This window comes from Hordeum vulgare, chromosome 6H, assembly GCF_904849725.1.
Source record: "Hordeum vulgare subsp. vulgare chromosome 6H, MorexV3_pseudomolecules_assembly, whole genome shotgun sequence".
NCBI classification, from domain to species: Eukaryota; Viridiplantae; Streptophyta; class Magnoliopsida; order Poales; family Poaceae; genus Hordeum; species Hordeum vulgare.
The window spans coordinates 158393648-158465736 of NC_058523.1; the positions used below are offsets into that span (position 1 = coordinate 158393648).

Here is a 72089-nt window from a genome sequence, read left to right on the forward strand (position 1 = left end):
TCTAACAAAGTACGATTACAACGTTCGGACACACCATTACGCTGTGGTGTTCCAGGCGGTGTCAACTTTGAAACAATTACACATTGTCTTAAGTGAGCACCAAACTCGAAACTCAGATATTCACCCCCACGATCAGACCGTAGGAACCAGATCTTCTTGTTATGATGATTTTCAACTTCACTCTGAAATTGCTTCAACTCCTCAAGTGAAGGTGAGAAAATAACGATATCCGTCGGTGAAGGTGAGAAAATAACGATATCCGTCGTGCGCCTCCACACTCATTGGACCGCACACATTGGTATGTATGATTTCCAACAAGTCACTTGCACGCTCCATTGTTCCGGAGAACGGAGTCTTAATCATCTTGCCCATGAGGCATGGTTCGCACATGTCAAGTGAATCAAAGTCAAGTGACTCCAAAAGTCCATCGGAATGGAGTTTCTTCATGCACTTTACACCAATATGACCTAAGCGGCAGTGCCACAAAAACGCGGCGCTATCATTGTTAACTCTAACTCTTTTGGTCTCAGTGTTTTGTATATGTGTATCATCGCTATCAGGATTCAATATGAACAATCCTCTCACATTGGGTGCATGACCATAAAAGATATTACTCATAGAAATAGAACAACCATTATTCTATGACTTAAACGAGTAACCGTCTCGCAATAAACAAAATCGAGATATAATGTTCATGCTTAACGCACGCACTAAATAACAATTACTTAAGTTCATAACTAACCCTGATGGTAACTGAAGTGAAACTGTGCCGACGGCAATTGCATCAACCTTGGAACCATTTCCCACGCGCATCGTCACTTCATCTTTCGTCAGCCTTCGTTTATTCCGCGGTTCCTGTTTCGAGTTGCAAATATGAGCAACAGAACCGGTATCGAATACCCAAGCACTACTACGAGAGTTGGTTAAGTACACATCAATAGCATGTATATCGAATATACCTGATTTTTCCTTGGTCGCCTTCTTATCAGCTAAATACTTGGGGCAGTTGGGTTTCTTCGTCGGATTGGCATCAGGTTTGCCTCTCTTCTTGGAGTTACCCTTCTTTCCTTTGCTGTTTCTCTTGAAACTAGTGGTCTTATTGACCATCAACACTTGATGCTCTTTTCGGAGTTCTGACTGTGCGACTTTCAGCATTGCAAATATCTCACCAGGTGACTTGTTCATCCCTTGCATGTTATAGTTCAACACAAAGCTCTTGTAGCTTGGTGGCAGTGATTGAAGAATTCTATCAGTGATAGCCTCTTGCGGTAGTTGAATCCCCAACTTAGCTAGACGGTTTGAGTACCCAGACATTTTGAGCACATGTTCACTGACAGACGAATTCTCCTCCATCTTGCAAGCATAGAATTTATCGGAGGTCTCATACCTCTCGATCCGGGCGTCTTCTGAAAGATAAACTTCAACTCTTGGAACATCTAATATGCTCCATGACGCTCAAAGAAACGTTGAAGTCCTGGCTCTAAGCCATACAAGACTGCACATTGAACTACTGCGTAGTCCTCCTTACGTGTTAACCAAGCGTTCTTAACATCTTGGTCAGCCGTGGCGGGTGGTTCATCTCCTAGCGCAGCATTAAGGACATAATCCTTCTTCCCAGCTTGCACGGGCAACTTAAGATTACGAGCCCAGTCTACAAAGTTGCTTCCATCATCTTTCAACTTAGCTTTTCTAGGAACGTATTAAAATTCAGGGTGACTGTCGCGTGAGCCATTAATCTACAACAAAAATATTTCAAAGTGGACTTAGACTATGCTCAAGATAATTAGAGTTTAACTAATCAAATTACTTGCTAAACTCCCACTCAAAAAGTACATCTCTCTAGTCATTTGAGTGGTACATGATCCAAATTCACTAACTCAAGTCCGATCATCACGTGAGTTGAGAATAGTTTCAGTGGTAAGCATCTCTATGATAATCATATCAATTATACGATTCATGCTCGACCTTTCGGTCTCATGTGTTCTGAGGCCATGTCTGCACATGCTAGGCTCGTCAAGTTTAACCCGAGTGTTCCGCGCGTGCAACTGTTTTGCACCCGTTGTATGTGAACGTTGAGTCTATCACACCCGATCATCATGTGGTGTCTCGAAACGACAAACTGTCGCAACGGTGCACAGTCGGGGAGAACACAATTTCTTCTTGAAATTTTAGTGAGAGATCACCTTATAATGCTACCGTCGTTCTGAGAAAAATAAGGTGCATAAAAGGATTAACATCACATGCAATTCATAAGTGACATGATATGGCCATCATCTTGTGCTTCTTGATCTCCATCACTCAAGCACCGGCATGATCTTCTTGTCACAGGCGCCTCGCCATGATCTCCATCAACGTGTCGCCATCGAGGTTGTCGTGCTATTTATGTATTACTACTAAATCTATGGTCTAGAAATATAGTAAACGCATCTACAAACACAAACGTTAGTTTAAATACAACCCTATGGCTCCAGCCGGTTGTCGTAGCATTGCTACTTCTCAAACAACAGCGCCAGAAATTGGCGCGTTGATAGAGACTTGGCTTGCGTTGGTTGTTCCCTTGAAGAGGAAAGGGTGATGCAGCACAGGAGCAGTATGTATTTCCCTCAGTTTGAGAACCAAGGTATCAATCGAGTAGGAGAATCTCGCCAAGTCCAGAGTACATGCGCAAACACAAAAGAGCTTGCACCCAACGCTATAAAGGGGTTGTCAATCCCTTCAAGATTGATTGCAAAGTGAGATCTGAAGTTGGAAAGTGCAACAAAGTAAAAGTGTAAGGCTGAAAATATAGTGTGAAGTAGACCCGGGGGCCGTAGTGTTCACTAGAGGCTTCTCTCAAAATAGCAAATAATACGGTGGGTGAACAAATTACTGTCGAGCAATTGATAGAACGGTGCAAAGTCATGACGATATCTAAGGCAATGATCATACATATAGGCATCACGTCCGAGACAAGTAGACCGATACTTTCTGCATCTACTACTATTACTCCACACATCAACCACTATCCAGCATGCATCTAGTGTATTGAGTTCATGACGAACAGAGTAACGCCTTAAGCAAGATGACATGATGTAGAGAGATAAACTCAAACCAACTATGAAAACCCCATCTTTTTACCCTTGATGGCAACAACATGATGTGCGCCTCGCTACCCCTTCTGTCACTGGGTGAGGTCACCGCACGGTATGAACCCAAAACCAAGCACTTCTCCCATTGCAAGAATCATAGATCAAGCTGGCCAAACAAAACCCACAACTCGAAGAGAATTACAAGGATATGAAAGCATGCATATAAGAGAGATCAGAAGAAACTCAAATAAGATTCATAGATAATCTGATCATAAATCCACAATTCATCAGATCTCGACAAACACACCGCAAAAGAATATTACATCGGATAGACCTCCATGAAGATCATGGAGAATTTTGTATTGAAGATCCAAGAGAGAGAAGAAGCCATCTAGCTACTAGCTATGGACCCATAGGTCTATGGTGAACTACTCACGCATCACCGGAGAGGTCATGGTGTTGATGAAGAAGCTCTCCGTATCCGAATCCCCCCTCCGACAGGGCACCAGAACGTGCCCCAGATGGGATCTTGCGGAGACAGAAGCTTGCGGTGGCGTAAAAGTACTTTCGATGATCTCCCTATTTTTTAGGGATTTTAGGGAATTTATAGGCCAAGGAGCTAGGGCAGGGGAGGCCCAGGGAGCCCACAAGCCTGGGAGGCGTAGGCCCCCCTGGCCACGCCATGGGGGCTTGTGGCCTCCCCCGGGACTCCGTGCCTTGGTTCCCAAGCTTTCTGTGTATCTTCTGTTCCGAAAAAATCTTTTCGGAAGTTTTATTCCGTTTGGACTCCGTTTAAAATCCTCCTCCGAAAAGGGTCAAAAACACGGAAAAAAGAGGAACTGGCACTTGGCACTGAGTTAATAAGTTAGTCCCAAGAGAGATATAAAAGGCATACAAAACATCCAAACTTTGACAAGATAATAGCATGAAACCATCAAAAATTATAGATACGTTGGAGACGTATCAAGCATCCCCAAGATTAACTCATGCTCGTCCTCGAGTAGGGAAGTGATAAAGACTGAATTTTTTATGTGGAATGCTACCTAGCATAGTTGTCCTTTGTAACTTCTTTCATGTGACATGAATTTTCAGATCCATAAGATTCAAAAGAATTGTTTTCTATTGACATGAAAACAATAATACTTCAAGCAAACTAGCAAGGTAATCATGAACTTTCAAAATAACAAGGCCAAAGAAAATTATCCCTACAAAATCATATAGTCTGGCTATGCTCCATCATCCTCACACAACTAATTTAAATCATGCACAACCCTGGTATTGGCCAAGTAATTGTTTTCACACTCTTACTTTCTCAAACCTTTTTCAACTATCACGCAATACATGAGCGTGAGCCATGGATATAGCACTATAGGTGGAATAGAGTGTGGTGGTAGTTGTGAGACAAAAAAGAGGAGATGGTCACATTGACTCGGCGTATCAAAGGGTTATGGAGATTCCCATTAATAGATATCAATGTGAATGAGTAGGGACTGCCATACAAAGGATGCACGAGAGCTATAAGTATGTGAAAGCTCAAAAGGAGAACTAGTGGGTGTGCATCCAACTTGCTTGCTCACGAGGACCTAGGGCAATTTGAGGAAGCCCATCCTTGGAATATACAAGCCAAGTTATCTAATAAAGATTCCCACTAGTATAAGGTGGTGACAAAGCAAGAAGCTCTCAATCTTGAAGAACATGGTGCTATTATGAAGCACACGTGTGGGAAAAGATAGTAGCATTGTCCCTTCCCTCTTTTTCTCTCTTTTTTTATTATTTGGGCTCTTTGGCCTCTCTTTTTTTGTGGGCAACTTTGGCCTCTTTTTTTTATTTCCTCACATGGGACAATGCTCTAATAATGATGATCATCACACTTTTATTTACTCACAGCTCAAAGCTTAGAACGATGATGACTCTATAGGAAATGCCTTCGGTAGTGTACCGGGATGTGCAACGATCTAGCTTGGCGTATGACGTTGAAACATCTTGCTAGCTATCTTACGATCATGCAATGGCAATATGAGAGTGACGGCAAAAGTCATGAGACGGAACGGTGGGAGTTGCATGGCAATATATCTCGGAATGGCTATGAAAATGCCATAGTAGGTAGGTATGGTGGCTGTTTTGAGGAAGGCATATGGTGGGTTTGTGCACCGGCGAAAATTGCGCAGTACTAGAGAGGCTAGCAATGGTGGAAGGTGGAAGTGCATCTATACCATGGACTCACATTAGTCATCAAGAACTCACATACTTGTTGTGAAAGTTTTTATTAGTAATCGAAACAAAGTGCTAAACGCATACTCCTAGGGGAAGGGTTGGTAGGTGTAAACCATCGCGCGATCACGACCGCAACACAAAGGATGACAATCAATAGATCAATTATGCTCCGACTTCCTAACATAGCGGTTCACCATACGTGCAGGTTACGGGAATCACTAACTTCAACACAAGTCTTTCTAGATTCACAACACCCTACTAACATAACTCTTAATATTACCAAATCCATGTCTCAAAACTAATGGAGAGGAATCAAAACATCTCTTTCTACTCACTACACATGAAGATGGAGGTTTTTGTATCCTCTTTGGGCACCTATCACCTTTGGGACTAGTTTCATAGCACAAGCCAACTACCAAGTTACGCACCGCCATGCTCTAAAAGATCTAAGTGAAGCACAAAGAGCTAAATTATCTAGCTCAAAAGATATAAGTGAAGCATGATGAGCATTCTAGCAAATTCACGATGAGTGCATGTCTCTCTCAAAAGGTGTGCAGCAAGGATAATTGTGACACAACAAAAAGAAAAGACTCCTACGGTACAAGACGCTCCAAGCAAAACACATATCATGTGGTGAATAAAAATATAGCTCCAAGTAATGTTACCGATGGATTGAAGATGAAAGAGGAGATGCCTTCCTGGGGCATCCCCAAGCTTAGGCTTTTTGGTGTCCTTGAATTTAGCTTGGGATGCCTTGGGCATCCCCAATCTTGAGATCTTTCCACTCTTTATCCCTTTGTCCATGAGAACATCACCCAAAACTTGAAAACTTCACAACACAAAACTTTAAACAAAAACTCGTGATATCATTAGCACAAGAAAACAAACTACCGCCTCTTTAGGTATTGTAGCAATCTTGATTTCTATTTATATTGGTGTTAGATTACTGTATTCTCAATTTTCCATGGTTAGTATCCCCCCCCCGATACTATCCATAGTTTCATCAAAACAAGCAACCAACTCAACAAAAACAGAATCTGTCAAAAACGGACCAGTCTGTAGCAATCTGTATACCTCGTATACTTCTGGTACCTCAAAAGTTCTGAACAATTACTACTGCCTGGGAAAAGGGCATATCAACCAGCAGCAAAACAAATCAATTCAAAAGCTCTTTATGAATAAAAATGAAAAATAATATCGTGAGTGAAAAGTTTCTGTCTTTTTCCAGCAGGATCAAACAACCATCACCAAGACTAGTCATAAAGGTTTTGCTTGGCTCAAACACAAAAAGAAACACAAAAGTCACTATCATAACAGAATTATGATGGTGTGTACGCAACAAAATAGAAAGAAAAAAAGATAAATTCATTGGGTTGCCTCCCAACAAGCGCTATTGTTTAACGCCCTCAGCTAGGCTTTGATAATTCAATGATGCTCACACAAAAGACAAGAATTGAAGCACAACGAGAGCATCATAAAGCATGTTAAAATCACATCTAAGTATAACATACTTCCTATGCATAGGCATTTTATAGGAAAACAAATTGTCTAGACAACCAATAGCTACCAAATGCAAGGAAGAAGAAAGAGACAATGTCAATCTCAACATAACTAGAGGTAATTTAGTGGTATGAAAGTTTCTACCACCATATTTTCCTCTCTCAAAATAATTACATGTGGGATCATATTCGAATTCAACAATGTAACTATCACATAGGATATTCTTTTCATGATCCACATGCATGCAAAGTTGATGCTCTTCAAAAATAGTGGGATTATCATCAATTAAAGTCATGACTTCTCCAAACCCACTTTCACTAATATTGCAAATTTCATATTCATCATGAGGCTTGAACAAATTTTCAAGATCATAATAAAAATCATTACCCCAATCATGATCATTGCGACAAGTAGTGGACATAGCAAAACTAGCATCCCCAAGCTTAGGGTTTTGCATATTTTTAGCATGATTGTCACTAATAGAATTTATAGTGAAACCATTACAATCATGCTTTTCATCCAAGGAGCCCTCATGAATCACTTCATAAATTTCTTCCTCACAATTTTCAGATTCACGCATCTCGAGCAAAACTCCATAGAGAAAGTCAAGTGCACTCAACTCACTAGCAATTGGATCAACATAATTGGATCTCTTAAAGAGATTAGCAAGTGGATGAGGATCCATATCAATACATACTTAGCAAGCGAAGATGCAAGCATTTTGAAGGCACATGGTAACACAAGCAATCAAAGCAACAAAAAGGCGAACAGAAAAGGCAATTTTTTTGTAAATTTTTGTTTTCAGAAGTGGGGGAGAGGAAAACGAGAGGCAAAAAAGTAAATGGAAGAGATGAATTTGCGACACTTACTTGGATGAGTCCTTGACTTGATCCTCCCCGGCAACGGCGCCAGAAATCCTTCTGCTACTTCTCAAACAACAGCGCAAGAAATTGGCACGTTGACGGAGACTTGGCTTGTGTTGGTTTTTCCCTTGAAGAGGAAAGGGTGATTCAGCACAGGAGCAATAAGTATTTCCCTCAGTTTGAGAACCAAGGTATCAATCCAGTAGGAGAATCTCACCAAGTCCAGAGTACCTACGCAAACACAAAAGAGCTTGCACCCAAAGCTATAAAGGGGTTGTCAATCCCTTCAAGACTGATTGCAAAGTGAGATCTGAAGGCGGAAAGTGCAACAAAGTAAAAGTGTAAGGCTGGAAATATAGTGTGAAGTAGACCCGGGGGCCATAGTGTTCACTAGAGGCTTCTCTCAAAATAGCAAATAATACGGTGGGTGAACAAATTACTGTCGAGCAATTGATAGAACCGTGCAATGTCATGACGATATCTAAGGCAATGATCATACATAAAGGCATCACGTCTGAGACAAGTACACCGATATTTTTTGCATCTACTACTATTACTCCACACATCGACCGCTATCCAGCGTGCATCTAGTGTATTGAGTTCATGACGAACAGAGTAACGCCTTAAGCAAGATGACATTATGTAGAGGGATAAACTCAAACCAACGATGAAAACCCCATCTTTTTACCCTTGATGGGAACAACACGATGCGTGCCTCGCTATCCCTTCTGTCATTGGGTGAGGTCACCGCACGGTATGAACCCAAAACCAAGCACTTCTCCCATTGCAAGAATCATAGATCAAGCTGGCCAAACAAAACCCACAACTCGAAGAGAATTACAAGGATATGAAATCATGCATATAAGAGATATCAGAAGAAACTCAAATAAGATTCATAGATAATCTAATCATAAATCCACAATTCATCAGATCTCGACAAAGACACTGCGAAAGAAGATTACATCGGATAGATGTCCATGAAGATCATGGAGAACTTTGTATTCAAGAGCCAAGAGAGAGAAGAAGCCATCTAGCTACTAGCTATGGACCCGTAGGTCTATGGTGAACTACTCACGCATGATCGGAAAGGTCATGGTGTTGATGAAGAAGCTCTCCGTATCTGAATCCCCCCTTCGACAGGGCACCAGAACGTGCCCCAGATGGGATCTTGAGGAGACAGAAGCTTGCGGCGGCGGAAAAGTATTTTCGATGTTCTCCCGATTGTTTTAGGGGATTTAGGGAATTTGTAGGCGTAGGAGCTAGGGAAGGGGAGGCCTAGGGAGCCCACAAGCCTGGGAGGCGCCCCCCTGGCCGCGCCATGGGGGCTTGTGGCCTCCCCCGGGACTCCCTGCCTTGATTCCCAAGCTTTCTGCGTATCTTTTGTTCTGGAAAAAAATCTTTTCGGAAGTTTTATTCCGTTTGGACTCCGTTTAAAATCCTCCTCTGAAAAGGGTCAAAAACACAGAAAAAACAGGAACTGGCACTTGGCACTGAGTTAATAAGTTAGTCCCAAAAAAGATATAAAAGGCATACAAAACATCCAAAGTTGACAAGATAATAGCATGAAACCATCAAAAATTATAGATACGTTGGAGACGTATCAAGCATCGACGTGCAAGTCGATATTAACTATTACAACATGATGATCTCATACATCCACTATATCACATCATGTCATTGGCCATATCATATCACAAGCATACCCTGCAACAACAAGTTAGACGTCCTCTAATTTGTTGTTGCATGTTTTACGTGGCTGCTATGGGCATCTAGTATGATCGCATCTTACTTATGCAAAAACCACAACGGAGATGCGAAAATTTCTATTTAACCTCTCCAAGGACCGCCTCGGTCAAAACCAATTCAACTAAAGTTGAAGAAACCGACACCCGCCAGTCATCTTTATGCAACGAGGTTGCATGTCAATCGATGAAACCAATCTCTCGTAAGTGTACGAGCTATGTCGGTCCGGGCCGCTTCAATCCAACAATACCGCCGAATCGAGAAAAGACTAAGGAGGGAACCAAATCGAACATCACCGTCCACAAAACCTTTTGTGTTCTACTCTAGATAACATCTACGCATGAACATAGCTCATGATGCCACTGTTGGGAACGTTGCATGGGAAACAAAAAATTTCCTACGCACACGAAGACCTATCATGGTGATGTCCATCTACGAGTGTAGATTGGATCTACGTACCCTTATGGATCGCATAATAGGAAGCATTCAGAAACACAGTTGATATAGTGGAACGTCTTCACGTTCCTCGAACCGTCCCATGAACCGTCCCGCGATCCGTCCCACGATCCGTTCCGATCTAGCACCGAACGAACGGCACCTCCGCGTTCAGCACAAGTAAAACTCGACGATGATCTCGGCCTTCTTGATCAAGCAAGCAAGACAGATAAGTAGATGAGTTCTCTGGCAGCGTGATGGTGCTCCGGTGGTGGTTATGATCTACTCTTACAGGGCTCCGCCCGAGCTCCGCAGAAATCCGATCTAGAGGTGAAACTGTGTGGTATAGGCTAGAGTTGCACGTGACAAAGTTGTGTCTCAAAAATCCCTAAACCACCACTATATATAGGAGGGAGGGGGAGGGGCTAGCCTTGAGGGGCAAGTCCCTCAAGGTGCACCGGCCACCAGGAGGAGGAGGAGGACTCCTCCAATTCAGTTTGGGAAGGAGGAGTCCTCGTCTTCCTTCCCACCTCCCTTTTTCCTTTTTGTTTTTCTTTTCTTTTGGTATTTTCTTTATGTGGCGCCATGGACCTCTTGGGCTAACTCCACCAGCCCACTAAGGACTTGTGGCGCCACCCTATGACCTTGGGCTCACTCCCGGCTGGGTGGGCCACTCCCGGTGAACACCCGGAACCCATTCGTCACTCCCGGTACATTGCCGGAATTGCCCGAAACTTTCGGGTAACCAGATGAAACCATCTTACATATCAATCTTCATTTCCAGACCATTCCGGAAACCCTTGTGACGTCCGTGATCTCATCCGGGACTCCGAACAACATTCGGTAACCACACATATAACTCAACTATACTAAAACATCATCGAACCTTAAGTGTGCAGACCCTGCGGGATCAAGAACTATGCAGACAGGACCCGAGGCACTCCTTGGTCAATATCCAATAGCGGGACCTGGATGCTGATATTATATCCTACATATTCTCCGAAGATCTTATCGGTTGAACCTCGGTGTCAAGGATTCATATAATCCCGTATGTCATTCCCTTTGTCCTTCGGTATGTTACTTGCCCGAGATTCGATCGTCGGTATCCGCATACCTATTTCAATCTCCTTACCGGCAAGTCTCTTTACTCGTTCCGTAATACAAGATCCCGTGAATTACACTTAGTCACATTGCTTGCAAGGCTTGTGTGTGATGTTGTATTACCGAGTGGGCCCCGAGATACCTCTCCGTTACACGGAGTGACAAATCCCAGTCTTGATCCATACTAAATCAATGGACACCTTCGGAGATACCTGTAGAGCACCTTTATAGTCACCCAGTTACGTTGCGACGTTTGATGGACACAAGGTATTCCTCTTGTGCCAGTCAGTTATATGATCTCATGGTCATAGGAACAAATACTTGACACACAGAATACGATATCAATAAAACGAAACGATCAATATGCTATGTTCATAGTTTTGGTCTAGTCCATCACATGATTCTCCTAATTATGTGATCCAGTTATCAAGTGACAACACTTGCATATAGTCAGAAAACCTTGACTATCGTTGATCAACTGGCTAGCCAACTAGAGGCTTGCTAGGGACATTGTTTTGTCTATGTATCCACACATGTATCTATGTTTAAATTCAATACAATTATAGCATGGATAATAAACGATTATCTTTAAACAGGAAATATAATAATAACTATTTATCATTGCCTCTAGGGCATATTTCCAACAGTCTCACACTTGTACTAGAGTCAATAATCTAGTCCTCGCATCGCCATGCGATTTACATTGTAATAAATCTAACACCCATACAGTTCTGGTGTTGATCATGTTTTGCCCGTGGAAGAGGTTTAGTCAGCGGGTCTGCTACATTCAGATCTGTGTGCACTTTGCAAATATTCACGTCCCCTCCTTCGACGTAGTCGCGGATGAGGTTAAAGTGTTGTTTGATGTGTCTAGTCTTCTTGTGAAACCTTGGTTCCTTTGCTAAGGCAATGGCACTAGTGTTCTCACAGAACGGAGTTATTGGATTTAGTGCGCTCGGCACAACTCCAAGATCTGTCATGAACTGCTTCATCCAGACACCCTCCTTTGCTGCCTCCGAGGCAGCCATGTACTCCACTTCACATGTAGAATCTGCTATGACGCTTTGCTTGGTACTGCACCAGCTTACCACACCCCCATTAAGAATAAATACGTATCCGGTCTGAGACTTAGAGTCATCCGGATCAGTTTCGAAGGTTGCGTCGACGTAACCCTTTACGACGAGCTCTTCGTCACCTCCATAAATGAGAAACATTTCCTTAGTCCTTTTCAGGTACTACAGAATATTCTTGACCACCGTCTAGTGATCCACTCCTGGATTACTATGAAATCTACCAGCCATACTTATGGCCAAGCTGACGTCTGGTCTAGTGGACGGCATTGCATACATGATAGAACCTATGGCTGAAGCATAGGGGACGAAACTCATTTGTTCTCTATCTTCCGTAGTTACTGGGCACTGAGTCTTACTCAATTTTATACCTTGTAACACTGGGAAGAACCCTTTCTTGGACTGGTCCATTTTGAACTTTCTTCAAAACTTTATCAAGGTATGTGCTTTGTGAAAGTCCTATCAGGCGTCTCGATCTATCCGTATAGATCTTAATGCCAAGAATGTAAGTAGCTTCTCCTAGGTGCTTCATAGAGAAACTTTTATTCAAGTAATCCTTTACGCTCTCCAAAAACTCCACGTTGTTTCCAATCAGCAATATGTGATCCACATATAATATTAGAAACGCCATAGAGCTCCCACTCACTTTATTGTAAATACAAGATTCTCCAACCACTTGTATAAACCCAAATGCTTTGATCACCTCATCAAAGCGTTTATTCCAACTCCGAGATGCTTGCACCAGTCCATAAATGGATCGCTGGAGCTTGCACACTTTGTTAGCATTCTTTGGATTGACAAAACCTTCGGGTTGCATCATATACAACTCTTCCTTAAGAAAACCGTTAAGGAACGCCGTTTTGACATCCATCTGTTAGATTTCATAATTGAAAAATGCAGCTATTGCTAACATGATTCGGACGGACTTAAGCATCGCTACGGGTGAGAACATCTCACGTAGTCAACTCCTTGAACTTGTGAAAAAACCTTTGCCACAAGTCGAGCTTTATAAACGGTCACATTACCGTCTGCGTCAGTCTTCTTCTTAAAGATCCATTTGTTCTGAATAGCCTTGCGGCCTTCAGGTAGTACTTCCAAAGTCCACACTTTGTTCTCGTACATGGATCCTATCTCGGACTTCATGGCCTCCAGCCATTTGTTGGAATCCGGGCCCACCATTGCTTCTTCATAATTCGTAGGTTCATTGTTGTCTAACAACATAATTGATAAGATAGGATTACCGTACCACTCACGAGCAGTATGTGATCTTGTCGACCTGCGAGGTCCGATAGGAACTTGATCTGAAGTTTCATGATCATCATCAACAACTTCCTCCTCAACCGGCGTCGCAACGACATGGGTTTCCCCTTGCCCTGCGCCACCATCTAGAGGGATTAGAGGTTCGACTACCTCATCAAGTTCTATCTTCCTCCCACTCTATTCTTTCGAGAGAAACTCCTTCTCAAGAAAAGCTTCGTTTTTAGCAACAAACACTTTGCCCTCGCATTTGAGATAGAAGGTGTACCCAACTATCTCCTTTGGGTAACCTATGAAGACGCACTTTTCCGCTTTGGGTTCCAGCTTTTCAGGCTGAAGCTTTTTGACATAAGCATCACATCCCCATACTTTAAGAAACGACAATTTTGGTCTTTTGCCATACCACAGTTCGTATGGTGTCGTCTCAACGGATTTTGATGGTGCCCTATTTAAAGTGAATGCAGCTGTCTCTAATGCATAACCCCAAAACGATAACGGCAAATCGGTAAGAGACATCATAGATCGCACCATTTCTAACAAAGTACGATTACGACGTTCGGACACACTATTACGATGTGGTGTTCCAGGCGGCGTCAACTGTGAAACAATTACACATTGTCTTAAGTGAGCACCAAACTCAAAACTCAGATATTCACCGCCACGATCAGACCGTAGGAACTTGATCTTCTTGTTACGATGATTTTCAACTCCACTCTAAAATTGCTTGAACTTTTCAAACGTTTCAAACTTGTGCTTCATCAAGTAGACATAACCATATCTACTCAAATCGTCAGTGAAGGTGAGAAAATAACGATATCAGCCGCGCGCCTCCACACTCATCGGACCGCACACATCGGTATGTATGATTTCCAACAAGTCACTTGCACGCTCCATTGTTCCGGAGATCGGAGTCTTAGTCATCTTGCCCATGAGGCATGGTTTGCACGTGTCAAGTGAATCAAAGTCAAGTGACTCCAAAAGTCCATCCGAATGGAGTTTCTTCATGCGCTTTACACCAATATGACCTAACCGGCAGTGCCACAAAAACATGGCGCTATCATTGTTAACTCTAACTCTTTTGGTCTCAATGTTATGTATATGTGTATCATCGCTATCAAGATTCAATATGAACAATCCTCTCACATTGGGTGCATGACCATAAAAGATATTACTCATAGAAATAGAACAACCATTATTCTTTGACTTAAACGAGTAACCGTCTCGCAATAAACAAAATCCAGATATAATATTCATGCTTAACGCACGCACTAAATAACAATTATTTTAGTTGATAACTAATCCTGATGGTAACTGAAGTGAAACTGTGCCGACGGCGATTGCATCAACCTTGGAACCATTTCCCACACGCATCGTCACTTCATCTTTCACCAGCCTTCGTTTATTCCGCAGTTCCTGTTTCGAGTTGCAAATATGAGCAACATAACCGGTATCGAATACCCAGGCACTACTACGAGAGTTGGTTAATTACACATCAATAACATGTATATCTAATATACCTGATTTTTCCTTGGCCGGCTTCTTATTAGCCAAATACTTGGGGTAGTTGCACTTCCACTGACCCAGTCCCTTGCAATATTAACACTCTGTTTCAGGCTTAGGTCCAACCTTGGGTTTCTTCGTCGGATTGGCAACTGGTTTGCCGCTCTTCTTGGAGTTACCTTCTTGCCTTTGTCGTTTCTCTTGAAACTAGTGGTCTTATTGACGATCAACACTTGATGGTCTTTTCGGAGTTCTAACTCTGCGACTTTCAGCATTGCGAATAACTCGCCGGGTGACTAGTTCATCCCTTGCATGTTATAGTTCAACACAAAGCTCTTGTAGCTAGGTGGCAGTGTTTGAAGAATTCTGTCAGTGATAGCCTCTTGTGGGAGTTCAATCCCCATCTCAACTAGACGGTTTGAGTACCCAGACATTTTGAGCACATGTTCACTAACAGACAAATTCTCCTCCATCTTGCAAGCATAGAATTTATCGGAGGTCTCAAACCTCTCGATCCGGGCGTTCTTCTGAAAGATAAACTTCAATTCCTGGAACATCTCATATGCTCCATGACACTCAAAGCAAAGTGTCGAACGGTGCACAGTCGGGGAGAACACAATTTATTCTTGAAATTTAGTGAGAGATCACCTTATAATGCTACCGTCATTCTAAGCAAAATAAGGTGTAGAAAAGTATTAACATCACTTGCAATTCGTAAATGACATGATATGGCCATCATCTTGTGCTTCTTGATCTCCATCAATCAAGCACTGGCATGATCTTCTTGTCACTGGTGCCACACCATGATCTCCATCATCATGATCTCCATCAACGTGTTGCCATCGAGGTTGTCGTACTACCTATGCTATTACTACTAAAGCTACGGCCTAGCAATATAGTAAATGCATCTGCAAACACAAACGTTAGTTTAAAGACAACCCTATGGCTCCTGCCAGTTGCCATAGCATTGACGTGCAAGTCGATATTAACTATTACAACATGATCATCTCATACATCCAATATATCACATCACGTCATTGGCCATATCATATCACAACCATACCCTGCAAAAACAAGTTAGACATCCTCTAATTTGTTGTTGCATGTTTTACGTGGCTGCTATGGGTATCTAGTATGATCGCATCTTACTTACGCGAAAACCACAACGGAGATGTGCAAATTGCTATTTAATCTCTCCAAGGACCGCCTCGGTCTAAACCAATTCAACTAAAGTTGAAGAAACCGACACCCGCCAATCATCTTTATGCAACGAGGTTGCATGTCAATCGATAAAACCAGTCTCTTGTAAGCGTACGAGTTACGTCGGTCCGGGCCGCTTCAATCCAACAATACCGCCGAATCGAGAAAAGACTAAGGAGGGAAGCAAATCGAACATCACCGTCCACAAAACCTTTTGTGTTCTACTCGAGATAACATCTACACATGAACCTAGCTCATGATGCCACTGTTGGGAACGTTGCATGGGAAACAAAAAATGCCTACGCACACGAAGACCTATCATGGTGATGTCCATCTACAAGTGGAGATTGGATCTACGTACCCTTGTAGATCACACAGCAGGAAGCGTTAAGAAATGCGGTTGATGTAGTGGAACGTCTTCACGTCCCTCGAACCGTCCCATGAACCGTCCCATGATCCGTTCTGATCTAGCACCGAACGGACGGCACCTCCGCGTTCAGCACACGTACAGCTCGACGATGATCTCGGCCTTCTTGATCCAGAAAGCAAGACCTAGAAGAAGATGAGTTCTCTGGTAGCGTGACGGCGCTCTGGTGGTGGTGATGATCTACTCCTGCAGGGCTCCGCCCAAGCTCCGTAGAAATCCGATCCAGACGTGAAATTGTGTTGTATAGGCTAGAGTTGCACGTGGCAAAGTTGTGTCTCAAAAAGCCCTAATCCACCACTATATATAGGAGGGAGGGGAGGGGCTAGCCTTGAGGGACAAGTCCCTCAAGGTGCGCCGGTCGCCAGGAGGAGGAGGAGGACTCCTCCAATTCGGTTTGGGAAGGAGGAGTCCTCGTCTTCCTTCCCGCCTCCCTTTTTATTTTTCTTTTCTTTTGGTATTTTCTTTATGTGGCGCCATGGCCCTCTTGCGCTGACTCCACCTTCCCACTAAGGACTTGTTGTGCCACCCTATGACCTTGGGCTCACTCCCCCGGGTGGGTGGGTCCCTCCCAACGAACAGCCGGAACCCATTCATCACTCTCGGTACACTGCCAGAATTGCGTGAAACTTTCCGGTAACCAAATGAAACCATCATATATATTAATCTTCGTTTCCGGACCATTTCGGAAACCCTCGTGACGTCCGTGATCTCATACGGGACTCCGAACAACATTCGGTAACCACACATATAACTCAACTATACTAAAACATCATCGAACCTTAAGTGTGCAGACCCTGCGGGTTCAACAACTATGCAGACATGACCCGAGGCACTTTTCGGTCAATATCCAATAGCGGGACCTGGATGCCCATATTGGATCCAACATATTCTCCAAAGATCTTATTGGTTGAACCTCGGTGTCAAGGATTCAGATAATCCTGTATATCATTCCCTTTGTCCTTCGGTATGTTACTTGCCCGAGAATCGATCGTCGGTATCGGCATACCTATTTCAATCTCCTTACCGGCAAGTCTCTTTACTCGTTCCGTAATACAAGATCCCGTGACTTACACTTAGTCACATTGCTTGCAAGGCTTGTGTGTGATGTCGTATTACGGAGTGGGCCCCGAGATACCTCTCCGTCACACGGAGTGACAAATCCCAGTTTTGATCCATACTAACTCAATGGACACCTTCGGAGATACCTGTAGAGCACGTTTATAGTCACCCAGTTACGTTGCGATGTTTGATGCGCACAAGGTATTCCTCCGGTGCTAGTGAGTTATATGATCTCATGGTCATAGGAACAAATACTTGACATGCAGAAAACAATAGCAATAAAACGACACGATCAATATGCTACGTTCGTAGTTTGGGTCTAATCCATCACATGAATCTCCTAATGATGTGATCCAGTTATCAAGTGACAACACTTGCATATAGTCAGAAAACCTTGACTATCATTGATCAACTGGCTAGCCAACTGGAGGCTTGCTGGGGACATTGTTTTGTTTATGTATCCAAACATGTATCTATGTTTTCATTCAATACAATTATAGCATGGATAATAAACGATTATCTTTAAACAGGAAATATAATAATAACTATTTAGCATTGCCTCTAGGGCATATTTCCAACACATCCGTCCACCGTGTTTTAGGCATCCTTTGAGACCCTGATCATAGATCCAACTAATCGTGAGATGCACACGGCCGTCCTTCGCTAGTCATGTGAAATCGCCTTGCAGGACTTCCTTGATCCCGATGAAGCAAGGTAATAGTTGTATGCCGATGAACGACGCACCCTCTAGGAGATTCACAACATCACCGACCGGGTATCCCAAGAAGAGGAGGAAACAACGTTGGAAGCAGGTAGCACAACAAAGTAGTAGTAGACGCTAATGACTAGCATCAGTACGGGGACACATTTTGAGTAGAGGATAAATTCTCTCTAATGCAATTACCTTTCGTCTCGAACTTCATGCCAAAAAAATTTTGGAATGAATGTGTTATTTTTTGTACGCTTTAGTATGAAAATTGCGTGCAAATGCATTGTAAATTCATCCAAAATTGGTGCGCCGACCATAATGCAATATGTTTATTTTGAAATTGGGATGTACACTATTTGAAATAGAAACTTAACTTTATGACAAAAGAATTTGTCTTTACCTCCAGACTTTGCCCTATTTTATTTAGTCATGTGCACAGCACAATGACATATGATTTCTTCAAACAAACAAGCAATTGCAGCAAATGTGTTCCAAAATTTTCCAAAATTGACGTGGCGACAAGAGTGGCATATGTTTGTAGATAACTAGAAATGTGCACATTTGAAATTGCAATTGTATTTTTTGAGAAAAGAGTTGATCATTAGGTTCAAACTTCCAATTGTTTTATTCAAACATATGAAGAGCACATTGACATATGATATGTTCAAACCAATAAGAAATCATAGTGAATCTTAGATGTATCTGATATGCTACACTCAACTACACTCGATGTCAATACTAGGCACCAAACTCTGAAACAGTGCGTTCGTGAACCATAATAAGAAAAAAAGTTGATGTTAGTAATTTCTTTTCATGTCCTGGATTGTGTGTGACATCCTCACATGTTGCTACAGTAATCTTCGTAATTAAACTAAGTAAACCTATGCTAATGGTGCCACGTCACCGTGAATTCTATTGTTAATCTCGCGTTAGTTCAAAACGATTCGAATTCAGATTTAGAATAAAGTCAAACGAATAAATATTCAAATATAAAAATAAAAATGTTTGAGTTGTAGCAGATAAATAATGGTTAGTATTTTCTAAAGTTGAAATGCAGAAGAATGTAAAATAAATGAAATAAACAAAACGGTAAAATAAACTGAAACTGAAATTAAAAAAATAACAAAAAACACTATATATATATAAGGAAGAGGAAACCCCAGCCGACCGAGTCCCACCGGCCCATCCACCTGGGGTATAAGACCCCGAGGGAAACCCTAACTGAGGCCCTCCCACTCCCCACTCCCACCTGGCGCCGCCACTCCCTCCCCCGGTCCCATCGCTACCCTCCCCTCGCCCGAACCCCACGTCACCCCCAGCGCTGTCCATCTCCCCATCGCCCCACTCCTCCCTAGTCTCTCCCCCTCATGAAGCCCACCCCAGCGGCTCCCTCACCCTGATCCCCAGCGCGCATCTCTCCCTCGGGCTCGCCTCCTCCCTCGTCTCCCCAGATCGCTGCGAGCTCCCCTCCCCAGTGCCTCCCTGTGCCAGCACCCATCCCCTCGTCCCAGAGCGCCTCCCTCCTCTCCGCCCCATGTCACCTCGCCCCTCCAGCCCATCACCGTCGGAGCTCTCCGCGCGCCCTCTCCCTCGGGCGCCCCACACGGCCACCGACGGCCCGGTCCGCGCCCCCGCCGGATCCACAGCGTCGGCCCGCCTCGCCGTCGGATCCACCTCGTCAATGCGCGCCCTATCCCTCGGGCGCCCCACACCGGCCACTGACGGCCCGGTCCGCGCCCCTGCTGGATCGACTCCCCCCCCCCCCCCCCCGTCGGCTGGCCCTTCGGCCCCTTCTCTGGGAAGCCCGCGCCTCCTCCGACGTTCACCGCGTCGGTCGACCCCGCCGGCCATGACCAACACCGCATCGGCCTCCCCACCGAGACCACGTGCCTTCGCCCCTTCCCAGGAACTCCGGCTACACCGTGCCTTCCCATCAACGCCGGTGAGCCCTTCCTCGGGCTCCTCCCACCCCCTTCCTTCTTTCCCCCCTGCGGTTCCGTTCCGGCGCCCATAACACGGCCTCCGGCGATCTCCACCTCCCCCCGGCGCCATTTCCCTCCGGCTAACCAGGAGGTGGAGGAGTTACCTCCTGTAGGTTGAGAGAGAGATGTCAGAACAAGTAGAATAAAAAAAGGAAAATAAGATAAGTGATATATGTATGTGTGTATGTATATGTGTGATGTATGTATTTGCGTATAAATACGTCTGTATATAATCTTGTAATGTGAATGTATGCAAAGATGTATGTATTTATATAGGAATGTATGGACATATGAAAATATGTATGAATAGATATGTGTGTGCATATAGTGTATCTGTGTGCTCGCTGTCCCAATTACACGCGGGGCCACGCCCCTAAACCGAAAATTAAAATAGGAAGATAATAATAATAAATAAATAAGTAAATAGTTGCTAAATAATTAGTTAAGTTAATTAATTAATTAATTAGTGAATTAATTAATTAGATAATTAGGTGTTATTGATATGATTAAGAGTAAATAGATAAATTAAATAGATCTGTTAATATAGATAAATAAATTAGCCTAATGTCTATATGACACGTGGGCCCCCCACTAAATTAATCTGATTAATTAATAATTAACCCAAATTAAAAAAGGTGTCTATGACACATGGGACCCACTGGTCAGTTTGACGAGTCAACTGCTGATGTCAGCATGACATCATGCTGATGTCATATTAGCATTTAATTTAATTAATTAAATCTGTTTTTAGTTCCTAAAATTAATAAAACTTCAAAAATTAATATAAAATAAACCGTAGCTCAGATGAATATATTTTCAACATGAAAGTTGATCAGCAGAACGAGACGAACCAGGATACACGGTCCATTCGTGTGTCACGCGTCCCTAGCATAGCAAACGTGAAACTTTTCCATCGTTTTCAGTCTGACCGGTAGTAGCCACAAACCCAGGAAAATATCGTCAAATATTCTTCTGACCCGTCTATGATGGATGTTATTGCGTTAGTTCATGCCTAGCCTGCATATTGCCATGTCATACGTAGTGTTGCACATGTTGTTGTTATTTATTGTTTCTCCCCCCTCTTCTTATTGGTAGACCCCGAGACTGTCGATGCTGCCAAGTACATCGACCCTCCCGACGACCAGCCCTTTGCCGGAGAGCAACAAGGCAAGCAAACGCCCTTGATCATCCCTATATCGCCTATTCTTTCTTCCTCATACTTGCATTAGAATTTTGCTACTGTTGTAGTTAGCTCCTATATCTGATGCATAGCCTAATTTTGATGAGCTGCTACTTTCAGTACCGCACTTTTAAACTGTTTAGTATAGGTGGAGCAGTCATCCCTTCTGACCCCTTAGTCCAGTTGCCCCGCTTAATTGTCGAGTCTCGATCCCTGATCGACGAGCCAGACCCGACACATCACTTACACCCCCCTTAGTTGTGCGGCGCTACAGAGATACTATCGGGTATCGAGGGTGACACCTCGCGAAGTACTCAGGATGATATCTCTGTAGTATAGTTAGTCGGTCGTGGTTATCGAGGGTGATTCCTCCTTCACCACTCCCGACGATGTCTTTGTCGTGCAACCCCTCAAGTGTGGGACCCTCGAGGGTGATTCCTCTAAGTCCTCCTTGATGGGTACCTCGTTCGGAATCCAACGAGGGTGATACCTCGGATTTCCCCCGATGTTACAACCACACAGTTACTTGACCATGTTACTGGGGTCCCTGATGAATATATGTTAGGCGGGTGGATTCCCGCATGTTTGTGTCGATGACATAATTTAAATGATAATGGATTTGGGTATTTGATCTGGGTTGGTCGGAGACCTTTTCGCACTAACTAGCTACGCGGGAAGAATTATGGGTACTCGACGTCGCGGTATCAGTCGAAGCTCTTCACACGTCAGCGATGGAGCGGCGCATGCCCGAGTGGTCCCGAGATGCATCGTGCTTCTTATGAGGGGTGCTAGGACTGACATCGGTCGCCCACGCATCGTGCAGGAGCGCGGAGGGCAAGTGGGCCCACGACCCCTTTGTGCTTAGGAGTTAGACCGGCGGGCTAGCCTCTCTGTTGAGCTTAGGTGGGGCTGCGACGTGTCGATATTCCGAGGTCGGGCATGACCCAGAAAAGTGTGTCCGGGCAGAGTGTTATCGAGCGTGACGGGAAACTTGGTGCACCCTTGCAGGGATGAAAATTAACTATTTGAATAGTCGTGTCCACGGTTACAGGACGACTTGGAGTTGTGCCCTGATCTTATACAAGTACAATTGTTACTTAACTGCATTAGTTGCCCTGGGATTGCTTCCTCGCAGGGAGTCGAGGGAGAATCTCTGGGCGTGACCTCATATTAATATTGCTGCAACTATATGACTATTATACTTGTGTTACCTTGCTCTACTCTCGTCTATTACTGCAAGACCCTTGAAGATGCTAGTCTTTGATAGGACTAGGCCTTCTCTCTCTATTCTTGCATTGCTGCAGTCAGTCCACATATAAACCCCTTCTTTTATACTGATGCATACTTAGTATAGTTCTTATATAAGGCTTGTGAGTACTTTGGATGAGTACTCACTGTTGCTTTGCTCCCCCTTTGTCCCCTTGATTCGTTGCCGTGACTAGATGATGGAGCCCAGGGGATGGAGTTTCCTGCCGACGCCTGCCACCCCGATGGTGACTTCTTCATGGAGGCTGCTGAAGACTAGGAGTAGTTAGGAGGTTCCTAGGCAGGAGGCGTCGCCTCGTTCGATCGTGTTTCTTTTGTGCTAGCCTTCTCTAAGGCACCCCATCTTTAATGGCTGTACTCAGATATTTTTTGCTTCCGCTGACTTTTGTGTTTATCGAGCTTCTGTATTCTAGCCCTCGAGGCCCCTGGCTTGTAATATGAAGCTTGTATGTTTTATTTGTGTCTAGAGTTTGATCGTACGCATTTACGTGTATGATTAGCGTACGATTAAATCGAGGGCGCCACAAGTTGGTATCAGAGCCGACTGCCAGTAGGTAACCCCCTTTCCAACTCCTTGGCCGAAGTTGAGTCTAGTGTTTGAAAAACTTTACCAGCACCAATGTTGTGGCTTACGGGCCCACATCTTAATTGGGTGGCATTAGTATCTTTTACTCCTTTTCTATACTTCGGGTTCTACTCTCTCTTCTCTTTCGGGTTAAATATTTTGCTAATTCTAACTTTAGGTTCTCGTAAATACTTCCTCTCGGAGAGCCCCCCATTCCATACGATGGCTTAATTCCTTAGAAGACTGAGGATACTCTCTGATGTTCTCTCGAGAACTTGTGCTCATCGCTTCTACGTTTTCCCTTCCTCCGTCAACCCCTATGGATGACGACATACAAATGTCGTCCATACTTTCTTTTCCAATTGCTCTTGTTTTTACGAGATGCAACGAATTATCTTATCGGGGATTCGTCCATCGTCAGTTGTCATGGGTTTTGTATGTTTTTCGAATTGTTATTCGATCTCTCGGAATCCCCAATAGCCTATCGCTCTTGACCTTTCTCACCTTCTTGCATCATGGTTAAATCCATATGTCTAGCCGCATTCATTAAAATCCTTTGTGATTTTCCTGTGATCTTATTGATTCTACCTTTGGGTGAATGCACACAATCTTCTGTTGATACTCATAAATTATCTTTCCGGCTCACATGTCCTTCCAGACAGGAGCTGGTTCTTGACAAATCGACTTTGGTTGGTTGTCCATCTAAGTTCATTCAACTTACTTGTATTTGATCGGAGCATCTGATTATGATACACCCACCTGGGGATCCTAATTCCTTTGGTACTTAAGTATCGGTATTTTTCGGATGTTCTATAACCCGATGCATTGCATCCCGTCTCCTTGTGATTGAGTACCGATACTCACATCAGGTCCTTTGTTGACTGCGGGACCCATTGCTGGGTTATTATCTGACGGCATCCTTTACATTTAAAAAAATTCTTGTGATATTGTTCCCCTGATACATAATGCCATTGGTAATTTGTTTCTTCTCCCTTTGATAAATTGTATCCTATGCTTTTGTCGGCCATGCTTTGTTGTCAAGCATATGCTGACTACTCTTGAAGTTTGTGGTACAGGTTCCTAAGATTCCCCGATGGGTTGAACCTATGCCTTCCTACATCTTTGTGATCCCAAGAGTTTTCACGAGTCTTGATTTTCTGGTGTTTTGCCAGATAATATTTCAAAGCTACAACCTCATCAAAGGCGAGGAGTAAATGGCAGGTGATGCATTGATGAAGTGGGAGTCGACCTTCAACTTTGTGTTCATGCCCATGGAAACGACGTTGATCCTATCATAGAAGCTTCTCATATCAATAATCATTCATTATATGATTTGATGTGGTATCTGTGGTTTGGTACTTTGCAACCGTGGTTCCGACCATGATTGTTCTCCTTTGATCTCATATGTAGACAAGTTAAAGTGCTTGTCTTCATATCAATACATAGGTCCAAGCTCTAATGTTGATCTACCTCGGAGTATTATCCCGAGAATGTCAGAGAGCTATATAACTTCTTATGAGCTCCTCATCAACTATGACATTTCACTGGTTTCAGTTTCTTCGTGTTTTGAGTTGTTGAACGCTCAAGGACACCGATAACTAAATCGAGTATGCACTACGATTCAACAACTCTTAGTAATATTCTTTGCTTATGACTTTGTACTCAATCATGTCTTTCCAAGCTGTTAAGCTACATCATCATCGTCATGCTAAAGCTTGACCATGCTATCTTTGTCCTTCATCCCCAGAACAGATTTTCAATAGTGCGATAAGCTTACATCGATCTTTCAACATCATGTTGGTTGTCTTAAAAGGCAATTTCGATTATGAGCTAGCAGTCTTTTGTGTGATCCTGACAACCTTTTGCTTCATCATTCCTTTGCTTGATGTCGTTGCTGACCGATTACACCTTTGTGAAGCTTCTCGACAAATGTGTCCTGATCATCATCAGCATTCTGAGCTCTTCCAGGGTATCAATCGAATACATGATGAGAAATACCATCCTTGCCCCTTGATGGTTTGTGTTTTCATCGGTAACCTTCTTGCCTTCCCTCCAACACAAACGTGTTCATGTTTTGTATTGTCCTTTGAGTTCCTTGCTCATTCAGCTTATGTCACCTTATACCTTGGAGTATTACTATCTTTTATGTCAAGAATGTCGTGAGAATTGCACACGTCTTAATACTTCTCGCCATCACCATTCATTGCTTAGTCCTGTGTTGTTCCAACCCGGAATACCAACAAGTTAACTCTGATGTGTGATTCCAATACTCCTGGCAACCCTATTGCTTTGAAGTTAATGATTGGTACTTTAATTTTTAGAGTGTTGGCTGTTGACTCACTATTTTAGCATTGGTCGTGTTGCTCAGTCCGTATTTTCTAGTGCACCCTTTGACCAATGTTTAATATTGAAGTTTCCCCGAGCATACGTCATTATATCATTTGAGTTGACAAATGGTATCTCCTCGTCCTTATAGTTTTGGTAATTCATCCCTATCGAAATCTTGGGGGATTGTTGTTAAGCCCATCGGTCACACCGTCAATTTTCTCCTTGTTCGACGATGGAACTCTTGAAAGCATTATATTTGTTCCTAGCTCATGAGGAATATAATTGGTAAGAAGTGTTTTCCCAAGGTCCATGTGCATTCTTGCCGCCGTGAATATGAGAAAGTTTTGTTTCGCTTCCCCTCGGGTCATCCCAAGTCATTCACGCATGTGCGAAGTGTTATATGTTTTGAAGATTGCTATCTTCACTTCATATAACTTCTCCTAGCACCCCAAGCCACTGACTGATTTGATCCTCGATATCCTCGATGAGGGTTCTCAAATTAGAACTCAGTTGCGTTGTGTTGTAAGAATTGCACATGGGCACGAATGTCTTGACATTATGTTCATGTGTGTTACAATCCAACTCATAATCCAATACTTGCTTGTGTAGTTCATACCCTGAGAATCCTGCATCATCATCTTTTCTTCTCAGGTATCTTGAGCCTCAGGTGTCCTGACACCAATCAGATCTGAATCTTCGACAGATATAATGGTTGGAACATTTTCCAATAATTGTAACTTTGGTCTTATGTAATCTGGTACGGTGATGTCTTGGCTGGCACACCGGGCCGAAGGACCTATTTTTATAAATTCTTCCATATGTAGGATTCGCCATCTTCCATGCAGAAACTATATGCCTTATTTCAAAAGTTGATCCTCATGAATCCTCTTTGTATACCCATAAGTCCAACCTTTATCTGATGACCATGTCGATGCTACCCCGAAGCACAGATGTGGTACTTCAAATTTCAACAGGAACATTGGAAGCGCAATGCTAAAATTGTTCTTGATCGATTATCCAAACCGTATGGTATGGGTAAACATCATGATTCTCCTTCCCCTTTTATCAAAATGGTTATGTACTTGATGACCTATCATGTATACCATACCCTATGTTTTCCTCGGGAATGGTATACTTTAATACTTGTGTGTGTGAACACATTTTCCTTCCCATTGGTTTGTTTGATTTTTCTTGTGGTATAACTTATCTAAGTAGTGTTAATTCCCTGCTAAGGTAAAATTCTCGGTACACAACTTTGTGAGTAAAATCATGTTACTATTGTGGATAACATTCCGGTAGCCGCCGGTGGACGAGAACTTTGCCTATTGGTCGCCTCGTTTCAGCGAGCAAGAAAATGGTTCTATTCGTCCCCTGACCTTGGTACCGATGTTGTTGCCGACATAATTAGCAGGTTATCCACTGACATGTCTTACTACCAACACCATATAATATATCACCTCTCTGCCTACTCTCGGCCCAAATGGTGGACCCATAACCCAAAGTTCCACAGGATTGAAACCTGACTCTCCTGTACATATTTGACTCCAAAGTATCCTTTACACTTGGCTTCGTATGGAATTCCAGAACCGCCGTTCTATGGACCGATCACTCTTCGGTCTGGATGTTACCCAGCCGGTGAAGCTCAAATCCTCGTTATTCTTGAGAATCTGAAGGCTGCTGAGTCTCGTCAGAAAAGTCTGTATGACCGTCATCATCAAGATATGGTCTATCAACCTGGCAAAAAGTATCATCTTCGTGTCACACCAATGAGAGGTGCACACCATTTTGGGATCAAGGGCACGTTAGCTCATCGCTATATTGATCCTTTCACTGTTCTCGAAAGGCGTGGAAAAGTGGCTTATCATTCGAACTGTCGGCGAACCTTTCTCAGGTTCACGATGTTTTCCAAGTGTCTCAGCTCCATCGCTGCTTCAAAGATCCTATTCGAGTAGTGGATCATGATATGCCTGAGATGCAACAAGACCTCTGTCGTGGGTATAAGCCTGACAGTAGATGTGTAGGGTACGAAAAGGATGGGCAGAGTCCCAGCTACGGCGAGGATGTATGAGTTCGGGCCCCTCTGCGGTGGAGGTAATAACCCTACGTCTCAGTGCTCAGGGAGCTTTGTTGTCGAGTGGAATAGGGAATACAATGAGTTGCTAACCCCTTTACCAGTGGGGGTGGCTTATATAGAGTGCGCTGCCCTCCACAACGGTTCCGGTACAGGGGTGGAGTAGTGGCGATTGAATGTGTACGTTACAGGTAACGTACGCCCTTAATGCTAATAAATGCACCCGGAAACGTACCACCGTTTCCCTCCAGGGGGGTTACGATGTACCGAGTGGTATACAGTCGGTTGACTCGATATGCTCCGAATGCTAGTCGCCGACTGGAGGACCGAGGGTATGTTACCGACTGGACGACGGGGATTCCTTAATTCAGTCGGAGTTGACTAAGGGTCTTGTCCTCTGCGAGGAGTAGTCCCTGGGTAGGACCTACAGGGCAGGCCTATGACCCTACCCTAGGACTATAACCACATCATTAGTCCCCGAATGGATTGGGGTTGGAACGACGAAACGATGCTTGAAGTTGGATCCGACTGGAACAGACTCGGCTTGGGCGTTGCTTGTCTCAGTCCATTTCGACTTTTCTGATCGACGATCCGAGTGGAAGTACTCGCGAAACAGACTGTCGGGAGCCGAGTGCTTCGGCGGCATCTTCTGACGCGACCGGTCAACTGACAGCGGCGGATTTTCCGGGATCCTCAAATTTCGGTTTCCCCGCGCTCGGCGGGGATGACGCCAGCGCGCTCGAGTAGCGCCTGACGCCTCGATTCTCGCGCCTTCAACCTCTCCACTAATATCGCCGTGGTGGGTCGGGGGATAAGGTTTCGGGGCCACCTGCCAGCGACCCAGTCGGAACCCTATTTAAATCTCGGTGGCGAGGCTTCTCCGTTACGCTCGCCGAATCCCTTGCTCTCGCCTGCTCCGCCCTTCTCGCCACCTCCAGCGCTCCTATACTCCTCCCTTCTCCTTCCTCCCGAGGGCTTGCAGCTGCCGCCATGACCAAGGGCTAGATCAGCAAGATGGAGGCGAGGAAGAAGAAGGGGAATACGGTGGCGCCTGCACAGCGGCGGCAGCGGCCGCTGCCGGCGGGATGGATCCAGGGCGACTTCCTCCCCACCACGGTGACGGAGGGGGATCTGCTGCAGCTGGTGGAGCACGGGATGATCGTGCACAAGTCCTGGAGGCTGCCGGCGGAGAACGAGGTCGAGCCAGCGCCTCGAGAGGGGGAGCGCGTCCTGCTGCTCAGCCACGTCCACCGAGGTTTTTCTTTGCCCCCGCATCCTTTCTTCAAGGGCATCATGAATCACTTCGGGGCCCAACTTCACCATTTTCCTCCGAATGCCATCGCCCATCTTTCTGCCTTTATAGTTTTGTGCGAGTGTTTCATCGGCTGCCCTCCCCATTGGGGTTTGTTCAAACACATCTTTTCCGCCAGATCCCAAACCATCAAACGACTTAGCCAGTCGGATGATAAGAAGCATCTCCTCCAGCTCTGCGGGGGCTTAGGTTTCCAGAAAAAAGAGTCGGAGTAGTTACCCTGCTCTTCAGTTAAGTGAGTCGGTCAGGAACTGGCAGTCGACGTGGTTCTACTGCCAGGATATCGCCTGTCCGAATGCGTCGACTGGGCTGCCTCCTTTCAGTTTAGATCGGCCCGCCCCGCCTAAGCAGCTCGCGCTCTCGAAGGCGGAGAAGAACGACATCCAGCCCTTGGTTGAGGCACTCGTGGATGTCGTCAGGAGGGGGGTCATCGGCATAGACTTGCCGGAGGTCTTCCTTGGTCGGTGGATCCAGCCTCTGCAGGCTCGCGACCATGCCATGTGGCATTACACGGGGCCCAAAGACTCCACTCGGACCAGCGTGGTGGGCGTGACTGAGGAGAGGGTGACCTCGTGGGTGCTCCAAATCACGGGCCCCTGCGAGAATCCCAAAGGATCTCGGCGAGTGAAGCCTTACAGCGCGGATCATCCTCCACCGAATCAGGTGAGTGACACTTGTCGAGTGCACTGAACTATCTTAATTCCTGTCGTTTGTCTATATCTCTGTGTGATGTCTGATGTTGCCGACTGAAATTTATGCAGGCGTGGACCAACTGGTTCTCCCCGTCTCGAATGGGAATCCGGCGGAGGAAGAGGAGGAAGGCAGCCAGGAGGGCAGCGTGGAGAGCGCCGAGTACGTCTCCGACAGCGGCGAATCGGAGGAGGAGACCAGCGAGAAGGAGGAAGAAGACGAAGAGCAGGACTCGCCACCTACGCAACTAGAGCATCGGACCAAGCGCCGACACGAGCCCGCCTTCCCCTCGGCTCCTCCCGCGTCTTCGAGTGCTCCGCCTACTGCTCCGGTGGTGTCGAGTGTTCGAAGCACTAAGAGGACCAGGGATGCCGCCGCTGAGCCTGCGGGTCAGTCTTCTAAGGCGGCCAAGCCGAGTGGGCTTAAGCCTCGGAAGGCTCTGCCGCGAATGAGGGTTGCTGTCCCTGTCACCTCCACGTAAGTGTGCCCAGCTTTCAATTCTTTCTGTTATCCGAGTGAACTTCTGTTTACTGGCCGAATGGATTTCACTCGACAAGGTCGCTACTTCTGCCACCTCTCCGGCGCGCCAGGAAGACGATCCCATGGACACGGACAACGTCATCTCGTCCCAGCCAGGTGCGTTGTAGGGACGTCAAGTGTTTTATACTGTCGCGTCTCGAATTCTATCCTAGGTCCTGCTTCTTTCTTTTTCTGAGACCTCGTGTCATTCGGCCTGTCAGGGGCAATTTGCCTGGACGAGGGCGACCAGGGGAGAGCCGACCCAGCTGTGGAGCCTGTTCTTGAGGCTGCTCCTCCTGCTGCCGCTCTCGCCGCCGACGTGCTGCCGACCGAGGCGCTACCTCAGACTGAACCAGTGCTGGTGGATGAGGAGCCGACTAGGGAGGACCTTGGGATGCCTCAGGAACCTCCGACGATTCTAGGCTCGTCGAATGCTGAATTCAGCATCCAGCGTCTTCCGGAGGAGCAGGTGGGAGCGGCCAAGGGGGCTATGGTGCAGGCGAAGCTGATGGCTGGAGAAGCCAAGAGGGACTACGACTCCGTTGCGGCCTTGTACCAGCGGAGCTTGGAGTTGCGGGATGATATCCGAGTAAGTGGTCTAGTAGGTACTTACTTTTCTCCTGTAACCCACTGGGTGTTCTTGAATAGCAGCTGTCGTTTGCAATGGGTTCACTCTGAGTGAACCCAGTGGGTGTAGTCCCCGGGACTTCTGTCGAGTGCTTGCACCGACAGTTGTCTTTATACATATTGTCTTTACTTTGGTTGTGTCTGTAAATAGTATGACTGTGTACGAGTAGTTGTTGCAGTCGGAGTGCACTTACTGTAAGAGTCCCCGAGAGTAAGTTGTACTCAGGTCGGGTAGTATTGGCCTCGTAGGCGTAGGTGATAACATGCATCTCAATAGGGCAGGCCTGCTTGAGCTGCATGCCAGTGGGGTCACTCTCAGTGAACCCACTGGGTGTAGTCCCCGAGACCGCTGTCGACTGCTTGCGTCGGCAGGGGTCTTAAGAACTTAGACTTTTAACTGTTGAACTTTCTGATTGTCCCTTGGTGCTTGGTGGCAGAAAACTTGTGAAATGGGGACGGCCTATGAGGCTCACAGAGTGGAGAGGAACCAGTTCGCTGGTGAGCTTGATACGGCTATGCTCGCAATGGCCGGCATGAAGGATGCTCTGGAGGGACGAGAGAAGTCCTTGGAGGGGGCTCGTGAAGCGAACAAGGTGTTGACTGAGGAAGTGGAAAAATGAAGAAATAGAGGACTGCTCTCACGAATCAGATGGTCGTCCTGAATAAACGATGCATAGCTCAGGAGAAGTATGTTAGCGACTGGGCTGGGCAGATGATGACACGTCTGGCTGGTAAGTCTTATGTTGTGCCGAGTGCTTGTACTGTGTGCGTGACACTCGGCGTTTATTGTATGCTTGCCCTTTTGTTGCAGATTTTTGCTTTGATGCTGAAGCTGAAGCAGCGGACGTGGAGCGGTCCATTCGCGACAACGTGCCACTCGGCGAGGACGCCAATCGGGATCTGCTCCGAGCGCATATCCGCGTAGGCAAAGTGGGTCCTTTCATCGGTCTATTGAGAGAGGTCGTCGGCCGAATTGACAAGGAACTTTGTCCAGAAGATGAGTCGCGGCAGGAGATGGAGAGCCTGATGGCGCAACTGGAGGAGATTCCGAACCGAGTGCAATCGTGGAAGAAATCGGCAGCGCGTTGCGGTGCAGATGTTGCTCTGTCCTTGGTCCGAGTCCATTGCAAGGAGGTGCGTGAGGAGAAGCTGAAGACACTGAAGGTCGCCAACACGAAGAAGCTTCGATTCGAAGACTTCATGGAGACGTTCCTTGAGAGTGCTACCCGCATCGCCGAGGGAATCGACTTGGACACCTTCGTGGAGCCCTCCAGTCCTGGCGCCGACCCAGCTGACGCGTAAGAAAACTTTATCCTCGGTATGCCGAGTGTTTATCTGTAAGGTACTTTGGCCACTTCTGTTGGCCGTCACATTCTTAAATCGGTGCGGGTAAGCTTGATCCGCACCGAGTTAGCTATCTTTGCGAGAATTTTGGAATCCGAATCAAAGCGTTTACTCTTGTGTTTAAATGTTGTTTCGAGTGCGACGTTTAGTGCACACTCGGAGAAAGTGATTACTTAGGTGACTCTGGATCACAGCAAAGTCCCCGAGTGCGACGTTTAGTGCACACTCGGAGGGAGTTATTACTTAGGTGATTCTTGGTCACAGCTAAGTCCCCGAGTGCGACACTTAGTGTACAATCGGAGGGAGTTATTACTTAGGTGATTCTTGATCACAGCTAAGTCCCCGAGTGCGACGCTTAGTGCACACTCGGAGAAAGTTATTACTTAGTTGATTCTTGATCACAGCTAAGTCCCCGAGTGCGACGATTAGTGCACACTCGGATAAAGTTAGTACTTAGGTGATTCTTGATCACAGCTAAGTCCCCGAGCGCGACGCTTAGTACACACTCGGAGAAAGTTATTACTTAGGTGATTCTTGATCACAGCTAAGTCCCCGAGTGCGACGTTTAGTGCACACTCAGAGAAAGTTAAAACTTAGGTGATTCTTGATCACAGCTAAGTCCCCGAGTGTGACGTTTAGTGCACACTCGGAGAAAGTTAGTACTTAGGTGATTCTTGATCACAGCTAAGTCCCCGAGTGCGACGATTAGTGCACACTCGGAGAAAGTTAGTACTTAGGTGATTCTTGATCACAGCTAAGTCCCCGAGTGCGACGCTTAGTGCACACTCGGAGAAAGTTATTACTTAGGTGATTCTTGATCACAGCTAAGTCCCCGAGTGTGATGCTTAGTGCACACTCGAAGAAAGTTATTACTTAGGTGATTCTTGATCACAGCTAAGTCCCCGAGTGCGATGCTTAGTGCACACTTGGAGAAAGTTATAACTTAGGTGATTCTTGATCACAGCTAAGTTTTTTTTGTGTGTGTGACCAGAGTCTGCAACTGCGGAAGAATTCTGAGACTGCAAAAACTGAATCCGCTTTATATTATTCCATCAATACTAGTTCTTTACACTGCTTCAGTCGACGATCACGTGTAGAAGCGCTTCAAGAGGTCTCCATTCCATGTGTGCGGCTCGTCTGTCTCCCTCTCGGTGTTGTAGAGTCTGTATGCTCCGTTGTTCAGCACCTTGGAGATGATGAAGGGTCCTTCCCAGGCCGGGGCTAACTTGTGAGGTCTTTGCTGATCCACTCGGAGCACCAGCTCGCCTGCTTGGAACGTGCGACTCCTGATGTGGCGTGCATGAAACCGCCGTAGATCTTGTTGATAAATGGTTGAGCGAGTCAGTGCCATCTCGCGCTCCTCCTCTAGAAGGTCCACTCCATCTTGCCTTGCTTGTTCTGCATCAACTTCGGAGAAGAGTTCGACTCGTGGAGCATTATGAAGCAAGTCACACGGAAGGACCACTTCTGCTCCGTAAACGAGGAAGAACGGAGATAGCCCTGTAGATCTGTTCGGGGTTGTGCGAAGACCCCAAAGTACTGAAGGTAACTCGGTGACCCAAGCGCCAGCAGCATGTCCCACCTCTCGCAAAAGTCGGGGCTTTAAACCCTTGGATTGCACAAAAACCTTTGAATCTGTCCGAGTCAAAGTTTGTCCCGTTATCCGTGATTATGTTGTGAGGTACACCGAATCTGGAGATGATGTCCCTGACAAACTTGACGGTTGTTGAGGCGTTGAGTTTCTTGATGGGCTTGGCTTCTATCCATTTTGTGAACTTGTCGACTGTCACCAACAGATGAGTGTACCCTCCTTGGCCTGTCTTGAATGGTCCGACTGTATCTAATCCCCAAACTGCAAACGGCCACACAAGCGGGATTGTCTTCAACACAGAAGTTGGCTTGTGGGACTTGTTGGAGTAGAACTGACAGCCCTCGCATCGGTCGACCATATCTTTAGCCATCTCATTCGCCTACAGCTAGAAAAAACCAGCCCTGAATGCCTTGGCGACGATTGCTCTTGAAGAGGCGTGATGACCGCAGGTTCCCGAGTGAATCTCTTCCAGGATCAACTGCCCCTCCTCTGGGGAAATGCAACGTCGAAGAACGCCTGAAACACTCTCCTTGTACAATTGGCCAACAATGACAGTGAATGCCTTCGACCTGCGGACTATCTGCCTGGCCTGGACTTCGTCTTCTGGTAGTTCCTGTCTCAGGATATATGCAATGATCGGCACAGTCCACTCGGGGATGGCAGCGAGAATCTCCATAACCAGATCAACCACAGCAGGTACATCGACTTCAGTCGGATCTGTTGAACTCTTTGGTTGTACTGGCTCTTCTTTAAAAGGATCTTCTTTAACTGAAGGGAGGTGAAGGTGCTCGAGGCAGACGTCACTCGGGACTGGTCTCCGAGTGGATCCGAGTTTTGCCAACTCATCAGCTGCTTGATTCTTTAGTCTCGGAACATGGTGAAGTTCTAGACCTTCAAACTTCTTCTCGAGCTTTCTTACTGCATTGTAGTATGTGGTCATGGTGGGGTTCCTGACGTCCCACTCTTTCATCACTTGATTGACCACCAAATCTGAATCGCCGTAGACCATCAGGCGACGGACGCCGAGTGAGATGGCCATACGCAACCCGTAGAGGAGAGCTTCATACTCTGCCTCGTTGTTGGAGGAATCGAAGTGTATCTGCAGCACATACTTGAGTTTGTCGCCCTTTGGCGATATGATCACAACGCCAGCGCCGGAGCCATTCAACATCTTGGACCCATCAAAGAACATTGTCCAATGAGCCGAGTAGATGTGGGTCAGTTGTTGTTGTTCTACCCATTCCGCTATGAAGTCAGCCAGGGCTTGAGACTTAATAGCTTTCTTGGCCTCGAACTTGATATCGCAGTACAGCATCTCCATCGCTCACTTCGCCACTCGGCCTGACGCATCTCGATTGTGGAGAATTTCCGACAACGGAGCATCGGAAACGACAGATACCGAGTGCTCTTGGAAATAATGAGCCACCTTCCTCGCAGTCATGTAAATCCCGTAGATAAGTTTTTGATAGTGGGGATACCTCTGCTTGGAAGGAGTCAGGACCTCGGAGACGTAGTACACTGGTCGCTGAACTTTGTATGCTTTGCCTTCTTCTTCTCGTTCGACTATAAGAACAGTACTGACAACTTGATTTGTAGCCGCGATGTACAGAAGAAGGGGCTCTTTACTGAGCGGAGCAGTAAGAACCGGCTGGATGGAAACTAGGACTTTGAGGTCGTCGAATGCGACTTGGGCTTCGTCTGTCCACTCGAAAGTATCTGCTTTCTTCATGAGTCGGTACAGAGGGAGTGCTTTCTCGCCGAGTCGACTGATGAACCTGCTCAAAGCCGCTAGGCAACCTGTGAGTCATTGAACGTCATGTATTCTGACCGGCCTCTCCATTCGAACGATGGTCCCGATCTTTTCGGGGTTGACATCGATCCCTCGTTCGGAAACGAAGAAACCGAGTAATTTCCCGCTGGGAACACCGAATGAACATTTGGCGGGGTTGAGCTTGATATCGTACCTACGAAGGTTGGCGAATGTTTCTGCCAAGTCAGTCAGCAAGTCGGAACCTTTGCGTGACTTGACTACGATGTCATCCATATATGCCTCCACATTTCGACCGATCTGGTCGAGAAGGCATTTTTGGATCATGCGCATAAAGGTAGCTCCTGCATTCTTCAAACCAAATGCCATAGTGATGTAGCAGAAGCACCAGAATGGGGTGATAAAGGCTGTCTTTAATTCATCGGGACCATACAGACGGATCTGATGATAGCCCGAGTATGCATCAAGGAATGACAAACACTCGCACCCCGCAGTCGAATCGACAATTTGATCTATGCGGGGGAGCGGAAAATGGTCCTTCGGGCAAACCTTATTGAGGTGCTTGAAGTCGATGCACATCCTGAGTGACTTGTCCTTCTTGGGCACCATGACAACATTGGCAAGCCACTCGGAGTGGTGAACCTCGCGAATGAAGTTGGCTGCCAGCAGCTTGGCCACCTCTTCCCCGAATGCTTTCCTCTTGTGCGCGGCGGACCGGCGCAAGTGCTCTCGGACAGGCTGAGCGACGGGATCTACATGTAGTCGGTGCTCAGCCAACTCCCTCGGTACACCTGGCATGTCAGAAGGTTTCCATGCGAAGATGTCCCAGTTCTCACGGAGGAATTGGGTGAGCTCGGCTTCCTATTTAGGATCGAGGGTGGTGGAGATGTTCGTCGGGGCAGCAGTGTCGTCCGTCGGGTGGATGTTGACCTTCTTCGTCTCTCCCGCCGACTGGAATGCGGATTCTGAAGCTGGCTTCTTTGAGCGCATCAGGTCGGCGGGGTCGACTGTTTTCTTGTACTCGTCGAGCTCGAGGACGGCCATCTGCTGGTCGGCGATTCTTGATCCTTGCTACAAGCACTCTTCGGCTCGCTACCGATTGCCCGTGATGGTGATCACGCCCTTTGGACCTGGCATCTTCAGCTTCAAGTATACGTAGCATGGACGGGCCATGAAGCTCACATACGCTGGGCAGCCCAGAATTGCGTGGTAAGCGCTCTGGAAATCCACCACCTCAAATGTGAGCTTCTCCTTGCGAAAGTTCTTGTCGGAGCCAAAAACGACGTCCAACGCGATCTGGCCGAGTGACTTGGCCTTCCGTCCAGGGACGACTCCATGGAACTGCATACTGCTCTCGCTGAGTTTGGACATCGGAATGCCCATTCCCTTGAGAGTGTCGGCGTACATGATGTTCAAACCGTTGCCGCCGTCCATGAGGACTTTGCGCAGTCGGACTCCTTCCACCACCGGGTCGACGACCAGAGCCTGTCTTCCTGGGGTGGGAACATGCGCTGGATGATCCGACTGGTCAAAGGTGATCGCAGTCTGAGACCATTTAAGGAACTTGGGGCTGGTCGGAACGGCCATGTTGACCTCCCTGTTCACCAGCTTCAGTCGACTCTTGCTTTCGACGTCAGCAAAAATCATGAGTGTCGCATGGACTTGGGGGAACGGATCCTCCTTATCCTCCTCATCCTCTTCACTGACCTTCTCACTCGGTTGCCCTTCACCGAATCCCTGGATCAGGAGTCGGCACTGCCGAGTGGTATGCTTGGGATATATGGGGTTGCCCTCTTCGTCCATCTTCGTATGAATCGGGCATGGTTGGTCCAGGATGGGATTATTGAACGGCTTCTTCTTGGGGGTATACTGCGCCTTCCCTTTGCCTTTGAACTTGGCATTGGTCATGACTGCAGCTTCTGCCTACGGAGTGGATGGAGCTTTTTGCTTTTGCTTTCGAGTGTTGCTTCCTTCTCCGCCATTTGCGTAGCGAGCTGCTATCTCCATCATCTTGCTCATGGAGATGTCGCCTGTTCGGCCAAACTTCAGGTACAGCTCCCTGTACCTCACGCCTGCCTTGAAGGCGCAGACTGCTTGATGCTCGGTGACGTTCTCCACCGTGTGGTAGAGAGTCGTCCAACGCTGGAGGAAGTCGCGCAGGGGCTCATTCGGCTTCTGGCCGCAGTGCTGGAGCTCCACGAGGCCCGCAGGGCGCTTGCACGTCCCTTCGAAGGTCCGGATGAACACTCGGGCCAGATCCGCCCAACTATAGATGCTCGAGGGGGCTAATTGATTCAGCCACGCTCGCGCCGAGCCGTCGAGCATCAGAGGGAGGTGCTTCATGGCGACGTGGTCGTCCCCTCCTCCGATTTGGACTGCCACTCGGTAGTCGTCTAGCCATGTTTCTAGCTTGGACTCTCCTGTAAATTTACTGATTCCCGCTGCCAATCCGAAGTTGGGCGGGATGTCAGCCGAGCGGATGGCTCGACTAAAACACTCGGGACCGGACACGATGGTCCTGCTTCCACTTGGACGGTCCATATCGTGACCATCACGGTGGGCTCGACCCCTGTCGACTCTTCGCTAGGCGATACGTCCTCTTGCGTCGGGTCTTGGGTCGTAAGTGTCGCCGACTGAACGCCGATCATCATGATGTCGGGACCCATAGGGCCCACCCTGCGGAGGGGTGCGTTAGCGGCGGCGATCTTCATGAATCATGGAACGGCTGCCTCCCGTGTGGCGCTGATGGGAACCAGGGCTGTGAACCGACCGGTGCGTATTCGCGTGGAAGGAACTATTATAGATCCGGTTGTGTGACTGGGAGACCGCCGAATTCTGCTGCTGCGCCGTGTGCAACAGGGCTCGGATCTGCTCGATCCCCCTTCCTGCCTCTGAATCAGTCGGCTCGAGGGAATCGGCTATCTTGGCAGCCGCAGCCAAGTTGAGGAGGGGCGTGCGGAACAACTCCACGTTGCTCCGCCGAGTGTGCCGACTGGCAGAACGGCGAGGTGGACGGCGCGCACCGGATGCTTCACCGACCTCGCGCTCGCTTCGGCTAGCTTGACGGGGATCTTCATGGGAGTTGGCCATGTGTACTTCTGCTGCGGGCCCGCGACCCGCATTCTCGGAAGGAAACTTAATCGGAACCGAGTCCGAGTGCTGGGACGGCGGGGCAACCACAACGGACTCAAGAACCGCCACTTGCGAAGACGCGTTCTGGCGCGCTTGGGCATGTTGCACCCAACGCTGGAGCCGCGGACGGCGGGACCGCTTGCTGCGGCGCGTGGCGGCGGTGCAGGTCGACACCGGAGTCGACTGTTGGAGAAGAAGGATGCCGCGAGCGCCGGCACGGAAGTGCGTAGCCCCGCGACGGGGAAGCGCCTCGACGTTGAGAGGAGCATCCCGAAGCCACGCCGAATCATCGACGATGAAGGAGAGAGCGCCGAAGAAGATCTGGTGACCCATGCTCGAACCTCCACCGGACGACATGACGAAAGGAAGTAGTCGCAAACTCGCCGGAAGTAGCTTAGACGCCTGCCCCACGGTGGGCGCCAACTGTCGTGGGTATAAGCCTGACAGTAGATGTGTAGGGTACGAAAAGGATGGGCAGAGTCCCAGCTACGGCGAGGATGTATGAGTTCGGGCCCCTCTGCGGTGGAGGTAATAACCCTACGTCTCAGTTCTCAGGGAGCTTTGTTGTCGAGTGGAATAGGGAATACAATGAGTTGCTAACCCCTTTACCAGTGGGGGAGGGTGGCTTATATAGAGTGCGCTGCCCTCCACAACGGTTCCGGTACAGGGGTGGAGTAGTGGCGATTGAATGTGTACGTTACAGGTAACGTACGCCCTTAATGCTAATAAATGCACCCGGAAACGTACGACTGTTTCCCTCGAGGGGGGTTACGATGTACCGAGTGGTATACAGTCGTTTGACTCGATATGCTCTGAATGCTAGTCGCCGACTGGGGGACCGAGGGTATGTTACCGACTGGACGACCGGGATTCCTTAATTCAGTCGGAGTTGACTAAGGGTCTTGTCCTCTGCGAGGGGTAGTCCCTGGGTAGGACCTACAGGGCAGGCCTATGACCCTACCCTAGGACTATAACCCCATCAACCTCTCTTATAAAGAGCATCCAGTCCGCATTCTCGACCAGGCTGAACGTCAGACTCGTCGCAAAGTCACCAAGTTCCTTAAAGTGCAGTGGTCAAATCACTCTAAAGATGAAGCCACTTGGGAACGCGAGGATCATCTTCGTGATGAATACTCCCAACTCTTTCCTTCTACCTCTAAATTATCGGGACGAGAATTCTTGATAGTAGGGGAGAGTTGTGACATCCTCAGCTGTTGCTACACTAATATTCGTAATTAAACTAAGTAAACCTATGCTAATGGTGCCACGTCACCGTGAATTCTATTGTTAATCTCGCATTAGTTCAAACCGATTCGAATTCAAATTTAGAATAAAGTCAAACGAATAAATTTTTCAAATGTAAAAATAAAAGTGTTTGAGTTGTAGCAGATAAATAATAGTTAGTATTTTCTAAAGCTGAAATGCAGAAGAATGTAAAAGAAATGAAATAAACAAAAGGGTAAAATAAATTGAAACTCAAATAAAAAAATAACAGAAAACACTATATATATATATAAAAGGAAGAGGAAACCCCAGCCGGCCCAGTCCCACCGGCCCATCCACCTGGAGGTATAAGACCCACAAGGGAAACCCTAACCGAGGCCCTCCCACTCCCCACTCCCACCTCGCGCCGCCACTCCCTCCCCTAGTCCCGTCGCTACGCTCCCCTCGCCCGAACCCCATGTCACCCCGAGCGCCATCCATCTCCCCATCGCCCCACTCCTCCCTCGTCTCTCCCCCTCACAAAGCCCACCCCAGCGGCTCCCTCACCCCAATCCCCAGCGCACCTCTCTCCTTGGGGCTCACCTCCTCCCTCGTCTCCCCAGATCGCCGCGAGCTCCCCTCCCCAGCGCCTCCCTGTACCGGCACCCATCCCCTCGTCCTAGATTGCCTCCCTCCTCTCCGCCCCACGTCACCTCGCCCCTCCAGCCCCTCACCGTCGGGCTCTCCGCGCGCCCTCTCCCTTGGGCGCCCCACACCGGCCACCGACGGCCCGGTCCGCGCCCTCTCCGGATCCACGGCGTCGGCCCGCCTCGCCGCCGGATCCACCTCGTCAACGCTTGCCCTCTCCCTCGGGCGTCCGACACCGGCCACCAATGGCCCGGTCCGCGCCCCCGCCGGGTCCACTCCCGGCCTCCCCCGCCGGACGGCCCTTCGGCACCTTCTCCGGGAGGCCCTCCTCCGACGTTCATCGTGTCGGTCGACCCCGCTGGCCACGACCACCACCGCATCGGCCTTCGAACCGCGACCACGTGCCTCTGCCCCTTCCCGGGAACTCCGGCTACACCGGGCCTTCCCATCAACGCCGTTGAGCCCTTCCTCGGGCTCCTCCCATCCCCTTCCTTCTTTCCCCCCTGCGGTTCCATTCCAGCGCCCCGTACCACGACCTCCGGCGATCTCCACCTCGCCCCGGCGCCATTTCCCTCCTGCTAACCAGGAGGAGGAGGTACCTCATGTAGGTTGAGAGAGAGGTGTTAGAACAAGCAGAATAAAAAAAGGAAAATAAGATAAGTGATATATGTATGTGTGTATGTATATGTGTGATGTATGTATTTGCATATAAATACGAATGTATATAATCGTGTATGTGAATATATGTACAGATGTATGTACGTATGTATGTAGGAACGTATGGACATATCAAAATATGTATGAATAGATATGTGTGTGCATATAGTGTATGTGTGTGCTCGCTGTCCCAATGACACGCGGGGCCACGCCCCTAAACCGAAAATTTAAATAGGGAAATAATAATAATAAATAAACAAGTAAATAATTGCTAAATAATTAGTTAAGTTAATTAATTAATTAATTAGTGAATTAATTAATTAGATAATTATGTGTTATTGATATGATTAAGAGTAAATAGATAAATTAAATAGACATGTTAATATAGATAAATAAATCTCTACTATTAAAGGGGATGTGTCGTCGTGATGGTTCAACCTTGTGTGATGGTTCAACCTCATGCGATCCCCCTCCTAACGCTAGCACTTCCACCGCTAGCAGTTCCACCAATTTTTTTCATCCCTTCTTAAACCAAACGATTAAATACAAAAAACCGGTTCATAGAAAAAACCCTCTACATGACCACGCACCCACGTCCTAACTGCGAACCGCTCACCTCCTTCCGCTACCTGCCTTAATCCCATCTCTCCCCTCGTCTCCCCGTCGCACGCGACCTCAGAGGCGATGCGGCAATCTCTCCGACCCTGTCGAGGTATGAGATTGCCGCCATCGAGCCAACGTACGGGGTCACCGCCGAGCCGGTGTACCGGATCGCCTCCATCGCATTCCTTCCCTGTCCACGCCCCTCCTAATTTATTCCGGTAACCCAGCTAGGGTTCTCCCGTATAGGTATGGTCAAGCTGTATAGCTTATCTTTACCCATACTGCCTCGACGGATCTTAGCGCCGCTCCCCACCAACTGCTTCTTCCAGAACTTCACGCTCAAGAACGGAGACCAGCCCGAGTACATCCACCCCTACTCCGTCCGCTCCGCCGCGGCGGGGCTCACCGTCTGCTACCCTTCGCGCAGCCACTCCCCGTCCTTCGACATCCAGACCTTCGCCGCCGACCTCACCGTCTCCTCCCCGTCCGACGCCGCCGCGGCCGGACAGCCCCACCGCGTCATCGCCTTCGACGACCTCTCCATCACCCTCGACATCTCCCCGTCGCTCCGCGCCTTCCTCGTCCACGGCTGCCCCTTCGTCACCGTCACCACCGCGGAGGCCGCGGGACCCGTCGACGTCTCCGTCGCCTCCGTCCACGCCTTCCTTGAGGCCGCGCCCTGCGACGACGTGCGCACCAAGTGGCGCCTCCAGATGAACAGCGGCCAGACCTTCCTCCTCTACGCCTCCGCGCCCATCGGCCTGCAGCAGGCCAGCGTCACACAGCTGGCGACCCCAGGGTTCTCCAGCGTCATCCGGATCGCCTACCTGCCCGACCCGGCCATGGAGGCGGTCCTCGACCAGTACAGCCGTTGCTACCCGACGGCCGGGGAGGCCACGCTCAACAAGCCCTTCTGCATCGACTACACATGGCGCAAGCAGGGGTGGGGGGATCTGCTCATGCTCGCCAACCCGCTCCACCTCCGGCTGCTCTCCGAGGACTGCTCCGTTAGGGTGCTCGACGACTTCAAGTACCGGAGCATCGACGGGGACCTGGTCGGCGTCGTCGGCGACTCCTGGGTTCTCAAGACCGACCCGCTGTCTCCAACATGGCATTCCACCCGGGGCGTCAACGACGACGGGGTCGACGAGGTCGTGGTCGCGCTGCGCAAGGACGTTGACAGCCTTGCTTCCAGCCCCATCACCACCACCTCCTCCTACTTCTACGGGAAGGCCATTGCCAGGGCGGCGAGGCTGGCGCTGATCGCCGAGGAGGTCGGGTGCCCCGAAGTCATCCCGCGGTGCATCGCTTCTTGAAGGCCACTGTCACGCCGTGGCTGGACGGCAGCTTCCAGGGGAATGGCTTCCTGCATGATCCCAAATGGGGCCGCCTTGTCACCAAGCAGGGGCTGCAGGACTCCGGCGCAGACTTTGGCTTCGGGATCTACAACGATCACCACTACCATCTGGGCTACTTCCTGTATGCCATTGCTGTGCTTGCCAAGATCGATCCATCCTGGGGAAGGAAGTTCATGTCCCAGGCCTACTCCATGGTTGCCGATTTCATGACATTGTCCCGCAAGTGCGGTGCGAGCTACACCAGGCTGAGGACCTTCGATCTCTGGAAGTTGCATTCCTGGGTCGGAGGACTGATGGAGTTCGGCGATGGGCACAACCAGGAGAGCACGAGCGAGGCTGTTAACGCTTACTACTCTGCTGCGCTCCTTGGACTGAGCTATGGGGACACACACCTCATCTCTGTCGGCGCGACGCTTACCACGTTTGAGATGCTGCGGCGCAGACATGGTGGCATGTCCGGGAAGGAGAAGGGATCTACGAGGACGACTTCAGCAGCAACAACCGCGTCGTCGGCGTCCTGTGGGCTAACAAGAGGGACAGTGGACTCTGGTTTGCGCCACCGGAGTGGAAGGAATGCAGGCTGGGGATCCAGCTCCTGCCGCTCCTGCCGATCAGCGAGGCCCTCTTCCCAGACATTGGGTTTGTCAAGGACCTGGTGAGCTGGACCACGCCAGCCTTGGCGAGGGACGGTGTCGGAGAAGGGTGGAAGGGCTTCGTGTACGCGCTGGAGGGGGTCTATGACAAGGAGTCAGCATTGGCCAAGACCAGGGCGCTGGCATCACACGACGATGGTAACACGCTGACGAACCTTCTGTGGTGGCTCCATAGCCGTGGCAATGTCGACAACACGATTGTTGGATCCGGCAGGTGCTGTTTGTATCACCAGTACGACCATTGATGCCGCTGAGTATGAATTGCTGGGGATGTGGAATGCTCTTCAGGTATATCATGTGTACCTGCAAGTGAAAATGCCCGGGTTTCAGACGAACAAATCTCATGAGATGCTTAACACATGAAAGATATTTCATCACACGGCGGCTTTAGATTTTTGCTCTGTTGTTTGGTAAGTTTATGCAACTCGGGAAACAAACTTTAGTAATGAAACACAATACCCAATAATTCTGGTTCAAACTTTAGTAATGTAATTGAATGCCTAAAAATTTGAAGCTAGCTTAATATTTTTTTCCCACGCATCGTGAGCATGCTGGACGGCGCGAACGGATGCGTCAAGGAGGACGCCAACGATGGTGGTTCCATGGGGCTCAAGCCGCACGCTGTCGCTAGCCAACGATGGCGTCCTTTCTTTTCTGATGTCGTACCCTTCTTCTGCTTTCCGTCAGAGTCAGCGAGAGAGATGTGTGAGAGAGAGAGAGACGCTGGCCGTGGCACGGACGCCAACGCCGTCAAGCCGTTGCCTATTTAAGCCTACGTGCCTAGGGTTGTGTGCTCCTCCCTCCATCTGCCACCATCTCTCTTTCCCCCTCCTTCTTCTTCCTCTGCAAGGTAAGTTTCGATGAGATTCAGAGAATTCTAAGGGAGACAGAGTCCTCGCCGACGATCCCCGTCGTCTCCTTGTCGCTGGCAGCCTTCCCTGTGGCATCCGTGGTGGCCGAGAGGATGCTGGAGGCATCTTCGTTCCATTCCCGCTGCCAGGAGGCCGGATCCGCCTCCCTGGAGTCGCCTCCACTGTCACTGTCGCCGGTGCAGAAGCGGCTTCGCTGCAGCAGGCCTCCCCGCCGTCTTCTTCCCCTGCGTGTACTCACCCTCGCCTCTGTGCACCTGGGTGAGAAGCGATCGACCCCCTTCCCCTCTCTCGCGTCCTTCTTCCCCTCTCTACGAGTAGCATCGCCGCCATCGTGGTCCGCCATGGCCGGGAGCACAAGCTCCTTGCGCCGCCGGTAGCATCCACCTCTTAACGCGTTTGCCATGGGAACGAGACCCCAAGGGTCCCGCATCTCTCGTCGGTAGCCAGCATGTCAAATAGAGGTCGGAGTGCTCGTCGTCGTATTCCCTTGTTCCTGTCGCCGCGTAGCAGGGTAGTGCAGAGGGGCTGCTCAAAAGGAGCGAGACCCCCTCTGTGTTAAGCTTCGATCCAGTGGCCGAGTGGTAGCCCGGTGTGTAGCAGGTTGAGGTGGGTTTGAACCCCAGCACTGCACCATATTTTTGTGTTTGTTTCTTTCCTTGTTATTTTTTTGTGCTAAGTGCATATGAGCAAGTATGTGTTGCGTGAGAGCGTGTGGGTGTACGTGTGTGTGCACGCGCCCAAGTGTGGAGGGCATGTGCTCATGCACAAGAGTATGTGTGTGCATGTGTGGGGTTTACACATGTGTGTGTGTGTGTCACATATGTGCTCATGCACATATGAGTGCGCATGGGTGTATGTGTGTGAGGTGTGTGTGGTTGTGAGTATGTGTGAGCGTGTGTGCATGTGGGGCATGGCCCACTCGCATACACTCACTAGGGGTCCTTGGTGTGTGTTTTTTTCTTTCCTTGTTATTTTTTTGTGCTAAGTGCATATGAGCAAGTATGTGTTGCGTGAGAGCGTGTGGGTGTACGTGTGTGTGCACGCGCCCAAGTGTGGAGGGCATGTGCTCATGCACAAGAGTATGTGTGTGCATGTGTGGGGTTTACACATGTGTGTGTGTGTGTCACATATGTGCTCATGCACATATGAGTGCGCATGGGTGTATGTGTGTGAGGTGTGTGTGGTTGTGAGTATGTGTGAGCGTGTGTGCATGTGGGGCATGGCCCACTCGCATACACTCACTAGGGGTCCTTGGTGTGTGTTTTTTTCTTTCCTTGTTATTTTTTTGTGCTAAGTGCATATGAGCAAGTATGTGTTGCGTGAGAGCGTGTGGGTGTACGTGTGTGTGCACGCGCCCAAGTGTGGAGGGCATGTGCTCATGCACAAGAGTATGTGTGTGCATGTGTGGGGTTTACACATGTGTGTGTGTGTCACATATGTGCTCATGCACATATGAGTGCGCATGGGTGTATGTGTGTGAGGTGTGTGTGGTTGTGAGTATGTGTGAGCGTGTGTGCATGTGGGGCATGGCCCACTCGCATACACTCACTAGGGGTCCTTGGTGCATATGACTAGTGGCCCCCCTGTCATTAAATTGTGGTGTTTTATTTAATTCGGTTGATGTGATAATTCCATTTTTGGAATAGTCCACAAGTGGAATTTGCCTAATCTGGTTTACACCAAATCGGGCATATCAAGAACAGCCCGTGTTCTTATCAATAGCAGAGTTTGATCCTGTGTAGTATTGCCTTTGTTGTTAGTGGTGTTTTTCTGCATGCATATATAGCAGTATGATACATGGATTTGGGGTAGAAAAACCTCACGAATCCAATGGTGGCATTGGATTCCAGATTTGAGTAGTTATGCAGAAGTGTCACTTTGTGATGAGGTGGCACTTGTTTATCTATGTAGGATGGGTTAAGTGCATAATTAGGGGTTGAGCATTCATGAATCATATTAGGGTGTGCATCATATCGTGCATGTGCGTGGTGAATATCTTATGTTGATTCTTGTTTCCGGTTTGCTTCGTCTCGATAGAGTTCCGCAAGCGTGTCAGAAAGTGAGGATCCGTTCGACTACATCGATTCGTCTGCTCCACAGAGTCATTCTTCTTCTGAGCTGGATCCCAGGCAAGATGATCATTCCCCTAGATATCATTACTATCATTGCCATGCTAGTTGTTCGTTTTTCTCGCTATGTCTCGCTGCCTACCACCTGTTAAATGTTAGCCTCACAACATTGCCATGAAACCTTCAACCTGTTCACAACCTAGCAAACCACTGATTGGCTATGTTACTGCTTGCTTAACCACGTGTTAGCGTTGCTAGTTGTAGGTGGAGTTTCTTCCATGTGATAACATGGGTTCCTTGTTATATCACCATATAATTGTTAACTAATTTAATGGACCTATATACTTGGTAAAGGGTGGAAGGCTCGGCTTTCTAGACTGGTGTTTTGTTCCACCTTTGCCGCCCTTAGTTTCGGCTACCGGTGTTATATTTCATAAATAAGCGCTCCTAACACGATTGGGGCTATTATGGGGACCCCCTTGATAATTCGTTTTAGATTAAGACTGGTGTGGCAAGGCCCAACTTTGGTACTATTTGCCTAATAACTAATGAACCGCATAGGGAGTAATTAACCCGAGGAAACTTAATCAACCGCCGGGCCAGTGCTCCTCATGAGTGTTGGTCCAAAACAGGGCCACCTGCGGGGCAACTCGGGGAATGTCTATCCGGCCACCGTACATGGTGCTCATTTGTCGTGTCCTAAGAACGAGATACGCGACTCCTATCGGGATCAACGACACGTCGGGCGGCCTTGCTCGATTAGTTTTACCTTTTACGAAATATCTTGTGCATCGGGATTGCGGTGATGCTTTAGGATTTCTCAGAGTTGAGTTTTTCCACCAAGGAATCCAAGGAGATCGTGAGTTTCGTGATCGAGGTTTTCTATGCGGCTTGTGGTAATTTGTGATGGACTAGTTGGAGCACCCCTGCAGGGATAAATCTTTCGCAAAGTCGTGTCCGCGGTTATGTGGCAACGTGGAAACCTTGTTTTAACATCTGGTTCTAGATAACTTGAAGTTAACTTGATTAAAACTTGCCAACTGAGTGCGTAACCGTGACTGTCTCTTTCATGAACTCCTTCTCCGATCGAGGACACGATGGGGTTATGTTTGCCGTAAGTAGATGTTCAGGATCATTCATTTGATCATTTATAGTTCACGTCCGCTATGCGTAGATCATCCCCCTCTTTTATTCTTGTACTCGTAAGTTAGCGACCTCAATAAATGCTTAGTCGCTTGTTGCAGCCTCACCACTTAACCATACCTCACCCATTAAGCTTTGCTAGTCTTGATACCTTTGGAAGTGAGATTGCAAGTCTGTGTGGCTCACAGATTACTACAACACCAGTTGTAGGTACAGGTAAAGGTTACTTTGACGTGAGCGCGCTGATTGACCTATTTGGAGTTTCTTCTTCTTCGTCATCGATCTAGGATGGGTTCCAGGCCGGCAGCCTTGTATAGCAAGGATGGACGTCATTATTTTATCGTTTGTTTTCGTCCGTAGTCGTACTCTGCTCTTCTTTATGATGATTGTATGTATTATACTTATGTGACTCTGATGTAGCTTGTGGAGAGTGTAAGCCAACTCTTTGTACTCATCTTTTCATTACATGTACTTGTAACGATATCCATTATTGCGAAACGACGAGATGCGTTTCTATCCCTGTCGAGGCCCTCATGCCAAAATAAGGGTAGGACCGCATTTTGGACGTTACACCATGTATGCTGGATCGACGACGTAGTGTGCTTCCACGACAGGAGATTGCAACCTATTGTGAGCGGGTTTGCTTGAGAAGGAGCTTTGTCTACGCGAACTCCGGCGAGAGGCATCGATGGAGGTGTGAGAGGACGTCCAGTCCGACAAGGAGGGGCGTTGCTGGCCGTGGAGCACGCTTATAGCGTGTTTTACTAGCAAATCGGCCATGGGTTATGCGGGGATGAAGAACAGCCCTTTTTTCTTTGTTGACTTTTTTCAATCACCAATGGTTGTTGCATGATTAATGAGAGGGCAGTGCGGCGGCTGGCTGAAACTTTGGGCCGATGCGTCGGCGCGTAGTACTGGCCATACAGAAAAGCTCATAACCGATAGTGTATGGCCTCTAAACTCTCAAACAACTCGGCTGAATTGGAATTCGCAACCATGGGAATGGTGAAATCGGGTGTACCATTGCCGAGGTGCACCAGTTGTGTGGTCTCCCCTAATGGCATGACCCGGTGTGTGTACGTGTGTGTAGACGAAGTTGTGTCCGTCTGACCCATGAGTCGCCTCTGGTGTGAAAGGAGTCATGGCCTTGCCATGAGCGTCACAACCCCGTTTTAGAGAGCGATGAGGACATGAATACCTTCGATACAATCAAAAATATTGCATACACGCATAGCTGTGAAATGATTTTTTATAAAAATATGCAATAATTTATTTATGTTATTCAGAATAAAAATATTCCATCCATTTTTATTTGATGCTTAAATACGGAATTGTCAAACACTTGTATAAACCACATGTGAAGATAAAGAAAAAAATATATTAAAATGTTGTTCAAGAAGTCCTCTCACATCAAAAATATATATTAGATATTGTTTAAGAAGTCCTCTCACGTCATTTTTGTCTCAAGAAAAGATAGAGACCAAGTCCTCAATGTTCTGGATTCGGACCGAGACTACGTAGACATACCTGACTTTAAACGCCTCTAACTTTTGTATCCGGACTTCAAATAGGATGAATCTATTTTTTATTGGAAATATTACCTCCTGTACTTTTCAACACAATTTGATTCACCTTCAAATTCACCAAATCAATAGTTATCATCTCATCGAGAAACGAGACACCATCGCCTATAGCAAGTGGAGTCACCGTCCTGTGCAACTCGATGACGCAGGTGTCCAGATCCACCTTATAGGAATTGAGCTCGTCGAAGCGATAATGTGTGCTCACCAGTGACTCCTTCATCGTGATGGTGGTGCCTGGACTGATACTGACTCCTATGCGAGGGCATTGCGTCATGGCCTCTCTGGATGCCTCGAGGGCCACCGTGATTCATGTCTGATTCATTGGGTTAAGCGTCGCCGCTATGCGTGGCGCTCCTCCCTCTCGTCCTTATGTCTAAGTGTTTCCATGGTTTGAAAGGGCAGAAGGGAAATTTTCTTTGATTACCAAATGTGATGACTTGGACATGAATTTTATTTAATTTCCTTTGCATTCCTCAAGATACTTTATATCTCATACAATTTGGGAGAAGGGAAGGAAGGAGGAAGCGTGGATGTCGGGTAATTGGTACAGTGAACAATAAGTTGTGATATAAAAAGATAACCATTCACACCCACACCAATTGAGGCTAGAGTAAATCCAAGAGATGCCGTATTCGTAAAATAACTATTGTTTAGGGGAAGTTTAATCCAAAAAACATCTCCAACTGATTCCGTAAAGACGGAATGAATTTACAGGATCCTATAAACTTAACCCTAACTTCTCTCATATTTAGGAAAAGTTTTGCTTCCCGTAAACTTTTGGCGACAAGGTAGCTACTTGAAACTTCCCGACGCACCACCTCTGCCCTGCGAGAATGTCACCATGTTGCTGCCTCATCGCTGCAGTTGTGAGCGTGCCGAAGGCCGTCACGCGTGTCACTCACCGGGCGGGACTAGGCCATTATTTGTTTTATTTATCAAAAAATATAATATAATATAATTTTGGGAAGATGTCTTATGGGACATGACAAAATTAGCTATCGGGAAACTTCCTCTAAAATTTAGAGACATCATGTAAAAGCACTTTTAAGGGAAGTTTTTTAGAAGTAAAATCATTGGATGCGCTCATCCATTTTTTTATTGTTTTGAGAATTCTCGCCTCTTTATTGATCAAAGAGTTCATAAGTATAAGTATTGGATCATGAGGCATGCCCAGCCACACATGCCTACCTAAACCCATATTACAAGCACTCCTGAAGAGATTATGAGCTTCAAAATTAACAGTAATAAGTTCATGAACAAAAGAACAAAGCGGGAAACCATATCTATGAATCATAATTTCATGAATAATAGCACTCAAACAGAAAGTTGGCTTGCTTTTGTGTTAAGGCTGAATAAGTGGACTTAACTGGACGTGAGCTTTCGACATAGAAAGTATAAGAACCGGGGTCGCTGACACAACCGTCTATTCCTGGCCATTCCTGGGAGGGCTCTCCTCCCTTCTCTCTGTTGCCCTATAAGGCATAGCATCATCTGATAGTTAGAATTATATTACCTTGGGGTTCCTTTACTCCTTTTTGTCAAATAAATAAAGTCGTTGGAAACGACAATGAGTATATTTATTACGTTAACTAAAGTTTATTTATTTCTCTTCATTTCTATCACAATAAGATAGACTTTACCTAGGATGGGAATGGATTAGGTATTACTCCCTCCGTTATTAAATATAAGTCTTTTAAACGATTTTATTAGATGTCTACATACGAAGCAAAATGATTGAATGTACACTCTAAAATATGTCTATATACATCCGTAAGTAGTCCACTAGTGAAATCTCTACAAAAGACTTATATTTAGGAACGGAGGGAGTAGGTCTTAGACTATCTCCTAGCAATCTATACCTAATAATAAAGAGGCTATTGCTTCCGTCGGAAAACACACCGCGGCATTTTTATAAAAAAGCCCATGTAATTTTTATTATTCAACCCGCGTTTATCATTATTTTAATAAATCAAAATGATTATAAAAAAATTAAAAGCGTGTGGTATTTTTTTTCTCCCGTTGCAATGCACGGGCCTTTTGCTAGTCTTTTATTAATAACCGCTCTTCCCAACACTGACGCGTCGTCTGTTTGATGCAACAAGGCATTGTGCTGGAGCTCTCCTACTGATCCGCTTGCCAGATCACCTATAGTACGCTCGTTGCATCCAAAATGATACGCTTCACACAAGGCACGCCTCTCGGTCAGCCCAATTAGCCAGCAGCGCAAGCAGCAAATGATGACAGTAGGAAGCGGGTTAACTATAGCGACCTGACATTGTAGCGGTACATACACTGTAGAGACTAGCACACTTTAGTGACCAGCTTTACTATACCGAACCGGTTTTCCGTGTTCTTTTGATGTCGAACATTCATTAAAAATGAATACCGCGAACATTAAAACTTGTTCAACTACTACAAAAATTTGTTCACAAACTATATAAACTTCTCAAATTCAATAAAATGCTCTCAAATTCAAAAGGTGTTCACAAAATTCAAAAAAAAAAAATCTTGAATTCAAAAGGTGATTGAATATAATAATATGTTGTTTTCTTGGTAAATAAGGCAACCTTTTTTAAAACTATGAACAAATGTGAAACATGAACATGTTTTGAAATTTTGATCTATTTTTGAAAATACAAGCTATTTTTTTGGAAAAAAAGAAAACTTTATGAAACACATAAACATATTTAGAAATACCAAAGATTTATTTAAAAATGCAAACGTTTTTTGGAATCAGTACATTTTTTGAGAATAATGAAAATCTTTCTATATTTTGAACATCGTTTTGGAGTTGCGATTTTTTGAGCATTTTAGAACAAATCGAATAACTTTCTATTACTTCCGATGCTTTCAATATATACAACTTTTTATTATGTTGATGAACTTTTCTAAAAATTGATGAACTTTTTATTATTATTTTTCCCTTTTGCTCATATAAACGAATTTTGGTTCAATATTGATGAACTTTTTAAATTTTGATGAACTTTTTTCGGATTCTATGATCTTTTCTCCAACATCGATGAACTTTTTTGGATTCGATGATCTTTTTTCCTATATTGATGACCTTTTTAAAAAAATGATGAACTTTTAAAAAAAAGAATGAACTGTTTTTATTGTGAACTATTTTTTAATATGAATGAAAGTTTTTTCAAAACCGATGAGCTTATTTTCAAAATTTATGAACTTTCCTAAAATTAGTGAACTGTTTTGTAAAGTTGAACAAACTTTTTTCAAATTTTATGAACTTTTTTACAAATTCAATATGTTTTCAAATTGATTAAAAAAAAATAAACCCATGAACATTATTCGATTTCTGGGATTTCTCAAATTCAGAAACACTTTCGAGTGCAATTTTTTTGAAATATATTGAGACTTTTATTAAAAATGAACTTCTTTTGAATCTGTGAACTTTTTCCATTTGGTGAACTTTTTATTGAATACGTAAACTTTTTTTGCATGGTCGTAAACTTCATTTGAAATCTATGAACATGTTTTCGGATAATTGAAATAACTAAATTGTATATTTAGTGCGCAATAAATAACACCTCTACTATTTTACTCTTAAAAGTTTCTCGCTGAGAACAATCACTAACAAATAGTTAATCGAGTGGTTAGCTTTTACTACATTCATTCCTAAATATAAGACATTTTAGAGCGAAAGTGCCTTTGTGCTCCCGAGCTCATTTGAGCTCGGATGAACAGTAAAATCGAAAAAAATCGAAAAATGTTTAAAAAATTCTGAAAGTTTTTTTAGGCCAATTTTTACAAAAGTTCTAACTGCATGCAAAAATTTGGCATGAACTAACATTTCTACAAGGCGTGGAAAAATAAACAATATAGACACTCTGAAAATGCGCATTTTCAAAGCATCCATTTTGTTTATTTTGCCACGCCTTGTAGAAATGTTTTTTTGAAAAATGTAATGAACTTTTTCTAACTTTTGAAAAATGTAATGAACTTTTTCTAAATTGGATGATTTTTTTCAATTTATATGAAGTTTTTTTCAAATTGATGAACCTTTTTAAAAGATATGATTTTTTTCAAATGATGTGAAAAGTTATATCTTTTCCCCTTTATATACCTTTTCTATTTGCAGGAAGCCCCCAGTTTTGAGAATAAAACTGTCTAAATCAGTTTTCCCTGGTTCGTTGGGCAGTTTTTCGTCTGGTTCTTATTTGCTTTTTCTTCTTCCTTTCTTATTTTCTTATTTTTGTTTTTATTAAGTTTTTTCTAAAACAATGAAATTTATCAAATTTTGATAAACTATCTTAAGTTTTGATCAAAAAAATTTAAACTATGAACTTTTTGCAAATTCAATGAACATTTTTCAAAATTAATGTTTTTTTTTCAAATTTGATGTTTTTTTTAAAAAATTGATGAAAAACAATGAGCTAATTTTGAAATTCGATGAACTCTTTTAAAATTGATGAACTTTTTTTTTCCCAAAAACGATGACCTATTTAAGACACAATGAATTTATTTCGGAATTGATGAACTTCTTTCAAATTCAAAACTTTCTTCAAATTCATGAATTTTTTTATTTTCTTAATAAATCTATGAATAGTTTTATTTACACGTCATATTCAGAACTGTAAAAAACCAAAACCGGTCTTTTTCCTGAAACAATTGCACATCTCATTCGAAAAAAATCAAACGAGCCTAGCAAAAGCAAACAGTAGTGGATTTACTTTATTGGCCACGGACCATTGCTAGACGTTGTAGGCGCTAGTTATCCGAATCGGCGCTTAATGCGCCGATTAGGAGCTCCCTCCTGCACCACTGCATAGGAGGTGAGGACTGCAGCGATCTTGATAAGAAAAAGAATACGAACGGAGAGTATGAAAGAGGCCCAACCCATACCTGGCCAAATGGGCCGTGTCAATTGGGCAGGCCCGACAGCCCGACACACTCTAATCGTCCTCGTGCACGGCACGCAGCACGTCTCGGACCGTGCCTGGGCTTGGAGGCTCGGCACGTGGGCCGACACGACACGATCCATTTTGTTATATATATTTAATTTTTTAATATATATATATGTGTGTGTGTGTGTGCGTGCGTGCATGCGTGCGTGCGTGTGTGTGTGATATACAGATCAATAGACCTAAAATAAGTTCATGAAACTAAAAATATACAACACAACGTGTTAATCGGGTCAGGGTCAACATACGGTCCGTTTATTAACCAGGCCGTGCCTAGGCCCGAAGGCGCACCCCACATGCTAACATGGCACGGCCTGATCGGTAAACGTGCTGTGCGAGGCCCGTTTGCAGCGGCCCGTGCCAGCCCGTTTGGCCAGGTATGGCCCAACCAAGTGCTGGGCTGACTGCCTAATCCAGGGCAACAGCACGACGTCCACCCATTCCGCCCCCGCGTCCAACGAACCAACCAAAATTGGCGCTGCTCCACCTATCACGTCGCACCCGGCCGTTCCTTCCATCCAAAACCCAAGGGAAACCCTCACGCTCTTCCCAAGGCCGAACAGATAGCATTTCCTCGAATACATCGCCTCGTCCTTCCTCCATGGCCACCGCGTCGCTGTCCGCTCTGTCCTCGTCGGCCGCCGCCGCCGGCAGGCGCTTCGTCCTCTCCTCCCCGTCGCTCGCCTTCGCCTCCCGCCGCATCGCCGCCCCAGCCCGCCTCCGCGCCGCCGTTCTTCCGGGGGAAAGGAGATTCGCGGCGTCCGCGGCATCGGCATCCCCGGTCGTGGCCACCATCGCGGTCGGCGACAAGCTGCCCGACGCCACGCTCTCCTACTTCGACCCAGCCGACGGCGAGCTGAAGACGGTGACGGTCGGCGACCTCACGGCGGGGAAGAAGGTCGTGCTCTTCGCTGTCCCGGGCGCCTTCACCCCGACCTGCTCGCAGAAGCACCTGCCGGGGTTCGTCGAGAAGGCGGGCGAGCTGCGCGCCAAGGGGGTGGACACCGTGGCGTGCGTCTCGGTGAACGACGCCTTCGTGATGAAGGCGTGGAAGGAGAGCCTCGGCCTCGGCGACGACGTGCTGCTGCTGTCGGACGGCAACCTCGAGCTCACCCGCGCGCTGGGCGTGGAGATGGACCTCTCCGACAAGCCCATGGGGCTAGGCGTGCGGTCCCGCCGCTACGCGCTCCTCGCAGACGACGGCGTCGTCAAGGTGCTCAACCTCGAGGAGGGCGGCGCCTTCACCACCAGCAGCGCCGAGGAGATGCTCAATGCGCTCTGAGCCGCGCCTGCTCTGCTTCTTGCCTGAGTCGTGTCTAGTAGTGAATAATAATCCGACGAACTGTTTCTCGTGTGAGCGTCCTTTGATGCGTCGTCATCGTGGAGAGGATTTTGTTTTCTTTCATTGAGCATTGCGTGATGTCCATGTGCTCGATGGAATGACTTGAGTTTTTCAAGGCGTCGTACACTCGTACTTGTTCTTGCATTGCCAGCGCTAAAGCCTGCGGGTTTGCTGAGATGTTTACAAAGCTTGCGTACAAAATCGCATTGTGCTGAGATTGAAGTCAACTGATCAGTTCGGATTTTTCTCAAGGAGGATAATACCGGCCTCTCCATAGAGGCATCTTCATTAAATTAATTACAAAACAAAATACATGAATTAACCCAGAGCCACCTACATGTCGATCTAACTTAGTATTAGCTTATGATACGGCCTGGTCACGCACCAACGCACATCACGATGGTCTAACCAAGCCATCCCACGATCAGCGCGTATCGCATGCGAACCAACCTGTGATTGGATAGTTAAATAGATAGTGGTATTTTCAGCTCATCAAGGTTTAAGTCCTAATACTTATATTATTTCTGTATTTATTTTAAGATTTTTGGCGATGCACGTTCATTGAAAAGAGACATTTTCGTCGATGACGAGACGGGTGCGGTGATTTCACAATCTCAAGATGATATGCCGACTCAGTCTCTCTGAAGTGCTCATAGGGTATAGTCAAATCACATATGTTTATTTGATGGTTTTGATAATTTATGACAACATACATTGTCTGTTGGACTAATAGATTTATCTAGTTTATTTGAGATGAAGTCCACAGAGAGAATTGGCGGGAATAAGAGTGAGTTTGATCTTCGTATCTCTACTCCTTACTTTCATGTGCATGTTTTTTACTTTCCGCTGCTATATTAGTTGACTTGCATGTGTAGGGTGTGCTAGACTTGCTAGAATTGCTAAAACTTGCCAACCAAGAAAATTGGGAAAAGGTTTGGTTTTTATTTTGCCATGTAGTCTATTCATACCCCTCTCTAGACATCCCTTCTCGATCCCACAATTGGTGTTAGAGCTTTGGTCTCCATAGATTTGGTTTAATCACTATTGGAGAAAGATGGATGTGCCTAGTTTGTGGAGTCTTAATCTAGAGTGCATATGCTCAATGGGGAGTACTATAGTCAATGGAAAGACAAAATGCTTGATCTGTTTGATGAATTTCATTTAAGCCAGTATGTTGAAAATCCCTATGTGTCTCCCATTGATCCCTTACATCCTTCTCAAGAGGAAGAAATTGATATGCTTCGTAATCTCAGAACTGTTAATCTTATCATTAAAGATTACCAAGAATTGTGTTTGATCAAATGAAAAACTTTGAGTGTGCTTATACTTTGTGAAAATATTCGGAGAGAAGATATCCACACTACTCTTTAAAAAATCTTGATATTATTGTCCATAAAACTATTGTCTTTCACAAAATGAAGTCTAGTGATCCCAACTTTGAAAAACACTTTTTTGAGCTTCCTTACCTCATGCGTGCTAAAGGAGATGTCATGACCATCAATAACATCGTTGTTGAAGCCATTCATATTCATAAACTTGAACATTGTCATGGTCACAATTCTAACGAATCTCTTGATTTTTGTGACGAGGATATTACACTTGATGATGACGATGTGCAACATTGCTATCACGATGAAGATGAGAAATTTGACATGGAATATGAGAAGACTATGAAGAGTCTATGTCTCATGACAAACTTCAAAGACTACATGTCCGGAGGAAAAGAGTGGATTCTCAATAGTGGATGCACCGATCACATGACTGGAGATAGAGACATGTTTCGGGAGATCACACCAGGCCATGGAGTTATGTGACTTTTGGAGACAACTCCAAGGGTAAGGTACTTGGTCTTGGTAAGGTCGCCATATCACATGATAGTTCCGTTCAAAATGTCATGCTTGTTGAATCCCTTGGATACAATCTTCTTTCTGTATCTAGACTAGCCGATATCGGTTTCAATGTGCTATTTACTAAAGTATATTGCCAAGTGTTTCGTCAAGACAATCATAACATGGTCTTTACAGGTTTTCATAGAGGTGATCTATGCATTATCGATTTCACTAAAAGAGCCAAACCTCGTACTTGTCTTATTACAAAATCTTCTAAAGGTTGGATATGGCATAGAAGGCTAGGACATGTAGGTCTGCGCAATCTAGACAACTTTATCAAAGGTGAACACATACTTGGTGTTAAAGATGTTATCTTTGACAAAGATAGACTTTGTAGTGATTGTCAAGCAGGAAAACAAGTGGGTGGAAGTAATCATGTCAAGAACACCATGACTACTAGGAGACCACTCGATCTGCTTCACATGGATCACTTTGGTCCCAGTGCTATCAAGAGCCTCGGTGGAAATTCTCTTGGTATAGTTATAGTTGATGATTTTTCCAGATTTACGTGGGTATTCTTTCTTGATGACAAGTCATAGGTACAAAAGATCTTTAAGAACTTCCCTCGCAAAGCCTAAAATCAATTTGAGGTGAAGATCAAGAAAGTTTGGAGCGACAACACATCGGAGTGCAAGAACACTAATGTGGATACTTTTATTGATGAAGAAAATATCTCACATGAGTTCTCGGCTACGCACACACCTCAACAAAATGGAGTTGTTGAGAGGAAGAACCGAACTCTCATAGAGATGGCTAGGATGATGCTCGATGAATACAAGACGCCAAGACACTTCTGGGCAGAAGCCGTGGAAATGACTTGTCATGCAACAAACCAACTCTAGCTACACAAGCTTCTCGATAAAACGGCATACGAGCTACTAGCCGGTAATAAACCCCAAGTTGGATATTTTCACGTATTCGGCTCAAAGTTCGACATTCTTGATAACCATCATCATTTTAAATTTGCTCCTAAATCTCAAGAAGGTTTCCTACTTGGTTACAGATCAAACTCTCACACTTACTGTGTCTACAACAACTTCACTCAAAAAGTTGAAGAGACACTAGATGTGAAATTTCATGAATCTAATGGTTCGCAAGTCGAACTGTTGGGTAACGTTGCATGGGAAACAAAAAACAAACACCCAAGATCTATCTATGGAGATGAACAACTACGAGAGGAGGAGTGCATCTACATACCCTTGTAGATCACTAAGAGGATGCATTGAGAAACGTGATTGATGTAATTGAACGTCTTCGTGATGCAATCATGATCCGTCCTGCGATCCAATCACGATCCTTCCTGATCTAGCGCCGAACAGACGACACATCCGTTTTCAGCACACGTACAGTTCGATGATGCCTTCACCACATCGATCCAGCGAGCGTAAGTGAAGTAGTAGCTGAGTTCTCCGGCATCAGGACAACGTGGTGGTGGTGGTGCCATCTGATAGAGCACTTGATAGAGGCGAGGGTCCCTATCTTTCGATGAGATGATAAGTATCGATTTGGTGGAGACGACTTTGACGATCCGACTACAAACGTGCACGAAGTTGCGCCTTAGCAACCGCTAAGCCAATCTCCGAGAGGTTATTGACCATGCCGGAGCACGATCAACCTGACCACAAAGGTCTATTCCTGCAAGCAATCGAAGAACAAGCAAGAATATGATATTGCAATATGAATATTGTGAATATAGATGAAGTATTGAAAAGGGTGGGGATCCGATAGCGGTCTTAGTCTGGTCGTTGGACACAAACGAAGTACACGAAGTTGCAATGGCTAACTTTTAACTAAACAAATCCCAAGTCTAAACGGTGCCCTAAGGGTTGTATATATGAGGGAATAGAGAGGCAATTTCGTGACCCTTGGAGGAGGGGTCCGAAATCAGCCCTAAACTCGGTTTCCCCATACATACGGACTCTAAAAATAGCATATATTATGGTATTTCGAAGTTACATGGGCCTGGCCCAAAAATAAGGTGGCGCAACACCTATAATAGCATATGGACAAAATATATAAAGTGACGTCTTGAATATTTCGTTCAAATCCTTCATGCTCTCCTTATGGTGGCTTTAAAGTGCGAAAATCACCAGTGAAAGCTCCATTGTTCTCTCCCGCGCGTGCACCTTCTTCTCCATGCTTGATCCCGCTCCAATGGATATCCTTCTTGTCCATGCTAGGTCCTTCATTCATGAGCACAACAAAAGTATCTAACTTAGGCAACATCATATGTTCATGAACATTAGAAGTATTCCCAAGAAACGGAAGTACCTGGTAATTCAATTGGCGTGCACGAGCTCCAGTAACTGGTCCAGTATGTATAGTAGTTAGGGCTATGGGTGTAACAATGGTGTTGATCTCCACATCATCCTCCCCTTCTTGAACTGAAGTCGTCCTCGACGGAAGCTCATCTTCCTCACCGAAATATGGCTTCAAATCTGCAATGTTAAAAGTCGGACTAACCCCAAAATCTGCAGGCAGCTCAAGTCTATATGCATTATCATTTATTTTCTCTAACACTTTGAAAGGACCATCAGCACACGGCATTAGCTTTGACTTGCGCAAATCAGGAAACCTATCCTTATGCAAATGCAACCAAACAAGATCTCTAGGTGCAAAGTCAATATGTTTTCTACCCTTATCTCCAACAAGTTTATATTTAGCATTCATGCGCTCAATGTTTTCCTTAGTTAACTCGTGCATCTTTAATATCGAATCAGCACGTTCTTTAGCATCAAAATTAACCTTCTCCGAAGATGGAAGAGGTAACAAATCAATAGGTGCACGAGGTAGGAAACCATATACAACTTCAAAAGGACACATCTTTGTAGTAGAATGCAGCGTACGATTATAAGCAAATTCAATATGAGGCAAGCATTCTTCCCACAGTTTTAGATTATTCTTCAAAACAACCCTAGGCATAGTAGAGAAAGATCTATTGACTACTTCAGTTTGTCCATCAGTTTGGGGGTGACATGTAGTACTAAAAAGCAATTTTGTCCCCTACTTAGCCCATAAACATCGCCAAAAGTGACTAAGAAATTTAGCACCATGATCTGAAACAATCGTATTTGGCACACCATGCAAGCGAATAATTTCACGAAAGAACAAATCAACCACATTAGCGGCATCATCACTTTTATGATAGGGTATAAAGTGTGCCATTTTCGAAAATCTATCCATGACAACAAATATGCTATCCCTCCCCTTCTTTGTTCGAGGTAAACCCAAAACAAAGTCCATAGATATATCCTCCCAAGGAACACTAGGTACAGGCAAAGGCATATATAAACCATGAGGATTGAGTCGTGACTTAGCTTTTTGACTTGTCGTGCAGCGAGCAACAAAACGTTCAACATCCCGTCGCATCCTTGGCCAAAAGAAATGTGTAGCAAGTACGTCCTCCGTCTTCTTTACGCCAAAGTGTCCCATCAATCCTCCTCCGTGCGCCTCCTGTAACAACAAAAGATGAACGGGGCTAGCTGGAATGCATAGCTTGTTAGCACGAAACACAAATCCATTATTAATGATGAACTTGTTCCATGTTCTCCCTTATTTACAATTCTCCAACACATCTTTGAAATCAGCATCATGCACATATTGATCTTTGATGGTCTCCAAACCAAATATTTTAAAGTCAAGTTGCGAAAGCATAGTATAACGACGAAACAAAGCATCATCAATAACACTTTCTTTACCCTTCTTGTGTTTAATGACGTACGGGAAAGTCTCAATGAATTCAACCCATTTAGCATGTCTATGGTTCAGTTTTGCTTGACTTTTAATATGTTTCAAAGATTCATGATCAGAATGTATGACAAATTCTTTGGGACATAAATAATGTTGCCATGTTTCCAAAGTCCGAACAAGAGCATATAATTCCTTATCATAAGTAGAATAATTCAGACTAGGCCCACTAAATTTTTCAGAAAAGTATGCAACGGGTTTACCATCTTGTAATAACACACCTCCTAATCCAATTCCACTAGCATCACATTCAAGCTCGAAAGTCTTATTAAAATAAGGAAGTTGGAGTAAAGGAGCATGTGTTAACTTATCTTTCAAAACCGTGAAGGCTTCTTCCTGTGCGGTACCCCAAGAATAAGGCACATCCTTCTTTGTAAGCTCATTGAGAGGTGCAGCAATGGTGCTGAAATCTCTCACAAAACGCCTATAAAACCTGGTGAGTCCAAGGAAACTCCTCACTTGTGTGACCGTTTTGGGCTGCGGCCAACTCTCAATAGCTTCAATCTTGGCTTTATCAACTTCAATTCCCTGTGGAGTAACAACATAGCCAAGAAAAGATACTCGGTCTGTGCAAAAGGTGCACTTCCCAAGGTTACCAAACAAACGTGCATCACGTACAGTAGTAAAAACAACACGCAAATGATCCAAGTGTTCCTCCAAAGATCTACTATAAATCAGTATATCATCAAAGTAGACTACCACCAATCGTCCAATGAAAGCATGTAAAACCTCATTCATTAATCTCATGAAAGTGCTAGGTGCATTAGTCAATCCAAAAGGCATAACTAACCACTCATATAAGCCAAACTTAGTTTCAAATGCCGTTTTCCATTCATCTCCCAATTTCATGCGAATTTGATTTTATCCACTACCCAAATCAACTTTGGAGAAAATTATAGATCCACTTAATTCATCAAGCATATCATCTAGCCTAGGAATAGGATGACGATAATGAATAGTAATATTATTAATGCCTCTACAATCAACACACATACGCGATGTACCATCCTTTTTCGGCACTAGAATAATAGGAACAACACAAGGACTAAGAGATTCACGTATATAAATTTTGTCGAGCAGCTCTTGTACTTGACGCATAATCTCCTTCATCTCCTCTAGATTGGTACGGTATGGTGCACGGTTGGGTAGCGATGCACCGGGAATTAAGTCAATCTGATGCTCAATCCCTCTAATAGGTGGTAATCCCGGTGGCACGTTTTGTGGAAAGACGTCAGCGAACTCCTGCAAAATGTTAATGACAGCAGGAGGCAAAGAGGGTGGCATGTCCTCGAATGAAAATAATACTTCTTTGCATACAAAAGCATAGCAAACAGATGTAGTAATATCCAAACCAGTAATATCAGATTTAGTGGCAAGTAAACAACCACTCTTTAGTTTTATTTCAGAGGCAACACTAGATGACGATTTAGTAGGCTTATTGTGTTGCTCAAATTCCTTTGCTACAATCTGATTTTCACTCTTATGTAGGTCTTGTTTTGCTTTACTAGCTCTAGCAATGTCATCTTTCATAATATGTTCAGGAGACATACGAAGCAAAGTAATATTTTGATCCTTATGAACAAGAGTATACTGATTTGTTCTACCATGGTGTACAATTTTTTTATCAAATTTCCATGGTCTATCAAGTAAAACGGAGCATGCTTGCATGGGTACCACATCACAATCAACAAAATCAGAATATGTAGCAATGCTAAAATGCACACGAACAGTATGTGTTACCTTAACCTTGCCACTGTTGTTGAACCACTCGATATAATAAGGATGAGGATGTGGTCTGGTGGTGAGAAACAGCTTCTCCACCATCTCCATGCTAGCTAAGTTGTTGCAACTCCCTCCATCGATGATTACGCGAATAGAACGTTCCTTTACCACTCCCTTAGTACGGAACAAGTTGTGCCTCTGATTGTGCTCAGCCTGTGTTACCTGCACACTTACAACACGTTGAGCAACCAAGCTTTCATACCTGTCAGCGTAGTCAGCAGCCATGTCATGTGTCTCTTGTTCAGTATTATCAACACCCCGTTCTTCACTTGCAATAAGAGCTAGGGTCTTCTCGTCATAATCACTGGCAGAGTCATATCCACCATCCTCAGTAATAATCATCACGCGCTTGGATGGGAACTCTCTCGCATAATGACCTCCACCATTGCAACGACGACAAATAACCTCATGTGTTTGACCTGTGGATGCCATGGATGAAGAAGAGCTCTGTGCGGGCCCGGAAGGTGTGCTCTTGGCGAAGTGTGGTGCAGGGGCTTGATTCCTGGTATCTCTGGTTGAATTGGCGGCTGAAGTAGGCGGTGCTGATGCAGGAGGACGTGTGGAAGTAGATGTGGTTCGTGGCATCCATGAGGAAGTGCGACCTGCAGAAAAATTAGTTCTCGCCAATGCCTGTCGATCCTGCACTTCACGTTCAGCTTTGCAAGCTAGATGGAATAAACGAGTGATATTGTTATAATCCTTATATTCTAGAATAGTCTGAATATCTCTATTTAATCCACCCATAAAACATGCAAGCATAGCTTCATTGTCCTCAACAATACCACATCTAATCATGCGAGTTTGTAATTCCCGATAATATTCTTCTAGAGACTTTTTCCCTTGTCTTAAACGCTGCAAGTTTTGAAGTAATTTGCGTTGATAATATGGTGGAATCCAACGAGTACGCATAGCAGTTTTCGAAGCAGGCCAAGTAGTTGGAATATTAGCATGATGTATTCTACAATATTCAGAACACCAAACACAAGCAAAACTAGTGAAAGAACAAACAACAGCAACAACACGTGTATCTTCAGGAAATTGCAAGCATGTAAAACGTTGCTCTGTTTCTAACTCCCAAGTAAGATATATATCAGGAACATATCGACCATCAAAAGTAGGAATATCCAGTTTAAGTTTAGGGAGATGGTCATGATCCCGTACCTAAGGGTGTGGAGCATCCCTACAGTTGCGATTGTATCCATGTGGACGTCCGGCGGCTTGTCGTGGTGGTTGTTGTTCCTGGTGCTAAACTGGAGCAACCTCTCCCTCATCATCGTAATCACCATCATAATCATCATCATACTCCTCATTCTGCTCAGCCACAGAAACCTTGGTGGTAGAAGCAGGAGGAGCAGCTGCAGGACCAGCCGCAGTAGTAGGAGCAACAACACCAAAATTTTGCACTTGGTCGACAGGCACGCGTCGCGCTCGTATCCGTTGTTGTGGTTGAAGAGGGACAACAGCTGCAACTAGTGGTGGTAATCGGGCCAGCACCTCATTGAACTTGGCGTTCATCTTGGTGTCGAATTTCTTCTCCACACCTCCGAGCTTGTCCGTGGCCTCTCCAAAGGTGGTCACAAAATCATGTACCTGGTCAGACATCATTTGCTGAAATTTATCATGGAGCTCCCGGTTGGTCAGGTTCTCCCAGTCGACCTCCTCGTCGTCTGATCCTGACATGGTTAGCAGCAATAGGAACACAGAAGAATATGAACCTACAGACTACTAGGAAGTGGTGGTGGTGGTGGTGGTGGTGTGTCACAAATCCGTCAAGCAAATCAGGGCGAAAGAAGTACCACACGGGAGCTACCAGGGCGCCACAAGCCTGGTAGCCGCCACCCCCTGGTGGCGGCTACAGGGCTTGTGGGCTCCCTGACGGCCCACAGGCCCCCCTCTTTTGCTATATGAAGGTTTTCGTTCCAGAAAAAATAATTCGGGAGCTTTTTCGTGGTTTCGCTGCTGCCACGAGGCGGAACTTGAGCAGATCCAATCTAGAGCTCCGGCAGGACGATCCTGCCGGGGAAACTTCCCTCCCGGAGGGGGAAATCGTCACCATCGTCATGACGAACACTCCTCTCGTCGGAGGGGAGGCATATTCATCAACATCTTCATCAGCATCATCTCCTCTCCAATCCCTAGTTCATCTCTTGTAACCAATCTCTGTCTCGCGACTCCGATTGGCACTTGTAAGGTTGCTAGTAGTGTTGATTACTCTTTGTAGTTGATGCTAGTTGGATTACTTGGTGGAAAAGTTTATGTTCAGATCCTTGATGCTATTCATTACACCTCTGATCATGATTATGATTATGCTTTGTGAGTAGTTACTTTTGTTCCTGAGGACATGGGATAAGTCATGCTGATAATAGTCATGTGAATTTGATATTCGTTCGGTATTTTGATATGTTGTATGTTGTATTTTCCTCCAGTGGTGTTATGTGAACGTCGACTACATAACACTTCACCATACTAGGGCCTAGAGGAAGGCATTGAGGAGTACTAAGTAGATGATGGGTTGCTGGAGTGACAGAAGCTTAAACCCCAGTCTATGCGTTGCTTCGTAAGGGGCTGATTTGGATCCACTAGTTTAATGCTATGGTTAGACGTTGTCTTAATTCTTCTTTCGTAGTTGTGTATGCTTGTGAGAGGGGTTAATCATAAGTGGGATGCTTGTCCAAGTAAGGGCAGTACCCAAGCGCCGGTCCACCCACATATCAAACTATCAAAGTAACGAACGTGAATCACATGAAAATGATGAAACTAGCATGACAGAAATTCCCGTGTGTCCTCGGGAGCGTTTTTCCTCCTATAAGACTTTGTTCAGGCTTGTCCCTTGATACAAAAGGGATTGGGCCACTTGCTGCACCGTTGCTACTACTTGTTACTTGTTACTTTTCGCTTGCTACGTTTCACCTCACTTCACCATCACTTGTTACCGCTGCTTTCAGTGCTTGCAGTTATTACCTTGCTGAAAACCATTTATCAGAGCCTTCTGCTCCTCGTTGGGTTCAACACTCTTACTTATCGAAAGAACTACGATTGATCCCCTATACTTGTGGGTCATCAATACTCTTTTCTGGCGCTGTTGCCGGGGAGTGAAGCGCCTTTGGTAAGTGGAAATTGGTAAGGAAACATTTATATACTGTGCTGAAATTTATTGTCACTTGTCACTATGGAAACTGTTCCTTTGAGGAGTTTGTTCGGGGTATATTCGCCACGAACGGAAGCACGAGGAGTTGTTCCTCAACCTGAGGAACCTACTGAAAATATCTTTTATGAAATTCCTTCGGGTATGCTTGAGAAACTGCTGGCTAATCCTTTTACTGGATATGGATCTTCACATCCAGACTTGCATCTGATCTATGTAGATGAAGTTTGTGGTTTATTTAAGCTTGAAGGTTTGCCCGAGGATGAGGTAAAGAAGAAAGTCTTTCCTTTATCTTTGAAGGATATGGCGTTGACATGGTATAGTCTATGTGATGATACTGGATCATGGGACTACAATCGGTTGAAATTGGAATTTCATCAAAAGTTCTATCCTATGCATTTAGTACATCGTGATCGGAATTATATTCATAACTTTTGGCCTCATGGCAGGGAAAGCATAGCTCAAGCTTGGGGGAGGCTTAAATCAATGCTATATTCATGCCTCAATCATGAGCTCTCGAGAGAAATTATCACTCAAAACTTTTATGCTCGGCTTTCTCATGAAGATCGTACCATGCTTGACACTTCTTGTACCGGTTCTTTTATGAAGAAGGATATTGACCACAAGTGGAATTTATTGGAAAGAATCAAACGTAACTCTGAAGATTGGGAGCTGGAGGAAGGTAAGGAGTCAGGTATGAATTTCCAGTTTGATTGCGTTAAATGTTTTGTTGAGACAAACACTTCTAGAGATTTTAGCGCTAAGTATGGACTTGACTCTGAGATAGTAGCTTCTCTATGTGAATCTTTTGCTGCTCATGTTGATCTTCCCAAAGAGAAGTGGTTTAAGTATCATCCTCCTGTAGAAAGCAACATAGTCAAAAACAATCTAGTTGAGGAGAAAGTCATTGCTTTTAGTGATCCTATTGTTCCTTGTGCCTACGCTGAGAAACCACCATACCCTGCTAGGATAAAGGATTACTCTAAAGCTCCAACTGTGATACGTAGGGGTTACATTAGACCACTTGCACCCCCTGAGGAGATTAGAGTTGAACCTAGTATTGCTATTATCAAAGATCTCTTAGCTGAAGACATAGACGGGCATGTTATCAAATTCTGTGAGGACTCTGCTAGAATTGCTAAACCTCACGCGAAAGACAAATACGGACCTGTAGTTGGCCTGCCCGTTGTTTCTGTCAAGATAGGAGATCACTATTACCATGGTTTATGTGATATGGGTGCTAGTGTTAGTGCAATACCCCGATCCCTATATGATGAAATCAAAGATGAGATTGCATCTGCTGAGTTAGAACTCATTGATGTCACTATTACGCTAGCTAATAGAGACACTATCTGCCCTCTGGGAATTGTGAGAGACGTAGAAGTCCTGTGTGGTAAGACGAAGTATCCTACTGATTTCCTCGTCCTTGGTACAACACAAGTTAGCTTTTGTCCCATCATATTCGGTAGACCCTTTCTCAACACTGTCAATGCTCACATTGATTGCATTAAGCAGACTGTCATAGTTAGTTTCGAGGGTGTGTCTCATGAATTTAACTTCTCCAAGTTCGGAACACAACCCCATGAAAAAGAGTCGTCTGGTAGGGATGAAATCATTGCTCTTGCCTCTATTGTCGTACCTCCTACGGATCCTTTAGAGCAATATCTGCTTGAGCATGAAAATGATATGCATATGGATGAAAGAGATGAGATAGATAAAATTGTCTTAGAGCAATATCCTATTCTCAAGAATAATCTGCCTGTTGAACTGCTTGGGGATCCTCCCCCACCAAAGGGTGATCCTGTGTTCGAGCTTAAACAGTTACCAGATACTCTTAAGTATGCCTATCTTGATGAGAAGGAGATATATCCTATTATTATTAGTGCTCACCTCTCGAATCACGAAGAGAAGAAGTTATTAAAAACTTTGAGGAAGCACCGTGAGGCTATTGGATATACTTTTGATGATCTTAAGGGTATTAGTCCCACTCTATGTCAGCACAAGATTAAAACCGATCCTGATTCTAAGCCAGTTGCTGATCATCAAAGGAGATTAAATCCTAGGATGAAGAGGTCGTGAGAAAAGAAATATTAAAGCTTCTGGAAGCAGGAATCACTTATCCTGTTGCTCATAGTGATTGGGTAAATCCAGTACATTGCGTACCTAAGAAGGGAGGTATCACCGTCGTTCCTAATGATAAGAATGAATTAATCCCACAAAGGATTATTACAGGCTATAGGATGGTGAAAGACTTCCGGAAACTGAACAAGGCAACTAGGAAAGACCATTATCATTTGTCGTTTATTGACCAGATGCTAGAAAGGCTATCTAAACACACACACTTCTGCTTTCTAGACGGTTATTCAGGTTTCTCGCTGAAAGGATCGATATGGTTGGCTAGAGGGGGGGTGAATAGACAACGACCACTTTTTAATTAATCTTAGCAAGTTAAGGTAAACAACATACGGGTTCACAAATAATACGACAATGAGGTGACCCTAAAGAAGCTAACAACGAGAGCTATTAACAAAAAGTAAGATACAGTCACAAGCATAAGCAAATACAAAGTAAAGGATAGAGATAACCACAAGTGGAACCGATGGAGACGAGGATATGTTACCGAAGTTACTTCCCTTTGACAGGAAGTACGTCTCCGTTGGAGCGGTGTGGAGGCACAATGCTCCCCAAAAAGCCACTAAGGCCACAGTATTCTCCTCACGCCCTCGCACGATGCAAGGTACCGTGATTCCACTATAGGTGCCCTTGAAGGCGGCGACCGAACCTTTACAAACAAGGTTGGGGCAACTCCACACAAAGCTTGGAGGCTCCCAACTAGACCACGAAGCTTCACCACAATGGAATATGGCTTCGAGGTGACCTCAACCATCTAGGATGCTCAAACACCCAAGAGTAACAAGATTCGCAAGGGATTGGTGGGGGAATCAACTTTTCTCTTGGTGGAAGTGTGGATCTAGGCCTTCTCAACCAATCCCTAAAGAATCAACAAGTTTGATTGGCTAGGGAGAGAGATCGGGCACTTTTGAGCTTAGGGAGCAAAAATGGAGCTTGAGAGGGTAAGAGATAAGGTTCCACAGCTAGAAGAACCCTTTATATAGTGGGGGGGGGGAGAATCAGACCGTTTTCCCACTCTCTGCCCGAGCTCCAGCGGTACTACCGCTGTCTGCAGCGGTACTACCGCTGGCACTCCAGCGGTACTACCGCTGACCAGGGGCGGTACTACCGCCGCCTAGCGGTACTACCGCTGGATGCAGCGGTACCACCGCTGGGCCCCTGGTAGTGCAAAGGCACTACCACCGCCAAGAAAGTCTTCGCAAAAAGGTCCGTCCACGAACTACCGCTAGGCAGGCGGTACTAAGCTCCTGGAGCGGTACTACCGCTAACCAGGGGCGGTACTACCGCCAGCTGCAGCGGTACTACCGCTAGCCTTCCAGCGGTACTACCGCTAGGGCCAGCGGTACTATCGCCGGGGACCAATTTGCAAGGAGGAAAGAAACACAGTGGCGGGGCTGCTCCAAAAATGAAGGTAAGGGAGAATATGTGAAGTGTGCGCGTGCAAAGATAGATTCCACCCAAACCTTTCCACTACGGATCCCCTCTTAATAGTACAGCTTTCCTATGACTCAAATAAAGAGAATCATAGAGAGCGCCGTGCTTCCGTTCCATGAATGAGGAGACGAGTCGTCTTGTGCCGTTGACGTGTGTTATCTGAAACCTTAACACACACGGTTAGTCCTTTACGGTACTGTCATCAATCACCAAAATTACTTAGGCATAAACTATGCCCCAACAATCTCCCCCTTTTTGGTGGATTGATGACAATATCGGATTTGCACAGAGAATAATATGAGAACAAAAAGATAGAGACATATGACAATACGGGGCATATGACTCACAACATATGATGGAAATAAATCTCACATAAGTTCATGTCTCACAAACGATAGCAAACTAGAAGCAAACCAAGTTCGAAGCAAACCACGAAAGAAAGGAAAGCAAAGCAAAGTTCGACTATGAAAGCAAATCCAGCTCCTAGACTCTCTCTCCCTTTGGCATAAGACACCAAAAAGGGGCACACCTAACGCCACAGGTAGTTACTCCTCATCCTCAGCATCGCCAGACTCGTCGGTACCCTCCTGATCATCCTGCTCCTCCTCTTCCTCCTCATCGCCAGACCACTGGTAACCTTGAGCCTGCATCCAAGTAGCCTCTGGAGTGATATCGTCCTCTGATCCGCTGGAGATGTCCACATCAAGAGTCCTGAGAACGCGCTTGTGCCTCTGGCGGCTCTCCTTCTGAGCCACGTGCGTCTGGTACTGACCCTTAGCCTGCATACAGAATAGAGTCTTCATCTTATCCTGCAGTTTGATGGCCCAAGATGGCATGGCAGAAGGGCGGGACTGAGAGGCGGTTCCTCTGTCAGCAGCAGTCTCTGTGTCAGTATCCATGTGCTGAGAGGAAGTTGATGGGTTGGCCCATTTCTCCTTGACGCGAAGCTTGATCGGGTCGTGCACAATGTAGTCAGACTGAGCGTAGAGCACCTCCTCTGGAAAAGTTTCTTGCCACTTCTGACAAATATAAGCGAATAGATAGGGCCTGTAGATGGGAACCTTACGCATGATGATGCAGTTCCAGAGCTCCGTGAACATCACATCAGAAATATCAAGAGGGGCAGACTCCTTAGTCATAGCCTCCTCACAAAGCAGCAGCATCTCAGCCAAAGAGCCATGAACCTCGTCAAAGTTACCAATGCGAGGGAAGAGGGTGTTGCGAAGGATCTAATGCATGATGTCCAGATGTTTGGGGAGCACACCCTTCCTCACATAGAGTTTCTGCAATCTGTCCTTTGCGGGGGGCCTATCGGTGGGGGCTGCAGCATGAGGACGCAACCCAAGTGGAGTGTCAGCTCCCTGGAAGTCAACCTTGAGGAGTTGCATGAATTCACGCCAGGAACCGGTCATCTTCTGAGACCCTGTCATCCACATCATAGAGCGCTCTTCATCAGGAGAGAAGTGGACCGTGACATAGAACTGAGCAACAGCAGTGGGGTCAAAATCTGTCTTGAAAGTGATGATGTCCTTGATGCCCAGTTTGTCAATCAGAGAGAGGGCATCACCAAAATAGTTCAGGTTCCGCTGAAGATGAGCTAGGTCAATCCACTGAACGGGGACATAGTTCTTCTTGAACTGCGCGACAATATCACGGTAGATCCTGCACTGATCCTTTGCCCAAACATGGTCAACATTCTTGATCACAGCCTTCTCTTTGAGATAATGGTTCTGAGTGCGAAACTGCAGAAAGTCCTTGGGGGGCATTGTTCGGACATTGATCCCCTTATCCTTTTGTGCGGTCTTCTTGAAGGACTGCTTTTTGGGTTGCAGACCTGAGGTGGCAGACCCCTCGGGAGCTTCTTGGTTGCGAAACTGCTTTGACTGCGTGTCCCGTGGGGGGTTCGAACGGCGAGAACTACGTGTGACACAAAACACACAGCGAAAAGAAGCGACAAAAAGAGTCAAGGCAATGAACTAGAAAAAGCAGAAAAAAATAAACACTCATTGCCAAGCACATGAAAAGAATGCACAATGAATCCTCCTGGAGGTAGTACTGCTACCCCTGGCGGTAGTACCGCTGGGGGTCCTGGCGGTAGTACCGCTACCCCTGGCGGTAGTATCGCTGGGGGTCCTGGCGGTAGTACCGCTACCCCTGACGGTAGTACCGCTGGGGTTTGACTTTCAGATCTGACAGATAAAAATAGACCTCATGCATAGGGCTACACGATTTTTACGAGGGGCATGGGCTGTATATGAACACTAAGAACTCCACCCCAGCCCTACTCACATGAGGATCACAGGAATCACCGAAATAAGTACATGCCTAGGGAAGAGAGAGCAAGTTTTAGATCTAATCCAAACATAGTTCAAGTGCTAGATCTAAAAC

The 72089-nt window shown here is 46.0% G+C and overlaps 1 protein-coding gene and 1 pseudogene across 1 annotated transcript; both read left to right on the forward strand.

Moving 5' to 3' along the window:
- Positions 1–41652: 41652 nt before the first annotated feature.
- LOC123402162 lies at positions 41653–44020 on the forward strand (annotated as a pseudogene).
- A 10445-nt stretch (positions 44021–54465) lies between these two features.
- LOC123403884 (peroxiredoxin-2E-2, chloroplastic-like) lies at positions 54466–55786 on the forward strand. The gene has a single exon (XM_045097796.1). The coding sequence runs from the start codon at positions 54831–54833 to the stop codon at positions 55509–55511; it is 681 nt and encodes a 226-aa protein (XP_044953731.1). The 5' UTR covers positions 54466–54830; the 3' UTR covers positions 55512–55786.
- Positions 55787–72089: the final 16303 nt, after the last annotated feature.

Bases quoted from the DNA above. Each gene is read 5' to 3' on its own strand.
- LOC123403884 (XM_045097796.1), top strand. From the start codon at position 54,831: ATGGCCACCGCGTCGCTGTCCGCTCTGTCCTCGTCGGCCGCCGCCGCC.